This window comes from Bombus vancouverensis, chromosome 4 (assembly GCF_051014615.1).
Source record: "Bombus vancouverensis nearcticus chromosome 4, iyBomVanc1_principal, whole genome shotgun sequence".
Classification (NCBI taxonomy): domain Eukaryota; kingdom Metazoa; phylum Arthropoda; class Insecta; order Hymenoptera; family Apidae; genus Bombus; species Bombus vancouverensis.
Window position 1 is genome coordinate 2,258,233 of NC_134914.1, and position 72,089 is coordinate 2,330,321.

A 72,089-nucleotide genomic window follows, 5' to 3' on the forward strand; every position below is an offset into this window, starting at 1 on the left:
AGACGACGAGAACAATAAGGCTGTATTGTATGGCGCTACGTCAATCAAAGAGTTGAGGAAGAGGTTAGTAATGTACGAAGAGCAGAAGAGTCGCAGAGCAAAGTCGATTGTGAAGTCGGCTAAAACCCAGAAGAACGGGAAGCCCAGTCAATCTGTAGATGCAATGAAGAAAAGAAGATGCTTCATTTGCGGTAGTGAGGATCATCTAAGTGTTACGTGTCCGGAGAGGGGAGAAGGTGTTAGGTGTTTCAAGTGCAGCGGATTTGGACATATTGCAGCGAGGTGTACGGCACAACCGAAAGAGACTTGCGTAGTGTCAAGATCCGAAAAGGGGAAGTATGTGAAGGAAGTGGCGATAGATGATTGTAGGTTTGTGGCATTAGTGGATACAGGTAGTAACCTTACGTTCATACGAGCGGATGAGTATGTGAGGTTAGGATCGCCACCTCTGGGAAACTGCAAACTTAAGTTTGATGGTTTTGGTTCTGTTGGCAATAGTACCTGGGGCGAGTTTACAAGGGTAATGACGGTTGACGGGTACGACTTTACTGTCACCCTGCATGTTGTCTCGAATAAGGTAATGACAAGACACAGTCTACTCTTAGGTACCGACTTTTTAGACCAGGTAGAGTTGCGAGTCAAACGGGGCGAGGTGACATTTTTACGACTCGACGATCAGACCGACGGTCACGAGGACGCGCCGGATGTACTGGGGGTAAACGCGGTAGAACAGACCGACGAAACAGACCTGACACGCGTACGGGAACCGCATTATCGTGAAGCGATTCGCGATATCGTTAGGGGGTATAGGCCGGAGAAGAAGCGAGACGTCGGAATAACCGAGGAAATAGTTCTGAAAAGCGACAAAGCGGTAGCGCGAAGACCGCGAAGACTGGCGCCGTCGGAAAGAAAGGAAGTAGATGATCTGATGGAAGCGTGGATAAACGAGGGTGTCATCAAATCGTCAGACTCGGAGTATGCGAGTCCGATAGGTGTAGTTAGAAAGAAAGATTTGTGTGTGCGTGTGGCTAGATGGGCCTTGTTACTAGGCGAGATTAAGTATCAGGCGTGTCATCGGCCGGGGAAAAGTATGCAGCATGTAGATGCTCCGAGTAGGAACCCCCTGCCGAGCACTATGTATGTAACGGAGAGTGAAGACGGGCTGATTGCACGGTTGAGAAGGGCACAGAACAAGGACACTGAAGTCCGTAGGATTTTGGACGCCGCAACGTGCAGTCAGGCCGATGGGCAGGTAGTAAGAAACAATATTTTGTATAAGGAGTGTGAGGACGATGTGCTAATAGTAGTATGGAAGGCGATGCGGGCTCAGGTAGTCAGGCAAGCGCACGAGCGTGGGCATTTCGAGGTTACCAAAACAGAAGCTATGGTCAAGAAGCACTTCTGGTTCAAGGGGTTACGCGAAAAGGTCGAACACGTGGTGTCCAACTGCCTTGACTGTAGCCTAACCGAGCGAAACATAGGTAAGCTAGAAGGGAACCTGCGAAATTACAAGAAAAGAAGAAAGCGTGCGAAGCAGTACCTGAGGAAGGACCCGTGCACACCTCGATTTTATGAAACCTTGGGTCCTAAATGCCGAAAGTGACGCATCTGATGACAGCGAGATAGAAGGCAACATCTGAGGGCAGATGTTATTGCAGGATGGCCGAATGTAGTATCGTGGACGAAAGGCCTGGGAAATATCGGGCGAACTATGAACAATGTCGCGAGAGCCGAGGCGCCGTCGGGCCCATCAATGTGTCATCGGTCTTTTGAAGTGCATAGTTTCGTGGAAAAGACCTACGTGACCCTGGCCACGAGCGTCTGCGGAACACGTGTGCGGTGGGCCTAGGAAAAGGACAACAGAATGCGACAACAGCCAGAAAGAGTTAGTCGAGAAACAGAGCGCGAGTCGAGAAGCAGGGTGCGAGTCGAGGAGCCGAGTGCGAGTTGAGCGGAGACGGAGGTTGCGAGTGGCGTTGCCGAGAGAGTGTGGATTGCGCTGTGTTCTGTACGTTTGGTATGAATAGTTCAAGTTAAGCCACAATCGTCTCTTCTGTCTGATTAACATCTCTATTGTCCACGTTTTGTAAACATATTACATCACGATATTACATATGGTATAACGTTATCACGTATTACGGTATATGGTATAACGTTATAACGTATTACGTTATATGGTATAACGTTATAACGTATTGCGTTATATGGTATAACGTCATAACGCATTACGTTATATGGTATAACGTCATAACGTATTACGTTATATGGTATAACATTATAACGTATTCCGTTATATGGTGTAACGTTATAACGTATTACGTTATATGGAATAACGTTATAACGTATGACGTTATATGGTATAACGTTATAACGTATTGCGTTATATGGTATAACGTTATAACGCATTACCTTGTATGGTATAACGTCATATGGTATAACGTTATCACGTATTACGGTATATGGTATAACGTTATAACGTATTACGTTATATGGTATAACGTTATAACGTATTACGTTATATGGTATAACGTTATAACGCATTACGCTATATGGTATAACGTTATAACGTATTACGTTATATGGTATTACGTTATAACGCATTACGTTGTATGGTATAACGTCATATGGTATAACGTTATCACGTATTACGGTATATGGTATAACGTTATAACGTATTACGTTATATGGAATAACGTTATAACGTATTACGTAATATGGTATAACGTTATAACGTATTACGTTATATGGTATAACGTTATAACGTATTACGTTATATGGCATAACGTTATAACGTATTACGTTATGTGGTATAACGTTATAACGTGTTACGTTATATGGAATAACGTTATAACGTATGACGTTATATGGTATAACGTTATAACGTATTACGTTATATGGTATAACGTTATAACGTATTACGTTATATGGTATAACGTTATAACGTATTACGTTATATGGTATAACGTTATAACGCATTACGCTATATGGTGTAACGTTATAACGTATTACGTTATATGGTATTACGTTATAACGCATTGCGTTGTATGGTATAACGTCATATGGTATAACGTTATCACGTATTACGGTATATGGTATAACGTTATAACGTATTACGTTATATGGTGTAACGTTATAACGTATTACGTTATATGGTATTACGTTATAACGCATTACGTTGTATGGTATAACGTCACATGGTATAACGTTATCACGTATTACGGTATATGGTATAACGTTATAACGTATTACGTTATATGGTATAACGTTATAACGTATTGCGTTATATGGTATTACGTCATAACGCATTACGTTATATGGTATAACGTCATAACGTATTACGTTATATGGTATAACATTATAACGTATTCCGTTATATGGTGTAACGTTATAACGTATTACGTTATATGGAATAACGTTATAACGTATGACGTTATATGGTATAACGTTATAACGTATTGCGTTATATGGTATAACGTTATAACGCATTACCTTGTATGGTATAACGTCATATGGTATAACGTTATCACGTATTACGGTATATGGTATAACGTTATAACGTATTACGTTATATGGTATAACGTTATAACGTATTACGTTATATGGTATAACGTTATAACGCATTACGCTATATGGTATAACGTTATAACGTATTACGTTATAAGGTATTACGTTATAACGCATTACGTTGTATGGTATAACGTCATATGGTATAACGTTATCACGTATTACGGTATATGGTATAACGTTATAACGTATTACGTTATATGGTATAACGTTATAACGTATTACGTTATATGGTATTACGTTATAACGCATTACGTTGTATGGTATAACGTTATAACGTATTACGTTATATGGTATTACGTTATAACGCATTACGTTGTATGGTATAACGTCATATGGTATAACGTCATAACGTATTACGTTATATGGTATAACATTATAACGTATTACGTTGTATGGTATAACGTCATATGGTATAACGTTATCACGTTTTACGGTATATGGTATAACGTTATAACGTATTACGTTATATGGTGTAACATTATAACGTATTACGTTATATGGTATTACGTTATAACGCATTACGTTGTATGGTATAACGTCATATGGTATAACGTTATCACGTATTACGGTATATGGTATAACGTTATAACGTATTACGTTATATGGTATAACATTATAACGTATTACGTTATCTGGAATTACGTTATAACGTATGACGTTATATGGTATAACGTTATAACGTATTACGTTATATGGTATAACGTTATAACGTATTACGTTATATGGTATAACGTTATAACGCATTACGTTGTATGGTATAACGTCATATGGTATAACGTTATCACGTATTACGGTATATGGTATAACGTTATAACGTATTACGTTATATGGTATAACGTTATAACGTATTACGTTATATGGTATTACGTTATATGGAATAACGTTATAACGTATGACGTTATATGGTATAACGTTATAACGTATTACGTTATATGGTATAACGTTATAACGTATTACGTTATATGGAATAACGTTATAACGCATTACGCTATATGGTATAACGTTAGAACGTATTACGTTATATGGTATAACGCTATAACGTATTACGTTATATGGTATTACGTTATAACGCATTACGTTGTATGGTATAACGTCATATGGTATAACGTTATCACGTATTACGGTATATGGTATAACGTTATAACGTATTACGTTATATGGTATAACGTTATAACGCATTACGCTATATGGTATAACGTCATAACGTATTACGCTATATGGTATAACGTTATAACGTATTACGTTATATGGTATTTCGTTATAACGCATTACGTTGTATGGTATAACGTCATATGGTATAACGTCATAACGTATTACGTTATATGGTATAACATTATAACGTATTACGTTGTATGGTATAACGTCATATGGTATAACGTTATCACGTATTACGGTATATGGTATAACGTTATAACGTATTACGTTATATGGTATAACGTTATAACGTATTACGTTATATGGTATTACGTTATAACGCATTACGTTGTATGGTATAACGTCATATGGTATAACGTCATAACGTATTACGTTATATGGTATAACATTATAACGTATTACGTTATCTGGAATAACGTTATAACGTATGACGTTATATGGTATAACGTTAGAACGTATTACGTTATATGGTATAACGTTATAACGTATTACGTTATATGGTATTACGTTATAACGCATTACGTTGTATGGTATAACGTCATATGGTATAACGTTATCACGTATTACGGTATATGGTATAACGTTATAACGTATTACGTTATATGGTATAACGTTATAACGCATTACGCTATATGGTATAACGTCATAACGTATTACGCTATACGGTATAACGTTATAACGTATTACGTTATATGGTATTACGTTATAACGCATTACGTTGTATGGTATAACGTCATATGGTATAACGTCATAAGGTATTACGTTATATGGTATAACATTATAACGTATTACGTTGTATGGTATAACGTCATATGGTATAACGTTATCACGTATTACGGTATATGGTATAACGTTATAACGTATTACGTTATATGGTATAACGTTATAACGTATTACGTTATATGGTATTACGTTATAACGCATTACGTTGTATGGTATAACGTCATATGGTATAACGTCATAACGTATTACGTTATATGGTATAACATTATAACGTATTACGTTATCTGGAATAACGTTATAACGTATGACGTTATATGGTATAACGTTATAACGTATTACGTTATATGGTATAACGTTATAACGTATTACGTTATATGGTATAACGTTATAACGCATTACGCTATATGGTATAACGTTATAACGTATTACGTTATATGGTATTACGTCATAACGCATTACGTTGTATGGTATAACGTCATATGGTATAACGTTATCACGTATTACGGTATATGGTATAACGTTATAACGTATTACGTTATATGGTATAACGTTATAACGTATTACGTTATATGGTATTACGTTATAACGCATTACGTTGTATGGTATAACGTCATATGGTATAACGTCATAACGTATTACGTAATATGGTATAACGTTATAACGTATTACGTTATATGGTATAACGTTATAACGTATTACGTTATATGGCATAACGTTATAACGTATTACGTTATGTGGTATAACGTTATAACGTGTTACGTTATATGGAATAACGTTATAACGTATGACGTTATATGGTATAACGTTATAACGTATTACGTTATATGGTATAACGTTATAACGTATTACGTTATATGGTGTAACGTTATAACGTATTACGTTATATGGTATAACGTTATAACGCATTACGCTATATGGTGTAACGTTATAACGTATTACGTTATATGGTATTACGTTATAACGCATTACGTTGTATGGTATAGCGTCATATGGTATAACGTTATCACGTATTACGGTATATGGTGTAACGTTATAACGTATTACGTTATATGGTATTACGTTATAACGCATTACGTTGTATGGTATAACGTCATATGGTATAACGTTATCACGTATTACGGTATATGGTATAACGTTATAACGTATTACGTTATATGGTATAACGTTATAACGTATTACGATATATGGAATAACGTTATAACGTATTACGTAATATGGTATAACGTTATAACGTATTACGTTATATGGTATAACGTTATAACGTATTACGTTATATGGCATAACGTTATAACGTATTACGTTATGTGGTATAACGTTATAACGTGTTACGTTATATGGAATAACGTTATAACGTATGACGTTATATGGTATAACGTTATAACGTATTACGTTATATGGTATAACGTTATAACGTATTACGTTATATGGTATAACGTTATAACGTATTACGTTATATGGTATAACGTTATAACGCATTACGCTATATGGTGTAACGTTATAACGTATTACGTTATATGGTATTACGTTATAACGCATTACGTTGTATGGTATAACGTCATATGGTATAACGTTATCACGTATTACGGTATATGGTATTACGTTATAACGCATTACGTTGTATGGTATAACGTCATATGGTATAACGTCATAACGTATTACGTTATATGGTATAACGTTATAACGTGTTACGTTATATGGAATAACGTTATAACGTATGACGTTATATGGTATAACGTTATAACGTATTACGTTATATGGTATAACGTTATAACGTATTACGTTATATGGTATAACGTTATAACGTATTACGTTATATGGTATAACGTTATAACGCATTACGCTATATGGTGTAACGTTATAACGTATTACGTTATATGGTATTACGTTATAACGCATTACGTTGTATGGTATAACGTCATATGGTATAACGTTATAACGTATTACGTTATATGGTATAACGTTATAACGCATTACGCTATATGGTATAACGTCATAACGTATTACGCTATATGGTATAACGTTATAACGTATTACGTTATATGGTATTACGTTATAACGCATTACGTTGTATGGTATAACGTCATATGGTATAACGTCATAACGTATTACGTTATATGGTATAACATTATAACGTATTACGTTGTATGGTATAACGTCATATGGTATAACGTTATCACGTATTACGGTATATGGTATAACGTTATAACGTATTACGTTATATGGTATAACGTTATAACGTATTACGTTATATGGTATTACGTTATAACGCATTACGTTGTATGGTATAACGTCATATGGTATAACGTCATAACGTATTACGTTATATGGTATAACATTATAACGTATTACGTTATCTGGAATAACGTTATAACGTATGACGTTATATGGTATAACGTTAGAACGTATTACGTTATATGGTATAACGTTATAACGTATTACGTTATATGGTATTACGTTATAACGCATTACGTTGTATGGTATAACGTCATATGGTATAACGTTATCACGTATTACGGTATATGGTATAACGTTATAACGTATTACGTTATATGGTATAACGTTATAACGCATTACGCTATATGGTATAACGTCATAACGTATTACGCTATATGGTATAACGTTATAACGTATTACGTTATATGGTATTACGTTATAACGCATTACGTTGTATGGTATAACGTCATATGGTATAACGTCATAAGGTATTACGTTATATGGTATAACATTATAACGTATTACGTTGTATGGTATAACGTCATATGGTATAACGTTATCACGTATTACGGTATATGGTATAACGTTATAACGTATTACGTTATATGGTATAACGTTATAACGTATTACGTTATATGGTATTACGTTATAACGCATTACGTTGTATGGTATAACGTCATATGGTATAACGTCATAACGTATTACGTTATATGGTATAACATTATAACGTATTACGTTATCTGGAATAACGTTATAACGTATGACGTTATATGGTATAACGTTATAACGTATTACGTTATATGGTATAACGTTATAACGTATTACGTTATATGGTATAACGTTATAACGCATTACGCTATATGGTATAACGTTATAACGTATTACGTTATATGGTATTACGTTATAACGCATTACGTTGTATGGTATAGCGTCATATGGTATAACGTTATCACGTATTACGGTATATGGTATAACGTTATAACGTATTACGTTATATGGTATAACGTTATAACGTATTACGTTATATGGTATTACGTTATAACGCATTACGTTGTATGGTATAACGTCATATGGTATAACGTCATAACGTATTACGTAATATGGTATAACGTTATAACGTATTACGTTATATGGTATAACGTTATAACGTATTACGTTATATGGCATAACGTTATAACGTATTACGTTATGTGGTATAACGTTATAACGTGTTACGTTATATGGAATAACGTTATAACGTATGACGTTATATGGTATAACGTTATAACGTATTACGTTATATGGTATAACGTTATAACGTATTACGTTATATGGTATAACGTTATAACGTATTACGTTATATGGTATAACGTTATAACGCATTACGCTATATGGTGTAACGTTATAACGTATTACGTTATATGGTATTACGTTATAACGCATTACGTTGTATGGTATAGCGTCATATGGTATAACGTTATCACGTATTACGGTATATGGTGTAACGTTATAACGTATTACGTTATATGGTATTACGTTATAACGCATTACGTTGTATGGTATAACGTCATATGGTATAACGTTATCACGTATTACGGTATATGGTATAACGTTATAACGTATTACGTTATATGGTATAACGTTATAACGTATTACGATATATGGAATAACGTTATAACGTATTACGTAATATGGTATAACGTTATAACGTATTACGTTATATGGTATAACGTTATAACGTATTACGTTATATGGCATAACGTTATAACGTATTACGTTATGTGGTATAACGTTATAACGTGTTACGTTATATGGAATAACGTTATAACGTATGACGTTATATGGTATAACGTTATAACGTATTACGTTATATGGTATAACGTTATAACGTATTACGTTATATGGTATAACGTTATAACGTATTACGTTATATGGTATAACGTTATAGCGCATTACGCTATATGGTGTAACGTTATAACGTATTACGTTATATGGTATTACGTTATAACGCATTACGTTGTATGGTATAACGTCATATGGTATAACGTTATCACGTATTACGGTATATGGTATTACGTTATAACGCATTACGTTGTATGGTATAACGTCATATGGTATAACGTCATAACGTATTACGTTATATGGTATAACGTTATAACGTGTTACGTTATATGGAATAACGTTATAACGTATGACGTTATATGGTATAACGTTATAACGTATTACGTTATATGGTATAACGTTATAACGTATTACGTTATATGGTATAACGTTATAACGTATTACGTTATATGGTATAACGTTATAACGCATTACGCTATATGGTGTAACGTTATAACGTATTACGTTATATGGTATTACGTTATAACGCATTACGTTGTATGGTATAACGTCATATGGTATAACGTTATAACGTATTACGTTATATGGTATAACGTTATAACGCATTACGCTATATGGTATAACGTCATAACATATTACGCTATATGGTATAACGTTATAACGTATTACGTTATATGGTATTACGTTATAACGCATTACGTTGTATGGTATAACGTCATATGGTATAACGTCATAACGTATTACGTTATATGGTATAACATTATAACGTATTACGTTGTATGGTATAACGTCATATGGTATAACGTTATCACGTATTACGGTATATGGTATAACGTTATAACGTATTACGTTATATGGTATAACGTTATAACGTATTACGTTATATGGTATTACGTTATAACGCATTACGTTGTATGGTATAACGTCATATGGTATAACGTCATAACGTATTACGTTATATGGTATAACATTATAACATATTACGTTATCTGGAATAACGTTATAACGTATGACGTTATATGGTATAACGTTAGAACGTATTACGTTATATGGTATAACGTTATAACGTATTACGTTATATGGTATTACGTTATAACGCATTACGTTGTATGGTATAACGTCATATGGTATAACGTTATCACGTATTACGGTATATGGTATAACGTTATAACGTATTACGTTATATGGTATAACGTTATAACGCATTACGCTATATGGTATAACGTCATAACGTATTACGCTATATGGTATAACGTTATAACGTATTACGTTATATGGTATTACGTTATAACGCATTACGTTGTATGGTATAACGTCATATGGTATAACGTCATAAGGTATTACGTTATATGGTATAACATTATAACGTATTACGTTGTATGGTATAACGTCATATGGTATAACGTTATCACGTATTACGGTATATGGTATAACGTTATAACGTATTACGTTATATGGTATAACGTTATAACGTATTACGTTATATGGTATTACGTTATAACGCATTACGTTGTATGGTATAACGTCATATGGTATAACGTCATAACGTATTACGTTATATGGTATAACATTATAACGTATTACGTTATCTGGAATAACGTTATAACGTATGACGTTATATGGTATAACGTTATAACGTATTACGTTATATGGTATAACGTTATAACGTATTACGTTATATGGTATAACGTTATAACGCATTACGCTATATGGTATAACGTTATAACGTATTACGTTATATGGTATTACGTTATAACGCATTACGTTGTATGGTATAGCGTCATATGGTATAACGTTATCACGTATTACGGTATATGGTATAACGTTATAACGTATTACGTTATATGGTATAACGTTATAACGTATTACGTTATATGGTATTACGTTATAACGCATTACGTTGTATGGTATAACGTCATATGGTATAACGTCATAACGTATTACGTAATATGGTATAACGTTATAACGTATTACGTTATATGGTATAACGTTATAACGTATTACGTTATATGGCATAACGTTATAACGTATTACGTTATGTGGTATAACGTTATAACGTGTTACGTTATATGGAATAACGTTATAACGTATGACGTTATATGGTATAACGTTATAACGTATTACGTTATATGGTATAACGTTATAACGTATTACGTTATATGGTATAACGTTATAACGTATTACGTTATATGGTATAACGTTATAACGCATTACGCTATATGGTGTAACGTTATAACGTATTACGTTATATGGTATTACGTTATAACGCATTACGTTGTATGGTATAGCGTCATATGGTATAACGTTATCACGTATTACGGTATATGGTGTAACGTTATAACGTATTACGTTATATGGTATTACGTTATAACGCATTACGTTGTATGGTATAACGTCATATGGTATAACGTTATCACGTATTACGGTATATGGTATAACGTTATAACGTATTACGTTATATGGTATAACGTTATAACGTATTACGATATATGGAATAACGTTATAACGTATTACGTAATATGGTATAACGTTATAACGTATTACGTTATATGGTATAACGTTATAACGTATTACGTTATATGGCATAACGTTATAACGTATTACGTTATGTGGTATAACGTTATAACGTGTTACGTTATATGGAATAACGTTATAACGTATGACGTTATATGGTATAACGTTATAACGTATTACGTTATATGGTATAACGTTATAACGTATTACGTTATATGGTATAACGTTATAACGTATTACGTTATATGGTATAACGTTATAACGCATTACGCTATATGGTGTAACGTTATAACGTATTACGTTATATGGTATTACGTTATAACGCATTACGTTGTATGGTATAACGTCATATGGTATAACGTTATCACGTATTACGGTATATGGTATTACGTTATAACGCATTACGTTGTATGGTATAACGTCATATGGTATAACGTCATAACGTATTACGTTATATGGTATAACGTTATAACGTGTTACGTTATATGGAATAACGTTATAACGTATGACGTTATATGGTATAACGTTATAACGTATTACGTTATATGGTATAACGTTATAACGTATTACGTTATATGGTATAACGTTATAACGTATTACGTTATATGGTATAACGTTATAACGCATTACGCTATATGGTGTAACGTTATAACGTATTACGTTATATGGTATTACGTTATAACGCATTACGTTGTATGGTATAACGTCATATGGTATAACGTTATAACGTATTACGTTATATGGTATAACGTTATAACGCATTACGCTATATGGTATAACGTCATAACGTATTACGCTATATGGTATAACGTTATAACGTATTACGTTATATGGTATTACGTTATAACGCATTACGTTGTATGGTATAACGTCATATGGTATAACGTCATAACGTATTACGTTATATGGTATAACATTATAACGTATTACGTTGTATGGTATAACGTCATATGGTATAACGTTATCACGTATTACGGTATATGGTATAACGTTATAACGTATTACGTTATATGGTATAACGTTATAACGTATTACGTTATATGGTATTACGTTATAACTCATTACGTTGTATGGTATAACGTCATATGGTATAACGTCATAACGTATTACGTTATATGGTATAACATTATAACATATTACGTTATCTGGAATAACGTTATAACGTATGACGTTATATGGTATAACGTTAGAACGTATTACGTTATATGGTATAACGTTATAACGTATTACGTTATATGGTATTACGTTATAACGCATTACGTTGTATGGTATAACGTCATATGGTATAACGTTATCACGTATTACGGTATATGGTATAACGTTATAACGTATTACGTTATATGGTATAACGTTATAACGCATTACGCTATATGGTATAACGTCATAACGTATTACGCTATATGGTATAACGTTATAACGTATTACGTTATATGGTATTACGTTATAACGCATTACGTTGTATGGTATAACGTCATATGGTATAACGTCATAAGGTATTACGTTATATGGTATAACATTATAACGTATTACGTTGTATGGTATAACGTCATATGGTATAACGTTATCACGTATTACGGTATATGGTATAACGTTATAACGTATTACGTTATATGGTATAACGTTATAACGTATTACGTTATATGGTATTACGTTATAACGCATTACGTTGTATGGTATAACGTCATATGGTATAACGTCATAACGTATTACGTTATATGGTATAACATTATAACGTATTACGTTATCTGGAATAACGTTATAACGTATGACGTTATATGGTATAACGTTATAACGTATTACGTTATATGGTATAACGTTATAACGTATTACGTTATATGGTATAACGTTATAACGCATTACGCTATATGGTATAACGTTATAACGTATTACGTTATATGGTATTACGTTATAACGCATTACGTTGTATGGTATAGCGTCATATGGTATAACGTTATCACGTATTACGGTATATGGTATAACGTTATAACGTATTACGTTATATGGTATAACGTTATAACGTATTACGTTATATGGTATTACGTTATAACGCATTACGTTGTATGGTATAACGTCATATGGTATAACGTCATAACGTATTACGTAATATGGTATAACGTTATAACGTATTACGTTATATGGTATAACGTTATAACGTATTACGTTATATGGCATAACGTTATAACGTATTACGTTATGTGGTATAACGTTATAACGTGTTACGTTATATGGAATAACGTTATAACGTATGACGTTATATAGTATAACGTTATAACGTATTACGTTATATGGTATAACGTTATAACGTATTACGTTATATGGTATAACGTTATAACGTATTACGTTATATGGTATAACGTTATAACGCATTACGCTATATGGTGTAACGTTATAACGTATTACGTTATATGGTATTACGTTATAACGCATTACGTTGTATGGTATAGCGTCATATGGTATAACGTTATCACGTATTACGGTATATGGTGTAACGTTATAACGTATTACGTTATATGGTATTACGTTATAACGCATTACGTTGTATGGTATAACGTCATATGGTATAACGTTATCACGTATTACGGTATATGGTATAACGTTATAACGTATTACGTTATATGGTATAACGTTATAACGTATTACGATATATGGAATAACGTTATAACGTATTACGTAATATGGTATAACGTTATAACGTATTACGTTATATGGTATAACGTTATAACGTATTACGTTATATGGCATAACGTTATAACGTATTACTTTATGTGGTATAACGTTATAACGTGTTACGTTATATGGAATAACGTTATAACGTATGACGTTATATGGTATAACGTTATAACGTATTACGTTATATGGTATAACGTTATAACGTATTACGTTATATGGTATAACGTTATAACGTATTACGTTATATGGTATAACGTTATAACGCATTACGCTATATGGTGTAACGTTATAACGTATTACGTTATATGGTATTACGTTATAACGCATTACGTTGTATGGTATAACGTCATATGGTATAACGTTATCACGTATTACGGTATATGGTATAACGTTATAACGTATTACGTTATATGGTGTAACGTTATAACGTATTACGTTATATGGTATTACGTTATAACGCATTACGTTGTATGGTATAACGTCATATGGTATAACGTTATCACGTATTACGGTATATGGTATAACGTTATAACGTATTACGTTATATGGTATAACGTTATAACGTATTGCGTTATATGGTATAACGTCATAACGCATTACGTTATATGGTATAACGTCATAACGTATTACGTTATATGGTATAACATTATAACGTATTCCGTTATATGGTGTAACGTTATAACGTATTACGTTATATGGAATAACGTTATAACGTATGACGTTATATGGTATAACGTTATAACGTATTGCGTTATATGGTATAACGTTATAACGCATTACCTTGTATGGTATAACGTCATATGGTATAACGTTATCACGTATTACGGTATATGGTATAACGTTATAACGTATTACGTTATATGGTATAACGTTATAACGCATTACGCTATATGGTATAACGTCATAACGTATTACGCTATATGGTATAACGTTATAACGTATTACGTTATATGGTATTACGTTATAACGCATTACGTTGTATGGTATAACGTCATATGGTATAACGTCATACCGTATTACGTTATATGGTATAACATTATAACGTATTGCGTTATATGGTATAACGTCATAACGCATTACGTTATATGGCATAACGTTATAACGTATTACTTTATGTGGTATAACGTTATAACGTGTTACGTTATATGGAATAACGTTATAACGTATTACGTTATATGGTATAACGTTATAACGTATTACGTTATATGGTATAACGTTATAACGCATTACGCTATATGGTATAACGTTATAACGTATTACGTTATATGGTATTACGCTATAACGCATTACGTTGTATGGTATAACGTCATATGGTATAACGTTATCACGTATTACGGTATATGGTATAACGTTATAACGTATTACGTTATATGGTATAACGTTATAACGTATTACGTTATATGGTATTACGTTATAACGCATTACGTTGTATGGTATAACGTTATAACGTATTACGTTATATGGTATTACGTTATAACGCATTACGTTGTATGGTATAACGTCATATGGTATAACGTCATACCGTATTACGTTATATGGTATAACATTATAACGTATTACGTTGTATGGTATAACGTCATATGGTATAACGTTATCACGTATTACGGTATATGGTATAACGTTATAACGTATTACGTTATATGGTATAACGTTATAACGTATTACGTTATATGGTATAACGTTATAACGCATTACGCTATATGGTATAACGTTATAACGTATTACGCTATATGGTATTACGTTATAACGCATTACGTTGTATGGTATAACGTCATATGGTATAACGTTATCACGTATTACGGTATATGGTATAACGTTATAACGTATTACGTTATATGGTATAACGTTATAACGTATTACGTTATATGGTATTACGTTATAACGCATTACGTTGTGTGGTATAACGTCCTATGGTATAACGTCATAACGTATTACGTTATATGGTATAACATTATAACGTATTACGTTATCTGGAATAACGTTATAACGTATGACGTTATATGGTATAACGTTATAACGTATTACGTTATATGGTATAACGTTATAACGTATTACGTTATATGGTATAACGTTATAACGCAATACGTTGTATGGTATAACGTCATATGGTATAACGTTATCACGTATTACGGTATATGGTATAACGTTATAACGTATTACGTTATATGGTATAACGTTAAAACGTATTACGTTATATGGTATTACGTTATATGGAATAACGTTATAACGTATGACGTTATATGGTATAACGTTATAACGTATTACGTTATATGGTATAACGTTATAACGTATTACGTTATATGGAATAACGTTATAACGCATTACGCTATATGGTATAACGTTAGAACGTATTACGTTATATGGTATAACGTTATAACGTATTACGTTATATGGTATTACGTTATAACGCATTACGTTCTATGGTATAACGTCATATGGTATAACGTTATCACGTATTACGGTATATGGTATAACGTTATAACGTATTACGTTATATGGTATAACGTTATAACGCATTACGCTATATGGTATAACGTCATAACGTATTACGCTATATGGTATAACGTTATAACGTATTACGTTATATGGAATAACGTTATAACGTATTACGTAATATGGTATAACGTTATAACGTATTACGTTATATGGCATAACGTTATAACGTATTACGTTATGTGGTATAACGTTATAAAGTGTTACGTTACATGGTATTACGTCATGACGTATGACGTTATGTGGTATAACGTTATAACGTATTACGTTATATGGAATAACGTTATAACGTATGAGGTTATATGGTATAACGTTATAACGTATTACGTTATATGGTATAACGTTATAACGCATTACGTTATATGGTATTACGTTATAACGCATTACGTTGTATGGTATAACGTCATATGGTATAACGTCATAACGTATTACGTTATATGGTATAACATTATAACGTATTACGTTGTATGGTATAACGTCATATGGTATAACGTTAGAACGTATTACGTTATATGGTATAACGTTATAACGTATTACGTTATATGGTATTACGTTATAACGCATTACGTTCTATGGTATAACGTCATATGGTATAACGTTATCACGTATTACGGTATATGGTATAACGTTATAACGTATTACGTTATATGGTATAACGTTATAACGCATTACGCTATATGGTATAACGTCATAACGTATTACGCTATATGGTATAACGTTATAACGTATTACGTTATATGGAATAACGTTATAACGTATTACGTAATATGGTATAACGTTATAACGTATTACGTTATATGGCATAACGTTATAACGTATTACGTTATGTGGTATAACGTTATAAAGTGTTACGTTACATGGTATTACGTCATGACGTATGACGTTATGTGGTATAACGTTATAACGTATTACGTTATATGGAATAACGTTATAACGTATGAGGTTATATGGTATAACGTTATAACGTATTACGTTATATGGTATAACGTTATAACGTATTACGTTATATGGTATTACGTTATAACGCATTACGTTGTATGGTATAGCGTCATATGGTATAACGTTATCACGTATTACGGTATATGGTATAACGTTATAACGTATTACGTTATATGGTATAACGTTATAACGTATTACGTTATATGGTATTACGTTATAACGCATTACGTTGTATGGTATAACGTCATATGGTATAACGTCATAACGTATTACGTAATATGGTATAACGTTATAACGTATTACGTTATATGGTATAACGTTATAACGTATTACGTTATATGGCATAACGTTATAACGTATTACGTTATGTGGTATAACGTTATAACGTGTTACGTTATATGGAATAACGTTATAACGTATGACGTTATATGGTATAACGTTATAACGTATTACGTTATATGGTATAACGTTATAACGTATTACGTTATATGGTATAACGTTATAACGTATTACGTTATATGGTATAACGTTATAACGCATTACGCTATATGGTGTAACGTTATAACGTATTACGTTATATGGTATTACGTTATAACGCATTACGTTGTATGGTATAGCGTCATATGGTATAACGTTATCACGTATTACGGTATATGGTGTAACGTTATAACGTATTACGTTATATGGTATTACGTTATAACGCATTACGTTGTATGGTATAACGTCATATGGTATAACGTTATCACGTATTACGGTATATGGTATAACGTTATAACGTATTACGTTATATGGTATAACGTTATAACGTATTACGATATATGGAATAACGTTATAACGTATTACGTAATATGGTATAACGTTATAACGTATTACGTTATATGGTATAACGTTATAACGTATTACGTTATATGGCATAACGTTATAACGTATTACGTTATGTGGTATAACGTTATAACGTGTTACGTTATATGGAATAACGTTATAACGTATGACGTTATATGGTATAACGTTATAACGTATTACGTTATATGGTATAACGTTATAACGTATTACGTTATATGGTATAACGTTATAACGTATTACGTTATATGGTATAACGTTATAACGCATTACGCTATATGGTGTAACGTTATAACGTATTACGTTATATGGTATTACGTTATAACGCATTACGTTGTATGGTATAACGTCATATGGTATAACGTTATCACGTATTACGGTATATGGTATTACGTTATAACGCATTACGTTGTATGGTATAACGTCATATGGTATAACGTCATAACGTATTACGTTATATGGTATAACGTTATAACGTGTTACGTTATATGGAATAACGTTATAACGTATGACGTTATATGGTATAACGTTATAACGTATTACGTTATATGGTATAACGTTATAACGTATTACGTTATATGGTATAACGTTATAACGTATTACGTTATATGGTATAACGTTATAACGCATTACGCTATATGGTGTAACGTTATAACGTATTACGTTATATGGTATTACGTTATAACGCATTACGTTGTATGGTATAACGTCATATGGTATAACGTTATAACGTATTACGTTATATGGTATAACGTTATAACGCATTACGCTATATGGTATAACGTCATAACGTATTACGCTATATGGTATAACGTTATAACGTATTACGTTATATGGTATTACGTTATAACGCATTACGTTGTATGGTATAACGTCATATGGTATAACGTCATAACGTATTACGTTATATGGTATAACATTATAACGTATTACGTTGTATGGTATAACGTCATATGGTATAACGTTATCACGTATTACGGTATATGGTATAACGTTATAACGTATTACGTTATATGGTATAACGTTATAACGTATTACGTTATATGGTATTACGTTATAACTCATTACGTTGTATGGTATAACGTCATATGGTATAACGTCATAACGTATTACGTTATATGGTATAACATTATAACATATTACGTTATCTGGAATAACGTTATAACGTATGACGTTATATGGTATAACGTTAGAACGTATTACGTTATATGGTATAACGTTATAACGTATTACGTTATATGGTATTACGTTATAACGCATTACGTTGTATGGTATAACGTCATATGGTATAACGTTATCACGTATTACGGTATATGGTATAACGTTATAACGTATTACGTTATATGGTATAACGTTATAACGCATTACGCTATATGGTATAACGTCATAACGTATTACGCTATATGGTATAACGTTATAACGTATTACGTTATATGGTATTACGTTATAACGCATTACGTTGTATGGTATAACGTCATATGGTATAACGTCATAAGGTATTACGTTATATGGTATAACATTATAACGTATTACGTTGTATGGTATAACGTCATATGGTATAACGTTATCACGTATTACGGTATATGGTATAACGTTATAACGTATTACGTTATATGGTATAACGTTATAACGTATTACGTTATATGGTATTACGTTATAACGCATTACGTTGTATGGTATAACGTCATATGGTATAACGTCATAACGTATTACGTTATATGGTATAACATTATAACGTATTACGTTATCTGGAATAACGTTATAACGTATGACGTTATATGGTATAACGTTATAACGTATTACGTTATATGGTATAACGTTATAACGTATTACGTTATATGGTATAACGTTATAACGCATTACGCTATATGGTATAACGTTATAACGTATTACGTTATATGGTATTACGTTATAACGCATTACGTTGTATGGTATAGCGTCATATGGTATAACGTTATCACGTATTACGGTATATGGTATAACGTTATAACGTATTACGTTATATGGTATAACGTTATAACGTATTACGTTATATGGTATTACGTTATAACGCATTACGTTGTATGGTATAACGTCATATGGTATAACGTCATAACGTATTACGTAATATGGTATAACGTTATAACGTATTACGTTATATGGTATAACGTTATAACGTATTACGTTATATGGCATAACGTTATAACGTATTACGTTATGTGGTATAACGTTATAACGTGTTACGTTATATGGAATAACGTTATAACGTATGACGTTATATAGTATAACGTTATAACGTATTACGTTATATGGTATAACGTTATAACGTATTACGTTATATGGTATAACGTTATAACGTATTACGTTATATGGTATAACGTTATAACGCATTACGCTATATGGTGTAACGTTATAACGTATTACGTTATATGGTATTACGTTATAACGCATTACGTTGTATGGTATAGCGTCATATGGTATAACGTTATCACGTATTACGGTATATGGTGTAACGTTATAACGTATTACGTTATATGGTATTACGTTATAACGCATTACGTTGTATGGTATAACGTCATATGGTATAACGTTATCACGTATTACGGTATATGGTATAACGTTATAACGTATTACGTTATATGGTATAACGTTATAACGTATTACGATATATGGAATAACGTTATAACGTATTACGTAATATGGTATAACGTTATAACGTATTACGTTATATGGTATAACGTTATAACGTATTACGTTATATGGCATAACGTTATAACGTATTACTTTATGTGGTATAACGTTATAACGTGTTACGTTATATGGAATAACGTTATAACGTATGACGTTATATGGTATAACGTTATAACGTATTACGTTATATGGTATAACGTTATAACGTATTACGTTATATGGTATAACGTTATAACGTATTACGTTATATGGTATAACGTTATAACGCATTACGCTATATGGTGTAACGTTATAACGTATTACGTTATATGGTATTACGTTATAACGCATTACGTTGTATGGTATAACGTCATATGGTATAACGTTATCACGTATTACGGTATATGGTATAACGTTATAACGTATTACGTTATATGGTGTAACGTTATAACGTATTACGTTATATGGTATTACGTTATAACGCATTACGTTGTATGGTATAACGTCATATGGTATAACGTTATCACGTATTACGGTATATGGTATAACGTTATAACGTATTACGTTATATGGTATAACGTTATAACGTATTGCGTTATATGGTATAACGTCATAACGCATTACGTTATATGGTATAACGTCATAACGTATTACGTTATATGGTATAACATTATAACGTATTCCGTTATATGGTGTAACGTTATAACGTATTACGTTATATGGAATAACGTTATAACGTATGACGTTATATGGTATAACGTTATAACGTATTGCGTTATATGGTATAACGTTATAACGCATTACCTTGTATGGTATAACGTCATATGGTATAACGTTATCACGTATTACGGTATATGGTATAACGTTATAACGTATTACGTTATATGGTATAACGTTATAACGCATTACGCTATATGGTATAACGTCATAACGTATTACGCTATATGGTATAACGTTATAACGTATTACGTTATATGGTATTACGTTATAACGCATTACGTTGTATGGTATAACGTCATATGGTATAACGTCATACCGTATTACGTTATATGGTATAACATTATAACGTATTGCGTTATATGGTATAACGTCATAACGCATTACGTTATATGGCATAACGTTATAACGTATTACTTTATGTGGTATAACGTTATAACGTGTTACGTTATATGGAATAACGTTATAACGTATTACGTTATATGGTATAACGTTATAACGTATTACGTTATATGGTATAACGTTATAACGCATTACGCTATATGGTATAACGTTATAACGTATTACGTTATATGGTATTACGCTATAACGCATTACGTTGTATGGTATAACGTCATATGGTATAACGTTATCACGTATTACGGTATATGGTATAACGTTATAACGTATTACGTTATATGGTATAACGTTATAACGTATTACGTTATATGGTATTACGTTATAACGCATTACGTTGTATGGTATAACGTTATAACGTATTACGTTATATGGTATTACGTTATAACGCATTACGTTGTATGGTATAACGTCATATGGTATAACGTCATACCGTATTACGTTATATGGTATAACATTATAACGTATTACGTTGTATGGTATAACGTCATATGGTATAACGTTATCACGTATTACGGTATATGGTATAACGTTATAACGTATTACGTTATATGGTATAACGTTATAACGTATTACGTTATATGGTATAACGTTATAACGCATTACGCTATATGGTATAACGTTATAACGTATTACGCTATATGGTATTACGTTATAACGCATTACGTTGTATGGTATAACGTCATATGGTATAACGTTATCACGTATTACGGTATATGGTATAACGTTATAACGTATTACGTTATATGGTATAACGTTATAACGTATTACGTTATATGGTATTACGTTATAACGCATTACGTTGTGTGGTATAACGTCCTATGGTATAACGTCATAACGTATTACGTTATATGGTATAACATTATAACGTATTACGTTATCTGGAATAACGTTATAACGTATGACGTTATATGGTATAACGTTATAACGTATTACGTTATATGGTATAACGTTATAACGTATTACGTTATATGGTATAACGTTATAACGCAATACGTTGTATGGTATAACGTCATATGGTATAACGTTATCACGTATTACGGTATATGGTATAACGTTATAACGTATTACGTTATATGGTATAACGTTAAAACGTATTACGTTATATGGTATTACGTTATATGGAATAACGTTATAACGTATGACGTTATATGGTATAACGTTATAACGTATTACGTTATATGGTATAACGTTATAACGTATTACGTTATATGGAATAACGTTATAACGCATTACGCTATATGGTATAACGTTAGAACGTATTACGTTATATGGTATAACGTTATAACGTATTACGTTATATGGTATTACGTTATAACGCATTACGTTCTATGGTATAACGTCATATGGTATAACGTTATCACGTATTACGGTATATGGTATAACGTTATAACGTATTACGTTATATGGTATAACGTTATAACGCATTACGCTATATGGTATAACGTCATAACGTATTACGCTATATGGTATAACGTTATAACGTATTACGTTATATGGAATAACGTTATAACGTATTACGTAATATGGTATAACGTTATAACGTATTACGTTATATGGCATAACGTTATAACGTATTACGTTATGTGGTATAACGTTATAAAGTGTTACGTTACATGGTATTACGTCATGACGTATGACGTTATGTGGTATAACGTTATAACGTATTACGTTATATGGAATAACGTTATAACGTATGAGGTTATATGGTATAACGTTATAACGTATTACGTTATATGGTATAACGTTATAACGCATTACGTTATATGGTATTACGTTATAACGCATTACGTTGTATGGTATAACGTCATATGGTATAACGTCATAACGTATTACGTTATATGGTATAACATTATAACGTATTACGTTGTATGGTATAACGTCATATGGTATAACGTTAGAACGTATTACGTTATATGGTATAACGTTATAACGTATTACGTTATATGGTATTACGTTATAACGCATTACGTTCTATGGTATAACGTCATATGGTATAACGTTATCACGTATTACGGTATATGGTATAACGTTATAACGTATTACGTTATATGGTATAACGTTATAACGCATTACGCTATATGGTATAACGTCATAACGTATTACGCTATATGGTATAACGTTATAACGTATTACGTTATATGGAATAACGTTATAACGTATTACGTAATATGGTATAACGTTATAACGTATTACGTTATATGGCATAACGTTATAACGTATTACGTTATGTGGTATAACGTTATAAAGTGTTACGTTACATGGTATTACGTCATGACGTATGACGTTATGTGGTATAACGTTATAACGTATTACGTTATATGGAATAACGTTATAACGTATGAGGTTATATGGTATAACGTTATAACGTATTACGTTATATGGTATAACGTTATAACGTATTACGTTATATGGTATTACGTTATAACGCATTACGTTGTATGGTATAACGTCATATGGTATAACGTCATAACGTATTACGTTATATGGTATAACATTATAACGTATTACGTTGTATGGTATAACGTCATATGGTATAACGTTATCACGTATTACGGTATATGGTATAACGTTATAACGTATTACGTTATATGGTATAACGTTATAACGTATTACGTTATATGGTATTACGTTATAACGCATTACGTTGTATGGTATAACGTCATATGGTATAACGTCATAACGTATTACGTTATATGGTATAACATTATAACGTATTACGTTATCTGGAATAACGTTATAACGTATGACGTTATATGGTATAACGTTATAACGTATTACGTTATATGGTATAACGTTATAACGTATTACGTTATATGGTATAACGTTATAACGCATTACGCTATATGGTATAACGTTATAACGTATTACGTTATATGGTATTACGTTATAACGCATTACGTTGTATGGTATAACGTCATATGGTATAACGTTATCACGTATTACGGTATATGGTATAACGTTATAACGTATTACGTTATATGGTATAACGTTATAACGTATTACGTTATATGGTATTACGTTATATGGAATAACGTTATAACGTATGACGTTATATGGTATAACGTTATAACGTATTACGTTATATGGTATAACGTTATAACGTATTACGTTATATGGAATAACGTTATAACGCATTACGCTATATGGTATAACGTTATAACGTATTACGTTATATGGCATAACGTTATAACGTATTACGTTATGTGGTATAACGTTATAACGTGTTACGTTACATGGTATTACGTCATGACGTATTACGTTATGTGGTATAACGTTATAACGTATTACGTTATATGGAATAACGTTATAACGTATGACGTTATATGGTATAACGTTATAACGTATTACGTTATATGGTATAACGTTATAACGTATTACGTTATATGGTATAACGTTATAACGTATTACGTTATATGGAATAACGTTATAACGCATTACGCTATATGGTATAACGTTAGAACGTATTACGTTATATGGTATAACGTTATAACGTATTACGTTATATGGTATTACGTTATAACGCATTACGTTGTATGGTATAACGTCATATGGTATAACGTTATCACGTATTACGGTATATGGTATAACGTTATAACGTATTACGTTATATGGAATAACGTTATAACGCATTACGCTATATGGTATAACGTTGGAACGTATTACGTTATATGGTATAACGTTATAACGTATTACGTTATATGGTATTACGTTATAACGCATTACGTTGTATGGTATAACGTCATATGGTATAACGTTATCACGTATTACGGTATATGGTATAACGTTATAACGTATTACGTTATATGGTATAACGTTATAACGCATTACGCTATATGGTATAACGTCATAACGTATTACGCTATATGGTATAACGTTATAACGTATTACGTTATATGGAATAACGTTATAACGTATTACGTAATATGGTATAACGTTATAACGTATTACGTTATATGGCATAACGTTATAACGTATTACGTTATGTGGTATAACGTTATAACGTGTTACGTTACATGGTATTACGTCATGACGTATTACGTTATGTGGTATAACGTTATAACGTATTACGTTATATGGAATAACGTTATAACGTATGACGTTATATGGTATAACGTTATAACGTATTACGTTATATGGTATAACGTTATAACGTATTACGTTATATGGTATTACGTTATAACGCATTACGTTGTATGGTATAACGTCATATGGTATAACGTCATAACGTATTACGTTATATGGTATAACATTATAACGTATTACGTTGTATGGTATAACGTCATATGGTATAACGTTATCACGTATTACGGTATATGGTATAACGTTATAACGTATTACGTTATATGGTATAACGTTATAACGTATTACGTTATATGGTATTACGTTATAACGCATTACGTTGTATGGTATAACGTCATATGGTATAACGTCATAACGTATTACGTTATATGGTATAACATTATAACGTATTACGTTATCTGGAATAACGTTATAACGTATGACGTTATATGGTATAACGTTATAACGTATTACGTTATATGGTATAACGTTATAACGTATTACGTTATATGGTATAACGTTATAACGCATTACGCTATATGGTATAACGTTATAACGTATTACGTTATATGGTATTACGTTATAACGCATTACGTTGTATGGTATAACGTCATATGGTATAACGTTATCACGTATTACGGTATATGGTATAACGTTATAACGTATTACGTTATATGGTATAACGTTATAACGTATTACGTTATATGGTATTACGTTATATGGTATAACGTTAGAACGTATTACGTTATATGGTATAACGTTATAACGTATTACGTTATATGGTATTACGTTATAACGCATTACGTTGTATGGTATAACGTCATATGGTATAACGTTATCACTTATTACGGTATATGGTATAACGTTATAACGTATTACGTTATATGGTATAACGTTATAACGCATTACGCTATATGGTATAACGTCATAACGTATTACGCTATATGGTATAACGTTATAACGTATTACGTTATATGGAATAACGTTATAACGTATTACGTAATATGGTATAACGTTATAACGTATTACGTTATATGGCATAACGTTATAACGTATTACGTTATATGGTATAACGTTATAACGTATTACGTTATATGGTATTACGTTATAACGCATTACGTTGTATGGTATAACGTCATATGGTATAACGTCATAACGTATTACGTTATATGGTATAACATTATAACGTATTACGTTATCTGGAATAACGTTATAACGTATGACGTTATATGGTATAACGTTATAACGTATTACTTTATATGGTATAACGTTATAACGTATTACGTTATATGGTATAACGTTATAACGCATTACGCTATATGGTATAACGTTATAACGTATTACGTTATATGGTATTACGTTATAACGCATTACGTTGTATGGTATAACGTCATATGGTATAACGTTATCACGTATTACGGTATATGGTATAACGTTATAACGTATTACGTTATATGGTATAACGTTATAACGTATTACGTTATATGGTATTACGTTATATGGAATAACGTTATAACGTATGACGTTATATGGTATAACGTTATAACGTATTACGTTATATGGTATAACGTTATAACGTATTACGTTATATGGAATAACGTTATAACGCATTACGCTATATGGTATAACGTTATAACGTATTACGTTATATGGTATAACGTTATAACGTATTACGTTATATGGTATTACGTTATAACGCATTACGTTGTATGGTATAACGTCATATGGTATAACGTTATCACGTATTACGGTATATGGTATAACGTTTTAACGTATTACGTTATATGGTACAACGTTATAACGCATTACGCTATATGGTATAACGTCATAACGTATTACGCTATATGGTATAACGTTATAACGTATTACGTTATATGGAATAACGTTATAACGTATTACGTAATATGGTATAACGTTATAACGTATTACGTTATATGGCATAACGTTATAACGTATTACGTTATGTGGTATAACGTTATAGCGTGTTACGTTACATGGTATTACGTCATGACGTATTACGTTATGTGGTATAACGTTATAACGTATTACGTTATATGGAATAACGTTATAACGTATGACGTTATATGGTATAACGTTATAACGTATTACGTTATATGGTATAACGTTATAACGTATTACGTTATATGGTATAACGTTATAACGTATTACGTTATATGGTATAACGTTATAACGCATTACGCTATATGGTGTAACGTTATAACGTATTACGTTATATGGTATTACGTTATAACGCATTACGTTGTATGGTATAACGTCATATGGTATAACGTTATCACGTATTACGGTATATGGTATAACGTTATAACGTATTACGTTATATGGTATAACGTTATAACGTATTACGTTATATGGTATTACGTTACAACGCATTACGTTGTATGGTATAACGTCATATGGTATAACGTTATCACGTATTACGGTATATGGTATAACGTTATAACGTATTACGTTATATGGTATAACGTTATAACGTATGACGTTATATGGTATAACGTCATAACGTATTACGCTATATGGTATAACGTTATAACGTATTACGTTATATGGAATAACGTTATAACGCATTACGCTATATGGTGTAACGTTATAACGTATTACGTTATATGGTATTACGTTATAACGCATTACGTTGTATGGTATAACGTCATATGGTATAACGTTATCACGTATTACGGTATATGGTATAACGTTATAACGTATTACGTTATATGGTGTAACGTTATAACGTATTACGTTATATGGTATTACGTTATAACGCATTACGTTGTATGGTATAACGTCATATGTTATAACGTTATCACGTATTACGGTATAAGGTATAACGTTATAACGTTTTACGTTATATGGTATAACGATATAACGTATTACGTTATATGGAATAACGTTATAACGTATTACGTAATATGGTATAACGTTATAACGTATTACGTTATATGGTATAACGTTATAACGTATTACGTTATATGGCATAACGTTATAACGTATTACGTTATGTGGTATAACGTTATAACATGTTACGTTATATGGAATAACGTTATAACGTATGACGTTATATGGTATAACGTCATAACGTATTACGCTATATGGTATAATGTTATAACGTATTACGTTATATGGAATAACGTTATAACGTATTACGTAATATGGTATAAAGTTATAACGTATTACGTTATATGGTATAACGTTATAACGTATTACGTTATATGGCATAACGTTATAACGTATTACGTTATGTGGTATAACGTTATAACGTGTTACGTTATATGGAATAACGTTATAACGTATGACGTTATATGGTATAACGTTATAACGTATTACGTTATATGGTATAACGTTATAACGTATTACGTTATATGGTATAACGTTATAACGTATTACGTTATATGGTATAACGTTATAACGCATTACGCTATATGGTGTAACGTTATAACGTATTACGTTATATGGTATTACGTTATAACGCATTACGTTGTATGGTATAGCGTCATATGGTATAACGTTATCACGTATTACGGTATATGGTGTAACGTTATAACGTATTACGTTATATGGTATTACGTTATAACGCATTACGTTGTATGGTATAACGTTATCACGTATTACGGTATACGGTATAACGTTATAACGTATTACGTTATATGGTATAACGTTATAACGTATTACGTTATATGGAATAACGTTATAACGTATTACGTAATATGGTATAACGTTATAACGTATTACGTTATATGGTATAACGTTATAACGTATTACGTTATATGGCATAACGTTATAACGTATTACGTTATGTGGTATAACGTTATAACGTGTTACGTTATATGGAATAACGTTATAACGTATGACGTTATATGGTATAACGTTATAACGTATTACGTTATATGGTACAACGTTATAACGTATTACGTTATATGGTATAACGTTATAACGTATTACGTTATATGGTATAACGTTATAACGCATTACGCTATATGGTGTAACGTTATAACGTATTACGTTATATGGTATTACGTTATAACGCATTACGTTGTATGGTATAACGTCATATGGTATAACGTTATCACGTATTACGGTATATGGTATAACGTTATAACGTATTACGTTATATGGTGTAACGTTATAACGTATTACGTTATATGGTATTACGTTATAACGCATTACGTTGTATGGTATAACGTCATATGGTATAACGTTATCACGTATTACGGTATATGGTATAACGTTATAACGTATTACGTTATATGGTATAACGTTATAACGTATTGCGTTATATGGTATAACGTCATAACGCATTACGTTATATGGTATAACGTCATAACGTATTACGTTATATGGTATAACATTATAACGTATTCCGTTATATGGTGTAACGTTATAACGTATTACGTTATATGGAATAACGTTATAACGTATGACGTTATATGGTATAACGTTATAACGTATTGCGTTATATGGTATAACGTTATAACGCATTACCTTGTATGGTATAACGTCATATGGTATAACGTTATCACGTATTACGGTATATGGTATAACGTTATAACGTATTACGTTATATGGTATAACGTTATAACGTATTACGTTATATGGTATAACGTTATAACGCATTACGCTATATGGTATAACGTTATAACGTATTACGTTATATGGTATTACGTTATAACGCATTACGTTGTATGGTATAACGTCATATGGTATAACGTTATCACGTATTACGGTATATGGTATAACGTTATAACGTATTACGTTATATGGAATAACGTTATAACGTATTACGTAATATGGTATAACGTTGTAACGTATTACGTTATATGGTATAACGTTATAACGTATTACGTTATATGGCATAACGTTATAACGTATTACGTTATGTGGTATAACGTTATAACGTGTTACGTTATATGGAATAACGTTATAACGTATGACGTTATATGGTGTAACGTTATAACGTATTACGTTATATGGTATAACGTTATAACGTATTACGTTATATGGTATAATGTTATAACGTATTACGTTATATGGTATAACGTTATAACGCATTACGCTATATGGTGTAACGTTATAACGTATTACGTTATATGGTATTACGTTATAACGCATTGCGTTGTATGGTATAACGTCATATGGTATAACGTTATCACGTATTACGGTATATGGTATAACGTTATAACGTATTACGTTATATGGTGTAACGTTATAACGTATTACGGTATATGGTATTACGTTATAACGCATTACGTTGTATGGTATAACGTTATAACGTATTGCGTTATATGGTATTACGTCATAACGCATTACGTTATATGGTATAACGTCATAACGTATTACGTTATATGGTATAACATTATAACGTATTCCGTTATATGGTGTAACGTTATAACGTATTACGTTATATGGAATAACGTTATAACGTATGACGTTATATGGTATAACGTTATAACGTATTGCGTTATATGGTATAACGTTATAACGCATTACCTTGTATGGTATAACGTCATATGGTATAACGTTATCACGTATTACGGTATATGGTATAACGTTATAACGTATTACGTTATATGGTATAACGTTATAACGTATTACGTTATATGGTATAACGTTATAACGCATTACGCTATATGGTATAACGTTATAACGTATTACGTTATATGGTATTACGTTATAACGCATTACGTTGTATGGTATAACGTCATATGGTATAACGTTATCACGTATTACGGTATATGGTATAACGTTATAACGTATTACGTTATATGGTATAACGTTATAACGTATTACGTTATATGGTATTACGTTATAACGCATTACGTTGTATGGTATAACGTTATAACGTATTACGTTATATGGTATTACGTTATAACGCATTACGTTGTATGGTATAACGTCATATGGTATAACGTCATAACGTATTACGTTATATGGTATAACATTATAACGTATTACGTTGTATGGTATAACGTCATATGGTATAACGTTATCACGTTTTACGGTATATGGTATAACGTTATAACGTATTACGTTATATGGTGTAACATTATAACGTATTACGTTATATGGTATTACGTTATAACGCATTACGTTGTATGGTATAACGTCATATGGTATAACGTTATCGAGTATTACGGTATATGGTATAACGTTATAACGTATTACGTTATATTGTATAACATTATAACGTATTACGTTATCTGGAATAACGTTATAACGTATGACGTTATATGGTATAACGTTATAACGTATTACGTTATATGGTATAACGTTATAACGTATTACGTTATATGGTATAACGTTATAACGTATTACGTTATATGGAATAACGTTATAACGTATTACGTAATATGGTATAACGTTATAACGTATTACGTTATATGGTATAACGTTATAACGTATTACGTTATATGGCATAACGTTATAACGTATTACGTTATGTGGTATAACGTTATAACGTGTTACGTTATATGGAATAACGTTATAACGTATGACGTTATATGGTATAACGTCATAACGTATTACGCTATATGGTATAACGTTATAACGTATTACGTTATATGGAATAACGTTATAACGTATTACGTAATATGGTATAACGTTATAACGTATTACGTTATATGGTATAACGTTATAACGTATTACGTTATATGGCATAACGTTATAACGTATTACGTTATGTGGTATAACGTTATAACGTGTTACGTTATATGGAATAACGTTATAACGTATGACGTTATATGGTATAACGTTATAACGTATTACGTTATATGGTATAACGTTATAACGTATTACGTTATATGGTATAACGTTATAACGTATTACGTTATATGGTATAACGTTATAACGCATTACGCTATATGGTGTAACGTTATAACGTATTACGTTATATGGTATTACGTTATAACGCATTACGTTGTATGGTATAGCGTCATATGGTATAACGTTATCACGTATTACGGTATATGGTGTAACGTTATAACGTATTACGTTATATGGTATTACGTTATAACGCATTACGTTGTATGGTATAACGTTATCACGTATTACGGTATACGGCATAACGTTATAACGTATTACGTTATATGGTATAACGTTATAACGTATTACGTTATATGGAATAACGTTATAACGTATTACGTAATATGGTATAACGTTATAACGTATTACGTTATATGGTATAACGTTATAACGTATTACGTTATATGGCATAACGTTATAACGTATTACGTTATGTGGTATAACGTTATAACGTGTTACGTTATATGGAATAACGTTATAACGTATGACGTTATATGGTATAACGTTATAACGTATTACGTTATATGGTACAACGTTATAACGTATTACGTTGTATGGTATAACGTTATAACGTATTACGTTATATGGTATAACGTTATAACGCATTACGCTATATGGTGTAACGTTATAACGTATTACGTTATATGGTATTACGTTATAACGCATTACGTTGTATGGTATAACGTCATATGGTATAACGTTATCACGTATTATGGTATATGGTATAACGTTATAACGTATTACGTTATATGGTGTAACGTTATAACGTATTACGTTATATGGTATTACGTTATAACGCATTACGTTGTATGGTATAACGTCATATGGTATAACGTTATCACGTATTACGGTATATGGTATAACGTTATAACGTATTACGTTATATGGTATAACGTTATAACGTATTGCGTTATATGGTATTACGTCATAACGCATTACGTTATATGGTATAACGTCATAACGTATTACGTTATATGGTATAACATTATAACGTATTCCGTTATATGGTGTAACGTTATAACGTATTACGTTATATGGAATAACGTTATAACGTATGACGTTATATGGTATAACGTTATAACGTATTGCGTTATATGGTATAACGTTATAACGCATTACCTTGTATGGTATAACGTCATATGGTATAACGTTATCACGTATTACGGTATATGGTATAACGTTATAACGTATTACGTTATATGGTATAACGTTATAACGTATTACGTTATATGGTATAACGTTATAACGCATTACGCTATATGGTATAACGTTATAACGTATTACGTTATATGGTATTACGTTATAACGCATTACGTTGTATGGTATAACGTCATATGGTATAACGTTATCACGTATTACGGTATATGGTATAACGTTATAACGTATTACGTTATATGGTATAACGTTATAACGCATTACGCTATATGGTATAACGTCATAACGTATTACGCTATATGGTATAACGTTATAACGTATTACGTTATATGGAATAACGTTATAACGTATTACGTAATATGGTATAACGTTATAACGTATTACGTTATATGGCATAACGTTATAACGTATTACGTTATATGGTATAACGTTATAACGTATTACGTTATATGGTATTACGTTATAACGCATTACGTTGTATGGTATAACGTCATATGGTATAACGTCATAACGTATTACGTTATATGGTATAACATTATAACGTATTACGTTATCTGGAATAACGTTATAACGTATGACGTTATATGGTATAACGTTATAACGTATTACTTTATATGGTATAACGTTATAACGTATTACGTTATATGGTATAACGTTATAACGCATTACGCTATATGGTATAACGTTATAACGTATTACGTTATATGGTATTACGTTATAACGCATTACGTTGTATGGTATAACGTCATATGGTATAACGTTATCACGTATTACGGTATATGGTATAACGTTATAACGTATTACGTTATATGGTATAACGTTATAACGTATTACGTTATATGGTATTACGTTATATGGAATAACGTTATAACGTATGACGTTATATGGTATAACGTTATAACGTATTACGTTATATGGTATAACGTTATAACGTATTACGTTATATGGAATAACGTTATAACGCATTACGCTATATGGTATAACGTTATAACGTATTACGTTATATGGTATAACGTTATAACGTATTACGTTATATGGTATTACGTTATAACGCATTACGTTGTATGGTATAACGTCATATGGTATAACGTTATCACGTATTACGGTATATGGTATAACGTTTTAACGTATTACGTTATATGGTACAACGTTATAACGCATTACGCTATATGGTATAACGTCATAACGTATTACGCTATATGGTATAACGTTATAACGTATTACGTTATATGGAATAACGTTATAACGTATTACGTAATATGGTATAACGTTATAACGTATTACGTTATATGGCATAACGTTATAACGTATTACGTTATGTGGTATAACGTTATAGCGTGTTACGTTACATGGTATTACGTCATGACGTATTACGTTATGTGGTATAACGTTATAACGTATTACGTTATATGGAATAACGTTATAACGTATGACGTTATATGGTATAACGTTATAACGTATTACGTTATATGGTATAACGTTATAACGTATTACGTTATATGGTATAACGTTATAACGTATTACGTTATATGGTATAACGTTATAACGCATTACGCTATATGGTGTAACGTTATAACGTATTACGTTATATGGTATTACGTTATAACGCATTACGTTGTATGGTATAACGTCATATGGTATAACGTTATCACGTATTACGGTATATGGTATAACGTTATAACGTATTACGTTATATGGTATAACGTTATAACGTATTACGTTATATGGTATTACGTTACAACGCATTACGTTGTATGGTATAACGTCATATGGTATAACGTTATCACGTATTACGGTATATGGTATAACGTTATAACGTATTACGTTATATGGTATAACGTTATAACGTATGACGTTATATGGTATAACGTCATAACGTATTACGCTATATGGTATAACGTTATAACGTATTACGTTATATGGAATAACGTTATAACGCATTACGCTATATGGTGTAACGTTATAACGTATTACGTTATATGGTATTACGTTATAACGCATTACGTTGTATGGTATAACGTCATATGGTATAACGTTATCACGTATTACGGTATATGGTATAACGTTATAACGTATTACGTTATATGGTGTAACGTTATAACGTATTACGTTATATGGTATTACGTTATAACGCATTACGTTGTATGGTATAACGTCATATGTTATAACGTTATCACGTATTACGGTATAAGGTATAACGTTATAACGTTTTACGTTATATGGTATAACGATATAACGTATTACGTTATATGGAATAACGTTATAACGTATTACGTAATATGGTATAACGTTATAACGTATTACGTTATATGGTATAACGTTATAACGTATTACGTTATATGGCATAACGTTATAACGTATTACGTTATGTGGTATAACGTTATAACATGTTACGTTATATGGAATAACGTTATAACGTATGACGTTATATGGTATAACGTCATAACGTATTACGCTATATGGTATAATGTTATAACGTATTACGTTATATGGAATAACGTTATAACGTATTACGTAATATGGTATAAAGTTATAACGTATTACGTTATATGGTATAACGTTATAACGTATTACGTTATATGGCATAACGTTATAACGTATTACGTTATGTGGTATAACGTTATAACGTGTTACGTTATATGGAATAACGTTATAACGTATGACGTTATATGGTATAACGTTATAACGTATTACGTTATATGGTATAACGTTATAACGTATTACGTTATATGGTATAACGTTATAACGTATTACGTTATATGGTATAACGTTATAACGCATTACGCTATATGGTGTAACGTTATAACGTATTACGTTATATGGTATTACGTTATAACGCATTACGTTGTATGGTATAGCGTCATATGGTATAACGTTATCACGTATTACGGTATATGGTGTAACGTTATAACGTATTACGTTATATGGTATTACGTTATAACGCATTACGTTGTATGGTATAACGTTATCACGTATTACGGTATACGGTATAACGTTATAACGTATTACGTTATATGGTATAACGTTATAACGTATTACGTTATATGGAATAACGTTATAACGTATTACGTAATATGGTATAACGTTATAACGTATTACGTTATATGGTATAACGTTATAACGTATTACGTTATATGGCATAACGTTATAACGTATTACGTTATGTGGTATAACGTTATAACGTGTTACGTTATATGGAATAACGTTATAACGTATGACGTTATATGGTATAACGTTATAACGTATTACGTTATATGGTACAACGTTATAACGTATTACGTTATATGGTATAACGTTATAACGTATTACGTTATATGGTATAACGTTATAACGCATTACGCTATATGGTGTAACGTTATAACGTATTACGTTATATGGTATTACGTTATAACGCATTACGTTGTATGGTATAACGTCATATGGTATAACGTTATCACGTATTACGGTATATGGTATAACGTTATAACGTATTACGTTATATGGTGTAACGTTATAACGTATTACGTTATATGGTATTACGTTATAACGCATTACGTTGTATGGTATAACGTCATATGGTATAACGTTATCACGTATTACGGTATATGGTATAACGTTATAACGTATTACGTTATATGGTATAACGTTATAACGTATTGCGTTATATGGTATAACGTCATAACGCATTACGTTATATGGTATAACGTCATAACGTATTACGTTATATGGTATAACATTATAACGTATTCCGTTATATGGTGTAACGTTATAACGTATTACGTTATATGGAATAACGTTATAACGTATGACGTTATATGGTATAACGTTATAACGTATTGCGTTATATGGTATAACGTTATAACGCATTACCTTGTATGGTATAACGTCATATGGTATAACGTTATCACGTATTACGGTATATGGTATAACGTTATAACGTATTACGTTATATGGTATAACGTTATAACGTATTACGTTATATGGTATAACGTTATAACGCATTACGCTATATGGTATAACGTTATAACGTATTACGTTATATGGTATTACGTTATAACGCATTACGTTGTATGGTATAACGTCATATGGTATAACGTTATCACGTATTACGGTATATGGTATAACGTTATAACGTATTACGTTATATGGAATAACGTTATAACGTATTACGTAATATGGTATAACGTTGTAACGTATTACGTTATATGGTATAACGTTATAACGTATTACGTTATATGGCATAACGTTATAACGTATTACGTTATGTGGTATAACGTTATAACGTGTTACGTTATATGGAATAACGTTATAACGTATGACGTTATATGGTATAACGTTATAACGTATTACGTTATATGGTATAACGTTATAACGTATTACGTTATATGGTATAATGTTATAACGTATTACGTTATATGGTATAACGTTATAACGCATTACGCTATATGGTGTAACGTTATAACGTATTACGTTATATGGTATTACGTTATAACGCATTGCGTTGTATGGTATAACGTCATATGGTATAACGTTATCACGTATTACGGTATATGGTATAACGTTATAACGTATTACGTTATATGGTGTAACGTTATAACGTATTACGGTATATGGTATTACGTTATAACGCATTACGTTGTATGGTATAACGTTATAACGTATTGCGTTATATGGTATTACGTCATAACGCATTACGTTATATGGTATAACGTCATAACGTATTACGTTATATGGTATAACATTATAACGTATTCCGTTATATGGTGTAACGTTATAACGTATTACGTTATATGGAATAACGTTATAACGTATGACGTTATATGGTATAACGTTATAACGTATTGCGTTATATGGTATAACGTTATAACGCATTACCTTGTATGGTATAACGTCATATGGTATAACGTTATCACGTATTACGGTATATGGTATAACGTTATAACGTATTACGTTATATGGTATAACGTTATAACGTATTACGTTATATGGTATAACGTTATAACGCATTACGCTATATGGTATAACGTTATAACGTATTACGTTATATGGTATTACGTTATAACGCATTACGTTGTATGGTATAACGTCATATGGTATAACGTTATCACGTATTACGGTATATGGTATAACGTTATAACGTATTACGTTATATGGTATAACGTTATAACGTATTACGTTATATGGTATTACGTTATAACGCATTACGTTGTATGGTATAACGTTATAACGTATTACGTTATATGGTATTACGTTATAACGCATTACGTTGTATGGTATAACGTCATATGGTATAACGTCATAACGTATTACGTTATATGGTATAACATTATAACGTATTACGTTGTATGGTATAACGTCATATGGTATAACGTTATCACGTTTTACGGTATATGGTATAACGTTATAACGTATTACGTTATATGGTGTAACATTATAACGTATTACGTTATATGGTATTACGTTATAACGCATTACGTTGTATGGTATAACGTCATATGGTATAACGTTATCGAGTATTACGGTATATGGTATAACGTTATAACGTATTACGTTATATTGTATAACATTATAACGTATTACGTTATCTGGAATAACGTTATAACGTATGACGTTATATGGTATAACGTTATAACGTATTACGTTATATGGTATAACGTTATAACGTATTACGTTATATGGTATAACGTTATAACGTATTACGTTATATGGAATAACGTTATAACGTATTACGTAATATGGTATAACGTTATAACGTATTACGTTATATGGTATAACGTTATAACGTATTACGTTATATGGCATAACGTTATAACGTATTACGTTATGTGGTATAACGTTATAACGTGTTACGTTATATGGAATAACGTTATAACGTATGACGTTATATGGTATAACGTCATAACGTATTACGCTATATGGTATAACGTTATAACGTATTACGTTATATGGAATAACGTTATAACGTATTACGTAATATGGTATAACGTTATAACGTATTACGTTATATGGTATAACGTTATAACGTATTACGTTATATGGCATAACGTTATAACGTATTACGTTATGTGGTATAACGTTATAACGTGTTACGTTATATGGAATAACGTTATAACGTATGACGTTATATGGTATAACGTTATAACGTATTACGTTATATGGTATAACGTTATAACGTATTACGTTATATGGTATAACGTTATAACGTATTACGTTATATGGTATAACGTTATAACGCATTACGCTATATGGTGTAACGTTATAACGTATTACGTTATATGGTATTACGTTATAACGCATTACGTTGTATGGTATAGCGTCATATGGTATAACGTTATCACGTATTACGGTATATGGTGTAACGTTATAACGTATTACGTTATATGGTATTACGTTATAACGCATTACGTTGTATGGTATAACGTTATCACGTATTACGGTATACGGCATAACGTTATAACGTATTACGTTATATGGTATAACGTTATAACGTATTACGTTATATGGAATAACGTTATAACGTATTACGTAATATGGTATAACGTTATAACGTATTACGTTATATGGTATAACGTTATAACGTATTACGTTATATGGCATAACGTTATAACGTATTACGTTATGTGGTATAACGTTATAACGTGTTACGTTATATGGAATAACGTTATAACGTATGACGTTATATGGTATAACGTTATAACGTATTACGTTATATGGTACAACGTTATAACGTATTACGTTATATGGTATAACGTTATAACGTATTACGTTATATGGTATAACGTTATAACGCATTACGCTATATGGTGTAACGTTATAACGTATTACGTTATATGGTATTACGTTATAACGCATTACGTTGTATGGTATAACGTCATATGGTATAACGTTATCACGTATTATGGTATATGGTATAACGTTATAACGTATTACGTTATATGGTGTAACGTTATAACGTATTACGTTATATGGTATTACGTTATAACGCATTACGTTGTATGGTATAACGTCATATGGTATAACGTTATCACGTATTACGGTATATGGTATAACGTTATAACGTATTACGTTATATGGTATAACGTTATAACGTATTGCGTTATATGGTATTACGTCATAACGCATTACGTTATATGGTATAACGTCATAACGTATTACGTTATATGGTATAACATTATAACGTATTCCGTTATATGGTGTAACGTTATAACGTATTACGTTATATGGAATAACGTTATAACGTATGACGTTATATGGTATAACGTTATAACGTATTGCGTTATATGGTATAACGTTATAACGCATTACCTTGTATGGTATAACGTCATATGGTATAACGTTATCACGTATTACGGTATATGGTATAACGTTATAACGTATTACGTTATATGGTATAACGTTATAACGTATTACGTTATATGGTATAACGTTATAACGCATTACGCTATATGGTATAACGTTATAACGTATTACGTTATATGGTATTACGTTATAACGCATTACGTTGTATGGTATAACGTCATATGGTATAACGTTATCACGTATTACGGTATATGGTATAACGTTATAACGTATTACGTTATATGGTATAACGTTATAACGTATTACGTTATATGGTATTTCGTTATAACGCATTACGTTGTATGGTATAACGTTATAACGTATTACGTTATATGGTATTACGTTATAACGCATTACGTTGTATGGTATAACGTCATATGGTATAACGTCATAACGTATTACGTTATATGGTATAACATTATAACGTATTACGTTGTATGGTATAACGTCATATGGTATAACGTTATCACGTTTTACGGTATATGGTATAACGTTATAACGTATTACGTTATATGGTGTAACATTATAACGTATTACGTTATATGGTATTACGTTATAACGCATTACGTTGTATGGTATAACGTCATATGGTATAACGTTATCACGTATTACGGTATATGGTATAACGTTATAACGTATTACGTTATATGGTATAACATTATAACGTATTACGTTATCTGGAATAACGTTATAACGTATGACGTTATATGGTATAACGTTATAACGTATTACGTTATATGGTATAACGTTATAACGTATTACGTTATATGGTATAACGTTATAACGTATTACGTTATATGGTATTACGTTATAACGCATTACGTTGTATGGTATAACGTCATATGGTATAACGTCATAACGTATTACGTTATATGGTATAACATTATAACCTATTACGTTATCTGGAATAACGTTATAACGTATGACGTTATATGGTATAACGTTATAACGTATTACTTTATATGGTATAACGTTATAACGTATTACGTTATATGGTATAACGTTATAACGCATTACGCTATATGGTATAACGTTATAACGTATTACGTTATATGGTATTACGTTATAACGCATTACGTTGTATGGTATAACGTCATATGGTATAACGTTATCACGTATTACGGTATATGGTATAACGTTATAACGTATTACGTTATATGGTATAACGTTATAACGTATTACGTTATATGGTATTACGTTATATGGAATAACGTTATAACGTATGACGTTATATGGTATAACGTTATAACGTATTACGTTATATGGTATAACGTTATAACGTATTACGTTATATGGAATAACGTTATAACGCATTACGCTATATGGTATAACGTTATAACGTATTACGTTATATGGTATAACGTTATAACGTATTACGTTATATGGTATTACGTTATAACGCATTACGTTGTATGGTATAACGTCATATGGTATAACGTTATCACGTATTACGGTATATGGTATAACGTTTTAACGTATTACGTTATATGGTATAACGTTATAACGCATTACGCTATATGGTATAACGTCATAACGTATTACGCTATATGGTATAACGTTATAACGTATTACGTTATATGGAATAACGTTATAACGTATTACGTAATATGGTATAACGTTATAACGTATTACGTTATATGGCATAACGTTATAACGTATTACGTTATGTGGTATAACGTTATAGCGTGTTACGTTACATGGTATTACGTCATGACGTATTACGTTATGTGGTATAACGTTATAACGTATTACGTTATATGGAATAACGTTATAACGTATGACGTTATATGGTATAACGTTATAACGTATTACGTTATATGGTATAACGTTATAACGTATTACGTTATATGGTATAACGTTATAACGTATTACGTTATATGGTATAACGTTATAACGCATTACGCTATATGGTGTAACGTTATAACGTATTACGTTATATGGTATTACGTTATAACGCATTACGTTGTATGGTATAACGTCATATGGTATAACGTTATCACGTATTACGGTATATGGTATAACGTTATAACGTATTACGTTATATGGTATAACGTTATAACGTATTACGTTATATGGTATTACGTTACAACGCATTACGTTGTATGGTATAACGTCATATGGTATAACGTTATCACGTATTACGGTATATGGTATAACGTTATAACGTATTACGTTATATGGTATAACGTTATAACGTATGACGTTATATGGTATAACGTCATAACGTATTACGCTATATGGTATAACGTTATAACGTATTACGTTATATGGAATAACGTTATAACGCATTACGCTATATGGTGTAACGTTATAACGTATTACGTTATATGGTATTACGTTATAACGCATTACGTTGTATGGTATAACGTCATATGGTATAACGTTATCACGTATTACGGTATATGGTATAACGTTATAACGTATTACGTTATATGGTGTAACGTTATAACGTATTACGTTATATGGTATTACGTTATAACGCATTACGTTGTATGGTATAACGTCATATGTTATAACGTTATCACGTATTACGGTATAAGGTATAACGTTATAACGTTTTACGTTATATGGTATAACGTTATAACGTATTACGTTATATGGAATAACGTTATAACGTATTACGTAATATGGTATAACGTTATAACGTATTACGTTATATGGTATAACGTTATAACGTATTACGTTATATGGCATAACGTTATAACGTATTACGTTATGTGGTATAACGTTATAACGTGTTACGTTATATGGAATAACGTTATAACGTATGACGTTATATGGTATAACGTCATAACGTATTACGCTATATGGTATAACGTTATAACGTATTACGTTATATGGAATAACGTTATAACGTATTACGTAATATGGTATAACGTTATAACGTATTACGTTATATGGTATAACGTTATAACGTATTACGTTATATGGCATAACGTTATAACGTATTACGTTATGTGGTATAACGTTATAACGTGTTACGTTATATGGAATAACGTTATAACGTATGACGTTATATGGTATAACGTTATAACGTATTACGTTATATGGTATAACGTTATAACGTATTACGTTATATGGTATAACGTTATAACGTATTACGTTATATGGTATAACGTTATAACGCATTACGCTATATGGTGTAACGTTATAACGTATTACGTTATATGGTATTACGTTATAACGCATTACGTTGTATGGTACAGCGTCATATGGTATAACGTTATCACGTATTACGGTATATGGTGTAACGTTATAACGTATTACGTTATATGGTATTACGTTATAACGCATTACGTTGTATGGTATAACGTTATCACGTATTACGGTATACGGTATAACGTTATAACGTATTACGTTATATGGTATAACGTTATAACGTATTACGTTATATGGAATAACGTTATAACGTATTACGTAATATGGTATAACGTTATAACGTATTACGTTATATGGTATAACGTTATAACGTATTACGTTATATGGCATAACGTTATAACGTATTACGTTATGTGGTATAACGTTATAACGTGTTACGTTATATGGAATAACGTTATAACGTATGACGTTATATGGTATAACGTTATAACGTATTACGTTATATGGTACAACGTTATAACGTATTACGTTATATGGTATAACGTTATAACGTATTACGTTATATGGTATAACGTTATAACGCATTACGCTATATGGTGTAACGTTATAACGTATTACGTTATATGGTATTACGTTATAACGCATTACGTTGTATGGTATAACGTCATATGGTATAACGTTATCACGTATTACGGTATATGGTATAACGTTATAACGTATTACGTTATATGGTGTAACGTTATAACGTATTACGTTATATGGTATTACGTTATAACGCATTACGTTGTATGGTATAACGTCATATGGTATAACGTTATCACGTATTACGGTATATGGTATAACGTTATAACGTATTACGTTATATGGTATAACGTTATAACGTATTGCGTTATATGGTATAACGTCATAACGCATTACGTTATATGGTATAACGTCATAACGTATTACGTTATATGGTATAACATTATAACGTATTCCGTTATATGGTGTAACGTTATAACGTATTACGTTATATGGAATAACGTTATAACGTATGACGTTATATGGTATAACGTTATAACGTATTGCGTTATATGGTATAACGTTATAACGCATTACCTTGTATGGTATAACGTCATATGGTATAACGTTATCACGTATTACGGTATATGGTATAACGTTATAACGTATTACGTTATATGGTATAACGTTATAACGTATTACGTTATATGGTATAACGTTATAACGCATTACGCTATATGGTATAACGTTATAACGTATTACGTTATATGGTATTACGTTATAACGCATTACGTTGTATGGTATAACGTCATATGGTATAACGTTATCACGTATTACGGTATATGGTATAACGTTATAACGTATTACGTTATATGGTATAACGTTATAACGTATTACGTGATATGGTATTACGTTATAACGCATTACGTTGTATGGTATAACGTTATAACGTATTACGTTATATGGTATTACGTTATAACGCATTACGTTGTATGGTATAACGTCATATGGTATAACGTCATAACGTATTACGTTATATGGTATAACATTATAACGTATTACGTTGTATGGTATAACGTCATATGGTATAACGTTATCACGTTTTACGGTATATGGTATAACGTTATAACGTATTACGTTATATGGTGTAACATTATAACGTATTACGTTATATGGTATTACGTTATAACGCATTACGTTGTATGGTATAACGTCATATGGTATAACGTTATCACGTATTACGGTATATGGTATAACGTTATAACGTATTACGTTATATGGTATAACATTATAACGTATTACGTTATCTGGAATAACGTTATAACGTATGACGTTATATGGTATAACGTTATAACGTATTACGTTATATGGTATAACGTTATAACGTATTACGTTATATGGTATAACGTTATAACGTATTACGTTATATGGTATTACGTTATAACGCATTACGTTGTATGGTATAACGTCATATGGTATAACGTCATAACGTATTACGTTATATGGTATAACATTATAACGTATTACGTTATCTGGAATAACGTTATAACGTATGACGTTATATGGTATAACGTTATAACGTATTACTTTATATGGTATAACGTTATGACGTATTACGTTATATGGTATAACGTTATAACGCATTACGCTATATGGTATAACGTTATAACGTATTACGTTATATGGTATTACGTTATAACGCATTACGTTGTATGGTATAACGTCATATGGTATAACGTTATCACGTATTACGGTATATGGTATAACGTTATAACGTATTACGTTATATGGTATAACGTTATAACGTATTACGTTATATGGTATTACGTTATATGGAATAACGTTATAACGTATGACGTTATATGGTATAACGTTATAACGTATTACGTTATATGGTATAACGTTATAACGTATTACGTTATATGGAATAACGTTATAACGCATTACGCTATATGGTATAACGTTATAACGTATTACGTTATATGGTATAACGTTATAACGTATTACGTTATATGGTATTACGTTATAACGCATTACGTTGTATGGTATAACGTCATATGGTATAACGTTATCACGTATTACGGTATATGGTATAACGTTTTAACGTATTACGTTATATGGTATAACGTTATAACGCATTACGCTATATGGTATAACGTCATAACGTATTACGCTATATGGTATAACGTTATAACGTATTACGTTATATGGAATAACGTTATAACGTATTACGTAATATGGTATAACGTTATAACGTATTACGTTATATGGCATAACGTTATAACGTATTACGTTATGTGGTATAACGTTATAGCGTGTTACGTTACATGGTATTACGTCATGACGTATTACGTTATGTGGTATAACGTTATAACGTATTACGTTATATGGAATAACGTTATAACGTATGACGTTATATGGTATAACGTTATAACGTATTACGTTATATGGTATAACGTTATAACGTATTACGTTATATGGTAAAACGTTATAACGTATTACGTTATATGGTATAACGTTATAACGCATTACGCTATATGGTGTAACGTTATAACGTATTACGTTATATGGTATTACGTTATAACGCATTACGTTGTATGGTATAACGTCATATGGTATAACGTTATCACGTATTACGGTATATGGTATAACGTTATAACGTATTACGTTATATGGTATAACGTTATAACGTATTACGTTATATGGTATTACGTTACAACGCATTACGTTGTATGGTATAACGTCATATGGTATAACGTTATCACGTATTACGGTATATGGTATAACGTTATAACGTATTACGTTATATGGTATAACGTTATAACGTATGACGTTATATGGTATAACGTCATAACGTATTACGCTATATGGTATAACGTTATAACGTATTACGTTATATGGAATAACGTTATAACGCATTACGCTATATGGTGTAACGTTATAACGTATTACGTTATATGGTATTACGTTATAACGCATTACGTTGTATGGTATAACGTCATATGGTATAACGTTATCACGTATTACGGTATATGGTATAACGTTATAACGTATTACGTTATATGGTGTAACGTTATAACGTATTACGTTATATGGTATTACGTTATAACGCATTACGTTGTATGGTATAACGTCATATGTTATAACGTTATCACGTATTACGGTATAAGGTATAACGTTATAACGTTTTACGTTATATGGTATAACGTTATAACGTATTACGTTATATGGAATAACGTTATAACGTATTACGTAATATGGTATAACGTTATAACGTATTACGTTATATGGTATAACGTTATAACGTATTACGTTATATGGCATATCGTTATAACGTATTACGTTATGTGGTATAACGTTATAACGTGTTACGTTATATGGAATAACGTTATAACGTATGACGTTATATGGTATAACGTCATAACGTATTACGCTATATGGTATAACGTTATAACGTATTACGTTATATGGAATAACGTTATAACGTATTACGTAATATGGTATAACGTTATAACGTATTACGTTATATGGTATAACGTTATAACGTATTACGTTATATGGCATAACGTTATAACGTATTACGTTATGTGGTATAACGTTATAACGTGTTACGTTATATGGAATAACGTTATAACGTATGACGTTATATGGTATAACGTTATAACGTATTACGTTATATGGTATAACGTTATAACGTATTACGTTATATGGTATAACGTTATAACGTATTACGTTATATGGTATAACGTTATAACGCATTACGCTATATGGTGTAACATTATAACGTATTACGTTATATGGTATTACGTTATAACGCATTACGTTGTATGGTATAGCGTCATATGGTATAACGTTATCACGTATTACGGTATATGGTGTAACGTTATAACGTATTACGTTATATGGTATTACGTTATAACGCATTACGTTGTATGGTATAACGTTATCACGTATTACGGTATACGGTATAACGTTATAACGTATTACGTTATATGGTATAACGTTATAACGTATTACGTTATATGGAATAACGTTATAACGTATTACGTAATATGGTATAACGTTATAACGTATTACGTTATATGGTATAACGTTATAACGTATTACGTTATATGGCATAACGTTATAACGTATTACGTTATGTGGTATAACGTTATAACGTGTTACGTTATATGGAATAACGTTATAACGTATGACGTTATATGGTATAACGTTATAACGTATTACGTTATATGGTACAACGTTATAACGTATTACGTTATATGGTATAACGTTATAACGTATTACGTTATATGGTATAACGTTATAACGCATTACGCTATATGGTGTAACGTTATAACGTATTACGTTATATGGTATTACGTTATAACGCATTACGTTGTATGGTATAACGTCATATGGTATAACGTTATCACGTATTACGGTATATGGTATAACGTTATAACGTATTACGTTATATGGTGTAACGTTATAACGTATTACGTTATATGGTATTACGTTATAACGCATTACGTTGTATGGTATAACGTCATATGGTATAACGTTATCACGTATTACGGTATATGGTATAACGTTATAACGTATTACGTTATATGGTATAACGTTATAACGTATTGCGTTATATGGTATAACGTCATAACGCATTACGTTATATGGTATAACGTCATAACGTATTACGTTATATGGTATAACATTATAACGTATTCCGTTATATGGTGTAACGTTATAACGTATTACGTTATATGGAATAACGTTATAACGTATGACGTTATATGGTATAACGTTATAACGTATTGCGTTATATGGTATAACGTTATAACGCATTACCTTGTATGGTATAACGTCATATGGTATAACGTTATCACGTATTACGGTATATGGTATAACGTTATAACGTATTACGTTATATGGTATAACGTTATAACGTATTACGTTATATGGTATAACGTTATAACGCATTACGCTATATGGTATAACGTTATAACGTATTACGTTATATGGTATTACGTTATAACGCATTACGTTGTATGGTATAACGTCATATGGTATAACGTTATCACGTATTACGGTATATGGTATAACGTTATAACGTATTACGTTATATGGAATAACGTTATAACGTATTACGTAATATGGTATAACGTTATAACGTATTACGTTATATGGTATAACGTTATAACGTATTACGTTATATGGCATAACGTTATAACGTATTACGTTATGTGGTATAACGTTATAACGTGTTACGTTATATGGAATAACGTTATAACGTATGACGTTATATGGTATAACGTTATAACGTATTACGTTATATGGTATAACGTTATAACGTATTACGTTATATGGTATAACGTTATAACGTATTACGTTATATGGTATAACGTTATAACGCATTACGCTATATGGTGTAACGTTATAACGTATTACGTTATATGGTATTACGTTATAACGCATTGCGTTGTATGGTATAACGTCATATGGTATAACGTTATCACGTATTACGGTATATGGTATAACGTTATAACGTATTACGTTATATGGTGTAACGTTATAACGTATTACGTTATATGGTATTACGTTATAACGCATTACGTTGTATGGTATAACGTCATATGGTATAACGTTATCACGTATTACGGTATATGGTATAACGTTATAACGTATTACGTTATATGGTATAACGTTATAACGTATTGCGTTATATGGTATTACGTCATAACGCATTACGTTATATGGTATAACGTCATAACGTATTACGTTATATGGTATAACATTATAACGTATTCCGTTATATGGTGTAACGTTATAACGTATTACGTTATATGGAATAACGTTATAACGTATGACGTTATATGGTATAACGTTATAACGTATTGCGTTATATGGTATAACATTATAACGCATTACCTTGTATGGTATAACGTCATATGGTATAACGTTATCACGTATTACGGTATATGGTATAACGTTATAACGTATTACGTTATATGGTATAACGTTATAACGTATTACGTTATATGGTATTACGTTATAACGCATTACGTTGTATGGTATAACGTCATATGGTATAACGTCATAACGTATTACGTAATATGGTATAACGTTATAACGTATTACGTTATATGGTATAACGTTATAACGTATTACGTTATATGGCATAACGTTATAACGTATTACGTTATGTGGTATAACGTTATAACGTGTTACGTTATATGGAATAACGTTATAACGTATGACGTTATATGGTATAACGTTATAACGTATTACGTTATATGGTATAACGTTATAACGTATTACGTTATATGGTATAACGTTATAACGTATTACGTTATATGGTATAACGTTATAACGCATTACGCTATATGGTGTAACGTTATAACGTATTACGTTATATGGTATTACGTTATAACGCATTACGTTGTATGGTATAGCGTCATATGGTATAACGTTATCACGTATTACGGTATATGGTGTAACGTTATAACGTATTACGTTATATGGTATTACGTTATAACGCATTACGTTGTATGGTATAACGTCATATGGTATAACGTTATCACGTATTACGGTATATGGTATAACGTTATAACGTATTACGTTATATGGTATAACGTTATAACGTATTACGATATATGGAATAACGTTATAACGTATTACGTAATATGGTATAACGTTATAACGTATTACGTTATATGGTATAACGTTATAACGTATTACGTTATATGGCATAACGTTATAACGTATTACGTTATGTGGTATAACGTTATAACGTGTTACGTTATATGGAATAACGTTATAACGTATGACGTTATATGGTATAACGTTATAACGTATTACGTTATATGGTATAACGTTATAACGTATTACGTTATATGGTATAACGTTATAACGTATTACGTTATATGGTATAACGTTATAACGCATTACGCTATATGGTGTAACGTTATAACGTATTACGTTATATGGTATTACGTTATAACGCATTACGTTGTATGGTATAACGTCATATGGTATAACGTTATCACGTATTACGGTATATGGTATTACGTTATAACGCATTACGTTGTATGGTATAACGTCATATGGTATAACGTCATAACGTATTACGTTATATGGTATAACGTTATAACGTGTTACGTTATATGGAATAACGTTATAACGTATGACGTTATATGGTATAACGTTATAACGTATTACGTTATATGGTATAACGTTATAACGTATTACGTTATATGGTATAACGTTATAACGTATTACGTTATATGGTATAACGTTATAACGTATTACGCTATATGGTATAACGTCATAACGTATTACGCTATATGGTATAACGTTATAACGTATTACGTTATATGGTATTACGTTATAACGCATTACGTTGTATGGTATAACGTCATATGGTATAACGTCATAACGTATTACGTTATATGGTATAACATTATAACGTATTACGTTGTATGGTATAACGTCATATGGTATAACGTTATCACGTATTACGGTATATGGTATAACGTTATAACGTATTACGTTATATGGTATAACGTTATAACGTATTACGTTATATGGTATTACGTTATAACGCATTACGTTGTATGGTATAACGTCATATGGTATAACGTCATAACGTATTACGTTATATGGTATAACATTATAACGTATTACGTTATCTGGAATAACGTTATAACGTATGACGTTATATGGTATAACGTTAGAACGTATTACGTTATATGGTATAACGTTATAACGTATTACGTTATATGGTATTACGTTATAACGCATTACGTTGTATGGTATAACGTCATATGGTATAACGTTATCACGTATTACGGTATATGGTATAACGTTATAACGTATTACGTTATATGGTATAACGTTATAACGCATTACGCTATATGGTATAACGTCATAACGTATTACGCTATATGGTATAACGTTATAACGTATTACGTTATATGGTATTACGTTATAACGCATTACGTTGTATGGTATAACGTCATATGGTATAACGTCATAAGGTATTACGTTATATGGTATAACATTATAACGTATTACGTTGTATGGTATAACGTCATATGGTATAACGTTATCACGTATTACGGTATATGGTATAACGTTATAACGTATTACGTTATATGGTATAACGTTATAACGTATTACGTTATATGGTATTACGTTATAACGCATTACGTTGTATGGTATAACGTCATATGGTATAACGTCATAACGTATTACGTTATATGGTATAACATTATAACGTATTACGTTATCTGGAATAACGTTATAACGTATGACGTTATATGGTATAACGTTATAACGTATTACGTTATATGGTATAACGTTATAACGTATTACGTTATATGGTATAACGTTATAACGCATTACGCTATATGGTATAACGTTATAACGTATTACGTTATATGGTATTACGTTATAACGCATTACGTTGTATGGTATAACGTCATATGGTATAACGTTATCACGTATTACGGTATATGGTATAACGTTATAACGTATTACGTTATATGGTATAACGTTATAACGTATTACGTTATATGGTATTACGTTATAACGCATTACGTTGTATGGTATAACGTCATATGGTATAACGTCATAACGTATTACGTAATATGGTATAACGTTATAACGTATTACGTTATATGGTATAACGTTATAACGTATTACGTTATATGGCATAACGTTATAACGTATTACGTTATGTGGTATAACGTTATAACGTGTTACGTTATATGGAATAACGTTATAACGTATGACGTTATATGGTATAACGTTATAACGTATTACGTTATATGGTATAACGTTATAACGTATTACGTTATATGGTATAACGTTATAACGTATTACGTTATATGGTATAACGTTATAACGCATTACGCTATATGGTGTAACGTTATAACGTATTACGTTATATGGTATTACGTTATAACGCATTACGTTGTATGGTATAGCGTCATATGGTATAACGTTATCACGTATTACGGTATATGGTGTAACGTTATAACGTATTACGTTATATGGTATTACGTTATAACGCATTACGTTGTATGGTATAACGTCATATGGTATAACGTTATCACGTATTACGGTATACGGTATAACGTTATAACGTATTACGTTATATGGTATAACGTTATAACGTATTACGATATATGGAATAACGTTATAACGTATTACGTAATATGGTATAACGTTATAACGTATTACGTTATATGGTATAACGTTATAACGTATTACGTTATATGGCATAACGTTATAACGTATTACGTTATGTGGTATAACGTTATAACGTGTTACGTTATATGGAATAACGTTATAACGTATGACGTTATATGGTATAACGTTATAACGTATTACGTTATATGGTATAACGTTATAACGTATTACGTTATATGGTATAACGTTATAACGTATTACGTTATATGGTATAACGTTATAACGCATTACGCTATATGGTGTAACGTTATAACGTATTACGTTATATGGTATTACGTTATAACGCATTACGTTGTATGGTATAACGTCATATGGTATAACGTTATCACGTATTACGGTATATGGTATAACGTTATAACGTATTACGTTATATGGTGTAACGTTATAACGTATTACGTTATATGGTATTACGTTATAACGCATTACGTTGTATGGTATAACGTCATATGGTATAACGTTATCACGTATTACGGTATATGGTATAACGTTATAACGTATTACGTTATATGGTATAACGTTATAACGTATTGCGTTATATGGTATAACGTCATAACGCATTACGTTATATGGTATAACGTCATAACGTATTACGTTATATGGTATAACATTATAACGTATTCCGTTATATGGTGTAACGTTATAACGTATTACGTTATATGGAATAACGTTATAACGTATGACGTTATATGGTATAACGTTATAACGTATTGCGTTATATGGTATAACGTTATAACGCATTACCTTGTATGGTATAACGTCATATGGTATAACGTTATCACGTATTACGGTATATGGTATAACGTTATAACGTATTACGTTATATGGTATAACGTTATAACGTATTACGTTATATGGTATAACGTTATAACGCATTACGCTATATGGTATAACGTTATAACGTATTACGTTATATGGTATTACGCTATAACGCATTACGTTGTATGGTATAACGTCATATGGTATAACGTTATCACGTATTACGGTATATGGTATAACGTTATAACGTATTACGTTATATGGTATAACGTTATAACGTATTACGTTATATGGTATTACGTTATAACGCATTACGTTGTATGGTATAACGTCATATGGTATAACGTTATCACGTATTACGGTATATGGTATAACGTTATAACGTATTACGTTATATGGAATAACGTTATAACGTATTACGTAATATGGTATAACGTTATAACGTATTACGTTATATGGTATAACGTTATAACGTATTACGTTATATGGCATAACGTTATAACGTATTACGTTATGTGGTATAACGTTATAACGTGTTACGTTATATGGAATAACGTTATAACGTATGACGTTATATGGTATAACGTTATAACGTATTACGTTATATGGTATAACGTTATAACGTATTACGGTATATGGTATAACGTTATAACGTATTACGTTATATGGTATAACATTATAACGTATTACGTTATCTGGAATAACGTTATAACGTATGACGTTATATGGTATAACGTTATTACGTATTACGTTATATGGTATAACGTTATAACGTATTACGTTATATGGTATAACGTTATAACGCATTACGTTGTATGGTATAACGTCATATGGTATAACGTTATCACGTATTACGGTATATGGTATAACGTTATAACGTATTACGTTATATGGTATAACGTTATAACGTATTACGTTATATGGTATTACGTTATATGGAATAACGTTATAACGTATGACGTTATATGGTATAACGTTATAACGTATTACGTTATATGGTATAACGTTATAACGTATTACGTTATATGGAATAACGTTATAACGCATTACGCTATATGGTATAACGTTAGAACGTATTACGTTATATGGTATAACGTTATAACGTATTACGTTATATGGTATTACGTTATAACGCATTACGTTGTATGGTATAACGTCATATGGTATAACGTTATCACGTATTACGGTATATGGTATAACGTTATAACGTATTACGTTATATGGTATAACGTTATAACGCATTACGCTATATGGTATAACGTCATAACGTATTACGCTATATGGTATAACGTTATAACGTATTACGTTATATGGTATTACGTTATAACGCATTACGTTGTATGGTATAACGTCATATGGTATAACGTCATAACGTATTACGTTATATGGTATAACATTATAACGTATTACGTTGTATGGTATAACGTCATATGGTATAACGTTATCACGTATTACGGTATATGGTATAACGTTATAACGTATTACGTTATATGGTATAACGTTATAACGTATTACGTTATATGGTATTACGTTATAACGCATTACGTTGTATGGTATAACGTCATATGGTATAACGTCATAACGTATTACGTTATATGGTATAACATTATAACGTATTACGTTATCTGGAATAACGTTATAACGTATGACGTTATATGGTATAACGTTAGAACGTATTACGTTATATGGTATAACGTTATAACGTATTACGTTATATGGTATTACGTTATAACGCATTACGTTGTATGGTATAACGTCATATGGTATAACGTTATCACGTATTACGGTATATGGTATAACGTTATAACGTATTACGTTATATGGTATAACGTTATAACGCATTACGCTATATGGTATAACGTCATAACGTATTACGCTATATGGTATAACGTTATAACGTATTACGTTATATGGTATTACGTTATAACGCATTACGTTGTATGGTATAACGTCATATGGTATAACGTCATAAGGTATTACGTTATATGGTATAACATTATAACGTATTACGTTGTATGGTATAACGTCATATGGTATAACGTTATCACGTATTACGGTATATGGTATAACGTTATAACGTATTACGTTATATGGTATAACGTTATAACGTATTACGTTATATGGTATTACGTTATAACGCATTACGTTGTATGGTATAACGTCATATGGTATAACGTCATAACGTATTACGTTATATGGTATAACATTATAACGTATTACGTTATCTGGAATAACGTTATAACGTATGACGTTATATGGTATAACGTTATAACGTATTACGTTATATGGTATAACGTTATAACGTATTACGTTATATGGTATAACGTTATAACGCATTACGCTATATGGTATAACGTTATAACGTATTACGTTATATGGTATTACGTTATAACGCATTACGTTGTATGGTATAACGTCATATGTTATAACGTTATCACGTATTACGGTATATGGTATAACGTTATAACGTATTACGTTATATGGTATAACGTTATAACGTATTACGTTATATGGTATTACGTTATAACGCATTACGTTGTATGGTATAACGTCATATGGTATAACGTCATAACGTATTACGTAATATGGTATAACGTTATAACGTATTACGTTATATGGTATAACGTTATAACGTATTACGTTATATGGCATAACGTTATAACGTATTACGTTATGTGGTATAACGTTATAACGTGTTACGTTATATGGAATAACGTTATAACGTATGACGTTATATGGTATAACGTTATAACGTATTACGTTATATGGTATAACGTTATAACGTATTACGTTATATGGTATAACGTTATAACGTATTACGTTATATGGTATAACGTTATAACGCATTACGCTATATGGTGTAACGTTATAACGTATTACGTTATATGGTATTACGTTATAACGCATTACGTTGTATGGTATAGCGTCATATGGTATAACGTTATCACGTATTACGGTATATGGTGTAACGTTATAACGTATTACGTTATATGGTATTACGTTATAACGCATTACGTTGTATGGTATAACGTCATATGGTATAACGTTATCACGTATTACGGTATATGGTATAACGTTATAACGTATTACGTTATATGGTATAACGTTATAACGTATTACGATATATGGAATAACGTTATAACGTATTACGTAATATGGTATAACGTTATAACGTATTACGTTATATGGTATAACGTTATAACGTATTACGTTATATGGCATAACGTTATAACGTATTACGTTATGTGGTATAACGTTATAACGTGTTACGTTATATGGAATAACGTTATAACGTATGACGTTATATGGTATAACGTTATAACGTATTACGTTATATGGTATAACGTTATAACGTATTACGTTATATGGTATAACGTTATAACGTATTACGTTATATGGTATAACGTTATAACGCATTACGCTATATGGTGTAACGTTATAACGTATTACGTTATATGGTATTACGTTATAACGCGTTACGTTGTATGGTATAACGTCATATGGTATAACGTTATCACGTATTACGGTATATGGTATAACGTTATAACGTATTACGTTATATGGTGTAACGTTATAACGTATTACGTTATATGGTATTACGTTATAACGCATAACGTTGTATGGTATAACGTCATATGGTATAACGTTATCACGTATTACGGTATATGGTATAACGTTATAACGTATTACGTTATATGGTATAACGTTATAACGTATTGCGTTATATGGTATAACGTCATAACGCATTACGTTATATGGTATAACGTCATAACGTATTACGTTATATGGTATAACATTATAACGTATTCCGTTATATGGTGTAACGTTATAACGTATTACGTTATATGGAATAACGTTATAACGTATGACGTTATATGGTATAACGTTATAACGTATTGCGTTATATGGTATAACGTTATAACGCATTACCTTGTATGGTATAACGTCATATGGTATAACGTTATCACGTATTACGGTATATGGTATAACGTTATAACGTATTACGTTATATGGTATAACGTTATAACGTATTACGTTATATGGTATAACGTTATAACGCATTACGCTATATGGTATAACGTTATAACGTATTACGTTATATGTTATTACGCTATAACGCATTACGTTGTATGGTATAACGTCATATGGTATAACGTTATCACGTATTACGGTATATGGTATAACGTTATAACGTATTACGTTATATGGTATAACGTTATAACGTATTACGTTATATGGTATTACGTTATAACGCATTACGTTGTATGGTATAACGTTATAACGTATTACGTTATATGGTATTACGTTATAACGCATTACGTTGTATGGTATAACGTCATATGGTATAACGTCATACCGTATTACGTTATATGGTATAACATTATAACGTATTACGTTGTATGGTATAACGTCATATGGTATAACGTTATCACGTATTACGGTATATGGTATATCGTTATAACGTATTACGTTATATGGTGTAACGTTATAACGTATTACGTTATATGGTATTACGTTATAACGCATTACGTTGTATGGTATAACGTCATATGGTATAACGTTATCACGTATTACGGTATATGGTATAACGTTATAACGTATTACGTTATATGGTATAACATTATAACGTATTACGTTATCTGGAATAACGTTATAACGTATGACGTTATATGGTATAACGTTATTACGTATTACGTTATATGGTATAACGTTATAACGTATTACGTTATATGGTATAACGTTATAACGCATTACATTGTATGGTATAACGTCATATGGTATAACGTTATCACGTATTACGGTATATGGTATAACGTTATAACGTATTACGTTATATGGTATAACGTTATAACGTATTACGTTATATGGTATTACGTTATATGGAATAACGTTATAACGTATGACGTTATATGGTATAACGTTATAACGTATTACGTTATATGGTATAACGTTATAACGTATTACGTTATATGGAATAACGTTATAACGCATTACGCTATATGGTATAACGTTAGAACGTATTACGTTATATGGTATAAGGTTATAACGTATTACGTTATATGGTATTACGTTATAACGCATTACGTTGTATGGTATAACGTCATATGGTATAACGTTATCACGTATTACGGTATATGGTATAACGTTATAACGTATTACGTTATATGGTATAACGTTATAACGTATTACGTTATATGGTATTACGTTATAACGCATTACGTTGTATGGTATAACGTCATATGGTATAACGTCATAACGTATTACGTTATATGGTATAACATTATAACGTATTACGTTATCTGGAATAACGTTATAACGTATGACGTTATATGGTATAACGTTAGAACGTATTACGTTATACGGTATAACGTTATAACGTATTACGTTATATGGTATTACGTTATAACGCATTACGTTGTATGGTATAACGTCATATGGTATAACGTTATCACGTATTACGGTATATGGTATAACGTTATAACGTATTACGTTATATGGTATAACGTTATAACGCATTACGCTATATGGTATAACGTCATAACGTATTACGCTATATGGTATAACGTTATAACGTATTACGTTATATGGTATTACGTTATAACGCATTACGTTGTATGGTATAACGTCATATGGTATAACGTCATAAGGTATTACGTTATATGGTATAACATTATAACGTATTACGTTGTATGGTATAACGTCATATGGTATAACGTTATCACGTATTACGGTATATGGTATAACGTTATAACGTATTACGTTATATGGTATAACGTTATAACGTATTACGTTATATGGTATTACGTTATAACGCATTACGTTGTATGGTATAACATCATATGGTATAACGTCATAACGTATTACGTTATATGGTATAACATTATAACGTATTACGTTATCTGGAATAACGTTATAACGTATGACGTTATATGGTATAACGTTATAACGTATTACGTTATATGGTATAACGTTATAACGTATTACGTTATATGGTATAACGTTATAACGCATTACGCTATATGGTATAACGTTATAACGTATTACGTTATATGGTATTACGTTATAACGCATTTCGTTGTATGGTATAACGTCATATGTTATAACGTTATCACGTATTACGGTATATGGTATAACGTTATAACGTATTACGTTATATGGTATAACGTTATAACGTATTACGTTATATGGTATTACGTTATAACGCATTACGTTGTATGGTATAACGTCATATGGTATAACGTCATAACGTATTACGTAATATGGTATAACGTTATAACGTATTACGTTATATGGTATAACGTTATAACGTATTACGTTATATGGCATAACGTTATAACGTATTACGTTATGTGGTATAACGTTATAACGTGTTACGTTATATGGAATAACGTTATAACGTATGACGTTATATGGTATAACGTTATAACGTATTACGTTATATGGTATAACGTTATAACGTATTACGTTATATGGTATAACGTTATAACGTATTACGTTATATGGTATAACGTTATAACGCATTACGCTATATGGTGTAACGTTATAACGTATTACGTTATATGGTATTACGTTATAACGCATTACGTTGTATGGTATAGCGTCATATGGTATAACGTTATCACGTATTACGGTATATGGTGTAACGTTATAACGTATTACGTTATATGGTATTACGTTATAACGCATTACGTTGTATGGTATAACGTCATATGGTATAACGTTATCACGTATTACGGTATATGGTTTAACGTTATAACGTATTACGTTATATGGTATAACGTTATAACGTATTACGATATATGGAATAACGTTATAACGTATTACGTAATATGGTATAACGTTATAAGGTATTACGTTATATGGTATAACGTTATAACGTATTACGTTATATGGCATAACGTTATAACGTATTACGTTATGTGGTATAACGTTATAACGTGTTACGTTATATGGAATAACGTTATAACGTATGACGTTATATGGTATAACGTTATAACGTATTACGTTATATGGTATAACGTTATAACGTATTACGTTATATGGTATAACGTTATAACGCATTACGCTATATGGTGTAACGTTATAACGTATTACGTTATATGGTATTACGTTATAACGCATTACGTTGTATGGTATAACGTCATATGGTATAACGTTATCACGTATTACGGTATATGGTATAACGTTATAACGTATTACGTTATATGGTGTAACGTTATAACGTATTACGTTATATGGTATTACGTTATAACGCATTACGTTGTATGGTATAACGTCATATGGTATAACGTTATCACGTATTACGGTATATGGTATAACGTTATAACGTATTACGTTATATGGTATAACGTTATAACGTATTGCGTTATATGGTATAACGTCATAACGCATTACGTTATATGGTATAACGTCATAACGTATTACGTTATATGGTATAACATTATAACGTATTCCGTTATATGGTGTAACGTTATAACGTATTACGTTATATGGAATAACGTTATAACGTATGACGTTATATGGTATAACGTTATAACGTATTGCGTTATATGGTATAACGTTATAACGCATTACCTTGTATGGTATAACGTCATATGGTATAACGTTATCACGTATTACGGTATATGGTATAACGTTATAACGTATTACGTTATATGGTATAACGTTATAACGTATTACGTTATATGGTATAACGTTATAACGCATTACGCTATATGGTATAACGTTATAACGTATTACGCTATATGGTATTACGTTATAACGCATTACGTTGTATGGTATAACGTCATATGGTATAACGTTATCACGTATTACGGTATATGGTATAACGTTATAACGTATTACGTTATATGGTATAACGTTATAACGTATTACGTTATATGGTATTACGTTATAACGCATTACGTTGTGTGGTATAACGTCCTATGGTATAACGTCATAACGTATTACGTTATATGGTATAACATTATAACGTATTACGTTATCTGGAATAACGTTATAACGTATGACGTTATATGGTATAACGTTATAACGTATTACGTTATATGGTATAACGTTATAACGTATTACGTTATATGGTATAACGTTATAACGCATTACGTTGTATGGTATAACGTCATATGGTATAACGTTATCACGTATTACGGTATATGGTATAACGTTATAACGTATTACGTTATATGGTATAACGTTAAAACGTATTACGTTATATGGTATTACGTTATATGGAATAACGTTATAACGTATGACGTTATATGGTATAACGTTATAACGTATTACGTTATATGGTATAACGTTATAACGTATTACGTTATATGGAATAACGTTATAACGCATTACGCTATATGGTATAACGTTAGAACGTATTACGTTATATGGTATAACGTTATAACGTATTACGTTATATGGTATTACGTTATAACGCATTACGTTCTATGGTATAACGTCATATGGTATAACGTTATCACGTATTACGGTATATGGTATAACGTTATAACGTATTACGTTATATGGTATAACGTTATAACGCATTACGCTATATGGTATAACGTCATAACGTATTACGCTATATGGTATAACGTTATAACGTATTACGTTATATGGAATAACGTTATAACGTATTACGTAATATGGTATAACGTTATAACGTATTACGTTATATGGCATAACGTTATAACGTATTACGTTATGTGGTATAACGTTATAACGTGTTACGTTACATGGTATTACGTCATGACGTATGACGTTATGTGGTATAACGTTATAACGTATTACGTTATATGGAATAACGTTATAACGTATGACGTTATATGGTATAACGTTATAACGTATTACGTTATATGGTATAACGTTATAACGTATTACGTTATATGGTATTACGTTATAACGCATTACGTTGTATGGTATAACGTCATATGGTATAACGTCATAACGTATTACGTTATATGGTATAACATTATAACGTATTACGTTGTATGGTATAACGTCATATGGTATAACGTTATCACGTATTACGGTATATGGTATAACGTTATAACGTATTACGTTATATGGTATAACGTTATAACGTATTACGTTATATGGTATTTCGTTATAACGCATTACGTTGTATGGTATAACGTCATATGGTATAACGTCATAACGTATTACGTTATATGGTATAACATTATAACGTATTACGTTATCTGTAATAACGTTATAACGTATGGCGTTATATGGTATAACGTTATAACGTATTACGTTATATGGTATAACGTTATAACGTATTACGTTATATGGTATAACGTTATAACGCATTACGCTATATGGTATAACGTTATAACGTATTACGTTATATGGTATTACGTTATAACGCATTACGTTGTATGGTATAACGTCATATGGTATAACGTTATCACGTATTACGGTATATGGTATAACGTTATAACGTATTACGTTATATGGTATAACGTTATAACGTATTACGTTATATGGTATTACGTTATATGGAATAACGTTATAACGTATGACGTTATATGGTATAACGTTATAACGTATTACGTTATATGGTATAACGTTATAACGTATTACGTTATATGGAATAACGTTATAACGCATTACGCTATATGGTATAACGTTATAACGTATTGCGTTATATGGTATAACGTTATAACGTATTACGTTATATGGTATTACGTTATAACGCATTACGTTGTATGGTATAACGTCATATGGTATAACGTTATCACGTATTACGGTATATGGTATAACGTTATAACGTATTACGTTATATGGTATAACGTTATAACGCATTACGCTATATGGTATAACGTCATAACGTATTACGCTATATGGTATAACGTTATAACGTATTACGTTATATGGAATAACGTTATAACGTATTACGTAATATGGTATAACGTTATAACGTATTACGTTATATGGCATAACGTTATAACGTATTACGTTATGTGGTATAACGTTATAACGTGTTACGTTACATGGTATTACGTCATGACGTATTACGTTATGTGGTATAACGTTATAACGTATTACGTTATATGGAATAACGTTATAACGTATGACGTTATATGGTATAGCGTTATAACGTATTACGTTATATGGTATAACGTTATAACGTATTACGTTGTATGGTATAACGTTATAACGTATTACGTTATATAGTATAACGTTATAACGCATTACGCTATATGGTGTAACGTTATAACGTATTACGTTATATGGTATTACGTTATAACGCATTACGTTGTATGGTATAACGTCATATGGTATAACGTTATCACGTATTACGGTATATGGTATAACGTTATAACGTATTACGTTATATGGTATAACGTTATAACGTATGACGTTATATGGTATAACGTCATAACGTATTACGCTATATGGTATAACGTTATAACGTATTACGTTATATGGAATAACGTTATAACGTATTACGTAATATGGTATAACGTTATAACGTATTACGTTATATGGTATAACGTTATAACGTATTACGTTATATGGCATAACGTTATAACGTATTACGTTATGTGGTATAACGTTATAACGTGTTACGTTATATGGAATAACGTTATAACGTATGACGTTATATGGTATAACGTTATAACGTATTACGTTATATGGTATAACGTTATAACGTATTACGTTTTATGGTATAACGTTATAACGTATTACGTTATATGGTATAACGTTATAACGCATTACGCTATATGGTGTAACGTTATAACGTATTACGTTATATGGAATAACGTTATAACGTATTACGTAATATGGTATAACGTTATAACGTATTACGTTATATGGTATAACGTTATAACGTATTACGTTATATGGCATAACGTTATAACGTATTACGTTATGTGGTATAACGTTATAACGTGTTACGTTATATGGAATAACGTTATAACGTATGACGTTATATGGTATAACGTTATAACGTATTGCGTTATATGGTATAACGTCATAACGCATTACGTTATATGGTATAACGTCATAACGTATTACGTTATATGGTATAACATTATAACGTATTCCGTTATATGGTGTAACGTTATAACGTATTACGTTATATGGAATAACGTTATAACGTATGACGTTATATGGTATAACGTTATAACGTATTGCGTTATATGGTATAACGTTATAACGCATTACCTTGTATGGTATAACGTCATATGGTATAACGTTATCACGTATTACGGTATATGGTATAACGTTATAACGTATTACGTTATATGGTATAACGTTATAACGTATTACGTTATATGGTATAACGTTATAACGCATTACGCTATATGGTATAACGTTACAACGTAATACGTTATACGGTATTACGTTATAACGCATTACGTTGTATGGTATAACGTCATATGGTATAACGTTATCACGTATTACGGTATATGGTATAACGTTATAACGTATTACGTTATATGGAATAACGTTATAACGTATTACGTAATATGGTATAACGTTATAACGTATTACGTTATATGGAATAACGTTATAACGTATTACGTTATGTGGTATAACGTTATGACGTGTTACGTTACATGGTATTACGTCATGACGTATTACGTTATGTGGTATTACGTTATAACGCATTACGTTGTATGGTATAACGTCATATGGTATAACGTTATCACGTATTACGGTATATGGTATAACGTTATAACGTATTACGTTATATGGTATAACGTTATAACGTATTACGTTATATGGTATTACGTTATATGGAATAACGTTATAACGTATGACGTTATATGGTATAACGTTATAACGTATTACGTTATATGGTATAACGTTATAACGTATTACGTTATATGGTATAACGTTATAACGTGTTACGTTATATGGAATAACGTTATAACGCATTACGCTATATGGTATAACGTTATAACGTATTACGTTATATGGTATTACGTTATAACGCATTACGTTGTATGGTATAACGTCATATGGTATAACGTCATAACGTATTACGTTATATGGTATAACATTATAACGTATTACGTTATCTGGAATAACGTTATAACGTATGACGTTATATGGTATAACGTTATAACGTATTACGTTATATGGTATTACGTTATAACGCATTACGTTGTATGGTATAACGTCATATGGTATAACGTTATCACGTATTACGTTATATGGTATAACGTTATAACGCATTACGCTATATGGTATAACGTTATAACGTATTACGTTATATGGTATTACGTTATAACGCATTACGTTGTATGGTATAACGTCATATGGTATAACGTCATAACGTATTACGTTATATGGTATAACATTATAACGTATTACGTTATCTGGAATAACGTTATAACGTATGACGTTATATGGTATAACGTTATAACGTATTACGTTATATGGTATAACGTTATAACGTATTACGTTATATGGTATAACGTTATAACGCATTACGCTATATGGTATAACGTTATAACGTATTACGTTATATGGTATTACGTTATAACGCATTACGTTGTATGGTATAACGTCATATGGTATAACGTTATCACGTATTACGGTATATGGTATAACGTTATAACGTATTACGTTATATGGTATAACGTTATAACGTATTACGTTATATGGTATTACGTTATATGGAATAACGTTATAACGCATGACGTTATATGGTATAACGTTATAACGTATTACGTTATATGGTATAACGTTATAACGTATTACGTTATATGGAATAACGTTATAACGCATTACGCTATATGGTATAACGTTATAACGTATTACGTTATATGGTATAACGTTATAACGTATTACGTTATATGGTATTACGTTATAACGCATTACGTTGTATGGTATAACGTCACATGGTATAACGTTATCACGTATTACGGTATATGGTATAACGTTATAACGTATTACGTTATATGGTATAACGTTACAACGCATTACGCTATATGGTATAACGTCATAACGTATTACGCTATATGGTATAACGTTATAACGTATTACGTTATATGGAATAACGTTATAACGTATTACGTAATATGGTATAACGTTATAACGTATTACGTTATATGGCATATCGTTATAACGTATTACGTTATGAGGTATAACGTTGTAACGTGTTACGTTACATGGTATTACGTCATGACGTATTACGTTATGTGGTATAACGTTATAACGTATTACGTTATATGGAATAACGTTATAACGTATGACGTTATATGGTATAACGTTATAACGTATTACGTTATATGGTATAACGTTATAACGTATTACGTTGTATGGTATAACGTTATAACGTATTACGTTATATAGTATAACGTTATAACGCATTACGCTATATGGTATAACGTTATAACGTATTGCGTTATATGGTATAACGTTATAACGTATTACGTTATATGGTATTACGTTATAACGCATTACGTTGTATGGTATAACGTCATATGGTATAACGTTATCACGTATTACGGTATATGGTATAACGTTATAACGTATTACGTTATATGGTATAACGTTATAACGCATTACGCTATATGGTATAACGTCATAACGTATTACGCTATATGGTATAACGTTATAACGTATTACGTTATATGGAATAACGTTATAACGTATTACGTAATATGGTATAACGTTATAACGTATTACGTTATATGGCATAACGTTATAACGTATTACGTTATGTGGTATAACGTTATAACGTGTTACGTTACATGGTATTACGTCATGACGTATTACGTTATGTGGTATAACGTTATAACGTATTACGTTATATGGAATAACGTTATAACGTATGACGTTATATGGTATAACGTTATAACGTATTACGTTATATGGTATAACGTTATAACGTATTACGTTGTATGGTATAACGTTATAACGTATTACGTTATATAGTATAACGTTATAACGCATTACGCTATATGGTGTAACGTTATAACGTATTACGTTATATGGTATTACGTTATAACGCATTACGTTGTATGGTATAACGTCATATGGTATAACGTTATCACGTATTACGGTATATGGTATAACGTTATAACGTATTACGCTATATGGTATAACGTTATAACGTATTACGTTATATGGTATTACGTTATAACGCATTACGTTGTATGGTATAACGTCATATGGTATAACGTTATCACGTATTACGGTATATGGTATAACGTTATAACGTATTACGTTATATGGTATAACGTTATAACGTATGACGTTATATGGTATAACGTCATAACGTATTACGCTATATGGTATAACGTTATAACGTATTACGTTATATGGAATAACGTTATAACGTATTACGTAATATGGTATAACGTTATAACGTATTACGTTATATGGTATAACGTTATAACGTATTACGTTATATGGCATAACGTTATAACGTATTACGTTATGTGGTATAACGTTATAACGTGTTACGTTGTATGGAATAACGTTATAACGTATGACGTTATATGGTATAACGTTATAACGTATTACGTTATATGGTATAACGTTATAACGTATTACGTTTTATGGTATAACGTTATAACGTATTACGTTATATGGTATAACGTTATAACGCATTACGCTATATGGTGTAACGTTATAACGTATTACGTTATATGGAATAACGTTATAACGTATTACGTAATATGGTATAACGTTATAACGTATTACGTTATATGGTATAACGTTATAACGTATTACGTTATATGGCATAACGTTATAACGTATTACGTTATGTGGTATAACGTTATAACGTGTTACGTTATATGGAATAACGTTATAACGTATGACGTTATATGGTATAACGTTATAACGTATTGCGTTATATGGTATAACGTCATAACGCATTACGTTATATGGTATAACGTCATAACGTATTACGTTATATGGTATAACATTATAACGTATTCCGTTATATGGTGTAACGTTATAACGTATTACGTTATATGGAATAACGTTATAACGTATGACGTTATATGGTATAACGTTATAACGTATTGCGTTATATGGTATAACGTTATAACGCATTACCTTGTATGGTATAACGTCATATGGTATAACGTTATCACGTATTACGGTATATGGTATAACGTTATAACGTATTACGTTATATGGTATAACGTTATAACGTATTACGTTATATGGTATAACGTTATAACGCATTACGCTATATGGTATAACGTTATAACGTAATACGTTATATGGTATTACGTTATAACGCATTACGTTGTATGGTATAACGTCATATGGTATAACGTTATCACGTATTACGGTATATGGTATAACGTTATAACGTATTACGTTATATGGAATAACGTTATAACGTATTACGTAATATGGTATAACGTTATAACGTATTACGTTATATGGAATAACGTTATAACGTATTACGTTATGTGGTATAACGTTATAACGTGTTACGTTACATGGTATTACGTCATGACGTATTACGTTATGTGGTATTACGTTATAACGCATTACGTTGTATGGTATAACGTCATATGGTATAACGTTATCACGTATTACGGTATATGGTATAACGTTATAACGTATTACGTTATATGGTATAACGTTATAACGTATTACGTTATATGGTATTACGTTATATGGAATAACGTTATAACGTATGACGTTATATGGTATAACGTTATAACGTATTACGTTATATGGTATAACGTTATAACGTATTACGTTATATGGAATAACGTTATAACGCATTACGCTATATGGTATAACGTTATAACGTATTACGTTATATGGTATTACGTTATAACGCATTACGTTGTATGGTATAACGTCATATGGTATAACGTCATAACGTATTACGTTATATGGTATAACATTATAACGTATTACGTTATCTGGAATAACGTTATAACGTATGACGTTATATGGTATAACGTTATAACGTATTACGTTATATGGTATTACGTTATAACGCATTACGTTGTATGGTATAACGTCATATGGTATAACGTTATCACGTATTACGTTATATGGTATAACGTTATAACGCATTACGCTATATGGTATAACGTTATAACGTATTACGTTATATGGTATTACGTTATAACGCATTACGTTGTATGGTATAACGTCATATGGTATAACGTCATAACGTATTACGTTATATGGTATAACATTATAACGTATTACGTTATCTGGAATAACGTTATAACGTATGACGTTATATGGTATAACGTTATAACGTATTACGTTATATGGAATAACGTTATAACGCATTACGCTATATGGTATAACGTTATAACGTATTACGTTATATGGTATAACGTTATAACGTATTACGTTATATGGTATTACGTTATGTGGAATAACGTTATAACGCATGACGTTATATGGTATAACGTTATAACGTATTACGTTATATGGTATAACGTTATAACGTATTACGTTATATGGAATAACGTTATAACGCATTACGCTATATGGTATAACGTTATAACGTATTACGTTAT